This window comes from Pyxicephalus adspersus, chromosome 10 (genome assembly GCF_032062135.1).
Source record: "Pyxicephalus adspersus chromosome 10, UCB_Pads_2.0, whole genome shotgun sequence".
Lineage (NCBI taxonomy): Eukaryota > Metazoa > Chordata > Amphibia > Anura > Pyxicephalidae > Pyxicephalus > Pyxicephalus adspersus.
In genome coordinates this window covers 17066649-17138737 of record NC_092867.1, presented here as the reverse complement: position 1 = coordinate 17138737, position 72089 = coordinate 17066649, and the positions used below count along the sequence as shown (strand labels likewise).

Here is a 72089-nt window from a genome sequence, read left to right as displayed (position 1 = left end):
AGCAATGTGACGGTCAGTTGTTTTTGCAAATATTGAGAGTTTCCTAGGGGAGGGCTATTGGGGAAGATAAATAAATATAACTTTTACTTTGATACAAGTTTAGATTTTTTAATGTACTGACAGGTTAACGTTTTAGATATTGACATGAATATTTATAGAAACTATTGTGTGGTTATACAGGTTGACATTCAAAAATCCGTCAACCTCCAGACCTGAGGAGTTTTTTGAAAATTCATTTTTTTTATACTTACCTCCACACACAGGCCAGCCTTCCTCTCACAGCACCTGCCGACATTTGACATGGTTCCAGGGAGCAGGCAGCAGGGACGTCTCAACGTGTATTTAGTGTAGCAAGCAAGCTAACAGCTGTTTCTTCAGAACAGCGCCATTAAAACATAGGTGGCCAAACTGTGTACTACAGTCCCTGTATTGAAAATGTGATCCGAAATTCATGTCAGGAAACTAAAGGATCCGGATTATCGTTGGCCAGATTTCCGATAGTCAACCTGAATTTTAAGTGCATTATTTCTATGTCTAGTTTATGTTAATAAATGTACTTATTTAAAAATAAAAGGGGCAACAATAAAAAATGTTTTTCTAAAACATTAATCCTAATGGTTTGTGGCTTCTCCATCTGATCACAATAATACCCAAATGGCATTCATATTCAGCTGCAATGTAGTCTGCAGAGAAGTCCCAAGCAGTGCAAGAACTGGCACAAGTATAGTTTAGCACAATAACAAATCCTTTGACATTAACATAAATTTATTTTGAACTATGTTTTTAGGGCTAAGCTAAAGATAATTAGATATTTTTTTATTTTTGAAAAGACAATAAAATGTAACTTGGATAAAACTGCTGGCGATAAAGGCATGTGTGGTTTATTTTCAGGAGACCACAACTTTTTATAGATGTTCTTGTCCAAAATCCTTGCTATAAGTCACTTGTTTTTTTAACTGTACTCAAATACTAACATGTTTCAGTTCCCATATTTTTTATGTCATGGGTATATACTACCACTGTATACTGTATATAAAAAGGTGTGCTTATTCTCTTCATTTTTTTATTTAGATGACAAAGGGTTTGGTGAAGAGAACAGAAACAGAAGAAAACCATGTCAATATTTATTTTTCAGAGGTAAGAAAATGAGAATTTTGAGAGGCTAAACAAACCAGTCAGAAATGAGATTCAGATCAGAATGGGCAAATAAATTAAGATTGAATGCTGACACCACTGCTGCTGGATATTTAGTATTAAAGGTGAATAAAATCCAAAGTTAACCTTGCAATGTAGCTCCACTCACATTGCAAGGGTAAAAACTTTTGTGTATTATTACTCTAAAAAAAACAATTTTACCTATATATCCCTCACTTCCTTAGGCAGCCACCACACTCCTGTACCCTCCAATGATCAAGGTTGTGGGGGGACCCTCTGTGTCCCCATTTACAGTGTAAGGCTACTGGTCTTGCATTGTAGCTTTAATGTAATTGAGTGGATGCGATTGATAAATTGATTTACCTCTCCTATCTTTAGTTAGTTTGTGATGCATTGTTGTTATTTTAATTCACCTTTACTGTTTCCAATTGTTTTTTCACAGTTGACTAGAACATATGAGATCTTGACCTTTCTAGCCATAGAAGAATTTACAGTACAAAATCGCAAACCTAAAATGATCAAGGTTATCGACTACTATGAAACAGGTACACAAAGTTTATTAAAAACATTTACACTTTAAAAAATGGTGTTGTTTTACTGAATGTATACAGGCTGTTTACTTTGAAAAGTACATCATCTCTCTTGCAAGGGATAATTCAAAAGTTTAGTGAAGGAGGTGAATTTATGAGACTCGATCCTATCTGATGGTGAGCATTCCCTTGAAAGAGATTGAATATTCATTGCAAAGAGAATTTTCATAATATTTAGTAAGCTGGTAATAAAAGTTTTAAAAAAAGATTATGAGTTTGTTTGAAAGACTTTCCTGACTTTGTAGAGGGTTTTTTTTCTATCATTCCCTGCTATGTCAAAAGAACAAAACATATTAGTCATACTATACCCAACACAAAAAATGTATATACTTTAAGGTTTACTAAATCAAAAAGTAATCATTGGACTTTATTATCTGCAAATTTTTGAATGTGGAGGGGAACCAAATACATGTGTAATAAAAGTAAGGCAGGTATGGTGCCAGTTGCAACCAGCCCTTTTAATACTGAAGCAATGTTTTACATGTAAAACTTTTCATTTATTAAAAGGAACGTAATGTGGTACCTATAGCATGACAAAGGCTCCTAAACAGTCCTGCCATTACTTGACTTGTGTGCATGTATAAGGTGTTGCATGATCTGCCTTAGATATAACACTTCTAGGATCTGGACATGGCATTTCTGCCTCTATATGATAAGCTTGGCTATACATGGTCCTACATGTTTCTTTTAATTACAGTAAAAATATTTCATAAATGCCTAATCCTTTCTTGTTTCATTTACAGGGGAGGAAGCTCTTACAATGTATGATGTGCCCAGCTACTAAGTGAATTGAAATGAAATTTGGTAATTAATTGCTATTGCAGTCTTGGCCTTTCCTAAATTTGTTGAACTATGAATACATTTCATGAGGGTTTTGCTACCACCCTACTCTATACCTATAATCCATAAATAGGAGCCTCTACACGTTGTTTGCTGATTGTGAGGACTTTGCATAACTGTAAGCAGGATTTTTTATATGCCTTCCTGTGTTTGAGAATTTGTGTACTCCGTGTCATGGGTGCAGCATGACACTTTTTTTAAACTATGATGTACGACCTTTGGGACAACAACATTTATACTGCATCTCTGCAATCATGTACAATTATGATAATCATATAATAATAATTCAGGTATTTTACACATTTTTTTTGTCTCTCACATGATTTCCAGCAGCGTCTGTCTACAGCCCAGTGAAGCCAGGACAATATAAAAACACTGGGAAAACCAAACAAAGCAAATGTTCCACAGAAACCATGGGAGCAAAGATATGAGTGTTGTGTATATATACTTATCTCAGAGAGAATGCATTTAAATATAAAATATAAAACCACTACAAATAAAGCTCCATAGCATCTACATTGACTGTGGTCATTTTTGTCATTTTTATATAGGTATACACCACTTTATAAATTTCAGTGTTTACCAAATCTCACCCAGCCTGAGCCACATAAATGTATTTCCCTTTATTAGCAATAATGTCTAATTACATATAAAATGTTTTACATAATCCATCATGTTTTTGAAATAACTAAATAACTATAAATAATATTAACTTAAAAAAACATATTATGCAGCTATGTAAAATATTCAGCATTTTTAAATGACAAACCTGCATACTTACCTAGCACAAAATGTGTCACAGGAGTAGAAGTGGACCCTGATCATTAGAGTTTACAATCTAAATACTGTACAATATGAAAACTACTACACATAGAAAAAAACTTGGAATTTGTTGTGCTAAACATACTATGAAGCATTTTTGCCCTAGGTCCCTATGAATAAGGATACCATTTTGTAAACTTCCCCTATCCCTCTTGTGCCAGGTAATTATTTTAGCAAATACTGATTGCTGATAAGGGCAGCATTTGGTCTGCTTTAAAAGAAGAGACATTGTCAGCTGTATAGATTAAAAAAATGGTTTAATGTTTCAAACACGAGAAAAAATGGTTTAATGTTCCTAAACTATATTGAGTCTTTTGACTCGTCTTAACATCTTTCCATGCCTTTTTCCTATCGCTCTCTTGCTTAATTTAGACTTAATGTCCACATATATCCACAAAATAAACACAATTAAAAATTATTTGTATTTCCTCCCTAACTTTGCCACTTTAGGCACTGGCCCAAAAATTCTGTTGTGGTGAATACAGAGCTGGTTATAAATTAACAGTCAGAGCTGTGTTTTACATGTCCTTTTATCTCTCTATATTTACCATATAGGGGGCATTAAAACCTCCAAAAGTGCAGTTTGTCTTTATTTTTGTCTGGCTATCTCTGGACACTCATGTGTAAATCAAGAAGAAGAATCGAAGGAGGAAAGGGTCACAAGAAACTAGGTGCAGGTAACTACTATGTAAATAACATCTCTAATACTGAAGATTGTACTACAGGTTCCTGGTAATACAGCATTAAATACATGACATTTTTAGAAAATGAAGGAATGTCCTAAGGTAGCATCAACAAATGCTTACTGGTAATTTTTGTCTTAATAATAATATAATATAACTTAGAAGTAACATATTTTTGGTCACAATTTCTAGACCTGGGCTGTGTTAAAGAATTGTGGATGATGATAGCTGTACTACTTAATAACTAATATATAGACTCTTAGTTTCTATTTGTTAGCTGTAAATGATTTAAAGCTGGCCTTCATTCCAAACTTTTACTTCGGTTTGGTTTATATGGACAGTCAGGTGTGGAGTGGTTACTGCTTCCTAACTGCAGGTAACGCTGGTGGCCAGACAGGTGTTCAAGCACTATTTTGCCTGCATCTTCCCCAACAGAGAATGAATAGGGGTGTATGATAACCACATATCAGATCTACTCCACCACTCATTAAACTTGAACAAACATGGTGTTAGTGGCTGGCAATTTGTTAGCCACTCAGGAGACTGTCCATGTAAATATAGCCAATAGGAAAATAAGTGGAATTACACTTACGTGTAGGAATACTTCACCCCAACAATTTTCAGATATCTTGGGCTGTACTACAGCCTTCTATATTGGGAATTTTCTGAGCTGTTTTCACATCATAAAGGTGCGTACACACTTCCAATTTTTATCGTTCCAATCGAACGACGAACGATCGATTGGGCAAAAAATCGCTCGTAAAAAAGTAACCAACGATACATATATGTGTTGTGTGTGCACATGTGTCATGTCTGTATACATATATGTGTTGTGTGTGCACACGTGTCATGTCTGTGTACATATATGTGTTGCATGTATACATATATGTGTTGTGTGTGTGTGTACATGTGTCATGTCTGTATACATATGTGGTGTGTGTGTGTGTGTGTATGTATGTATGTGTCGTGTGTGTGTGTGTGTGTTGTGTGTCTATACATATATGTGACCTGTGTTTGTGTGTGTATGTGTATATATACATGTGTGTGTGTGTGTGTGTGTGTGTCTGTATACATATATGTGACCTGTGTGTGTGTAGTGTGTGTCTGTATACATATATGTGTCCTTTGTGTGTGTATGTATGTATATAAATAAATATATATGTGTGTGTGTGTGAATATATGTATGTGTCATGTGTGTGTCTGTATATATTTATGTATGTGTGTGTGTGCAGGTGTATGATGTGTGTACATATATCTGGTTGTCACTGTTTACTGATTCTGATTGTTTTGATGTTACTGATTTGTTGTGACATTGCCCTGATACTGACACTGATAGAGGCCACAAATAAAAAGTTTTTCTGTTACTGAAGTTCCCTGCACTAGTGAAATTCTCAGACCTGGCCCTTGATTTGTATCACACTCTATACACATTGTGTTACACACAAACATGTGTGATGGAGCCTTTATAGTGTCTGTATATAGCACCTGATATACATGCAAAGGCTGCAATGTATAGTGCATGTTCGGTCATCCTGATCTCTGTACCAAGCATGCAGCTAGTGATGTCTGCAATGTCTGACTTTCCATCCCGTACGCCTCCTATAAGTTTGGAGTAGAAGAGGATGCCAGGTTCACATGGACAACACTTGAGCCTTTCACTTAAAAGCAAATTTTTGCAGACTTTAGTATTTTCCTCCCCAGCAGGTGACAAGTCCACCCTTCACCCTCCTGAACATTAATGGCCTTCAGCAGTATTGTCACATGTGACACTTCCAGGGGTTTTTGATGCTGTTGTCCCCCTCTATCTGGGTAATAATACATAGACAGCCGGTGAGCAGGACAGATGGGTGAGGACACTCCCAGAGCCCAAACTGGACACAAGTACTAAGTTTTCCCTGCTGTGCAGAAAGTGGTGAATCTGATGGTTCCTGTGATATACACATGTTGATGCTTGTTCCTCCCATGCTTCCTTCTGTGTAAGTTGCTTGTTATACTTAAAGTGTATCTAAACTCAACTTTTTCACTTTATTTAAAGGGATAGACAACCCTTAAATGTAAAGGGAAAATGTTATTTATTTTTTGAAGTGCAACATCCTTTTTTTAAAAAAATAAAAAAAGGATGCATCACTTCCTCTTTCAGTCTTGAAATGGAAAAGACTGAATGGGAGCGCAGAGCCTCCCAGGCAACCTACATTACGTATCCCAGTAGGCTCGTTATGCTCCTTCTGCTCATGCCTGAGATCTCAGACATGCGCAGAAGGGGAAAGAGATGCCAGTCTCACACGTGTGCAGTGAGATTGGCTTTTTTCCGCTTTACAGCGGGCTACGTCACCCGATCCCGCACCTGCACAGTGCGAAATTGGGTGACGTGCCAAGAAGACTGAGAGAGAAGAGTGAAGATGGCGGTGCCCAGCTTCTAGAATAGGTTTGTGAGAAGACTTTACTTATTGTTATATGTTCAGACTGGTGGGGAAGTTTTGGTGCAGTTCATGTTCATGTCCTCATGTCATGTAGTTTCTGTCTGTGGCAGCCCCACAGAGAATGAATAAGGGTGGCGGTGAGCAGTACAATACCACTTGGTGCCACCCGCTCTCAAATCTCAATTTCATTTTATGCAAGTGAGCATAAAACTGTCACGGTGCCCACTGCTGGGCATCACACAGGAATAATTGATCCTGTGGTAGGTCTGCACCCATGCTTAGAGCATCATTATTACATTTATGACACCAGTTGGCAGATTATCTGCAAATAGAACTGCACTGGAACCACTAAAAGGAAAAGGTGAGGGACTTTAAAGGCAGTATATATAAAATATACTATATAAAACTATGTTGCCGAGTAACAGTTGTAAAAATTCAACAATATCAGTAACATTGAAAATTCTTCAATATAAAAATTAAAAACAAATGATAACACAACAAAACATGCAAACCACATATGCATGCATATATGCTTTTTTTCGGATCTGTGATGTAAGTCAGTAAGTCAGTTCCTCTTCTCTGCCAAGTGTCAGAGCTCTTCACTGCCTGGCTGTTTGCATTGTCACCATCATGCCACTTCATGGGTTCCAGCAATATCTTCTTTGCCTGTTTCCAATCCTGCTTGAATGCACTTGTACTGCTGACATTCTATCCCTCGTAAATAGTTATTTCAGGAAACTGAAATCCAGTGTTATACCCAGGATTTTTTTTTTAAGCTGGGTAGGAAGAAATTGTAGGGAATGGCAGCCCCTGTATTGTGACACAACTCATCAGTAACCACCCAAATACAGCCGGGGGGGTTACTGAAAAGTGCTGGGTTGTGCACCCAGCTAAAAGGGGCTGGGAGAACACTGCAGTGTGTACTGGCTGCCATGTTTTACTTGTGTAAACTAGTGTTTGTCGTGTGTATCTAAAGTTAGCATGTAATGCTAGTGGTAAACTGTAAAAATCTGAATAAACAATTAGACAGTGCGCCTATTTTGGTTCTCCAATCATAAGGAGGGAAATTTGAAAGGATGATCTCAAGAAATAGATAGTGCTTTCAGTTAACTAGTATTGTATTTCCACTTCAGCACACAGTAGTGAAATGCTGAGAGCTGAAATACATATGTCTACTGTTCTGCCTTCATCAATCCTTTGTCTCTGGACTCTTCATTGGATTCCATCATCTTTGTCTGGTTAGCAAAGCACTGACCTAGGAATCAGTATTGGTAATCGAAAAAGTAGTTAAGGGATATTATATGCAGAGTTGTAGGAGGGAAGTGGCTGGCCAAATTAACAAATCCTTTGGCAGGTAAAATAGTATTTCTGCCGTGTCTTTAGCTTGGATGGTGTGCAGTGTAGATGGAGAAGTAACACGTACAGCAGTTCTGTGGATAACATTCAGATCTCTGGGAACTGGTGACTTGAGCACAATATGACATTTTGTTTGTTGTCTTATTGTGATTTACCAGCTAAAATATAAACACGTGATCTATGAAGTTACATTATTCTTTATTGAAATAACATTCCGCTCTATGATAATTATGTTTTGTTTGTTTTTTTGTTACAGGATGCATGCACAACTGTGGTGTCCCTGCTTAGCGGTTGTATCCGTCGTTGCTGATGATGTTCTTGTAGATGATTGCATCCTGACAGGTGGAGACAAAAAGTCCCCAGCAGAGCAAGCTCTCCTCCGTAAACTGGCTCCGCTGGACAATAAAAGGTAATAATATAGAGATAATGGCTGTTAAAAAATGCCTCTGTAAAACATAGGGAATGTGTAAGGTCAGAGTCTGTGTTGCCCCCCCAAAAAAACGTTTACATATGGTTGGCATTTCTTCTCTACATAGTTAGAAATATATGGTAGAGAGTGCTCAGTATACTTGGCTGGTGGATATTGGCACTGAATGTTCCTGGCTGGAGAAAAGAACAAGTTTCCTTGGCTTCTTTCCTGCCCATCAAGTGCAAAGAGATGACAGAACAGCACAGAAGTCTATTGTTACCTCCTTCCCTGTTTTTCTTCCTAAACAGAGAATTTTGAGACAAATGTTACCTGTGTGTAGAAGCCCTATATCCACAATAGATACTCACAGCATTGCAGTATTAAACAAGAACAAGTGGATACATTCCTGATTCAGGGAGCAACAAAATAGTTACTTGATACAACCTCTTATCTCCAGGTACCATTAGACAAGGCCATTGGAATTTTAAGTATTTTGATGCTAGTGAACCAACAGAATAAGAGTTTAATTCACTGAAATCCCATAAATTTCCAAGTGAATGCATGCTCCTCTACTTCAGGCTTTTGGTCTGATTGAGTATGTAATTAGGGCAGTTTACATGTATATGTGCATTCATCTCCTTCCCACATTGTGCTGTCACAATTTTGTGTAGACCTTACTCATTTAGATATAAAACCCTTCAGAACCAGAGAAATGACTTTAGCCTGCACTTTTAGGGCTGGTGTGTTGAAAGTGTGGGTTGGGAGACTTAAATTGATGGCCAGTCTATCAAGCCTTAGGTGGTAGAAACCCAGGTGGGTAGCTGCTTCAAACACATATTAAACTGCTGCTATGTGCTCAGGAGCAAACCACACCACTGGTTAACATGTTTGCATGCATTGCTCTTGTGATTGAGGCTCAGTTCTTCCTCCAGAGGAAGAAAAGCAACCGCATGGCCTGAATTGACTTGTTGATTCCCGGAACCTAGCCACAACCACATGGAAACCCCATGGAAGAAATGGTTCACCAACTGCTCCCTTTCAGTTGAATGGAAGTGGCGGGAACTTGGTGGAGCCTGCAGTAGAACGCAGTGGTTTTCCATAAATCTGAAATGATCCTTATTGTGGTTTATTTGGTACTCTTTTATTGATAGTTCATAACAACTAAAGCAAGGGAAAAGCTTTTTATTTTCTTTCTCTGAATGAAAGCTTCTTCCAGACTGAATGCTGTGGACTGTTATTGACATTTATATGATAACTGACAATGTTTGTTAATATTTTGGGAAAGCAGCACCAGAACCTGACATTTTTTTCTGCATCCAGGTTTGAGAGGAGCGTTAAGGAAGGTGAACACTGTATATACGTTTGTAATGTGTGGCTGGGTCAATAGCAGCAAAAGCACAAACAAAGGACTGGTTCAATCCAAAGTGGGGTCATCGGAAACTTCTGTGATTAGTCGAATCAATGATATCCACATCCTCAGTGGAAGTAAGATTTGGATTCCTGTTTATTGTATCAGGCATGATTTATACCATTTGAAAATTATCAGCTTCATTACCATATAAACTGTTTTCTCTCATTCTTGGCTTTGGACTGGGCCTGGCAACATCCCCTGCCATAAACCTATCAATATTGGTGCGCTTTACCAATCCGTTGATAACAGTCAATTTATTACAATCAATGCTCAGAGAACAGCTCTGCAGCAGCAACAATTTCACAGTATTATTAACCTCTTTCTGACTAATCTGTAGAACTTTACGGCACAATAACACAATAAAGAAAGCCCCGGCTAACTATTCTTGTCTGCTCTGGTCACCGGTAGCAAGCAAGAACTAATCAGAAAAAAACAATTCTGCTAAATTCAGTTTGAGCATCTTAACATTTGGTAAGGAGGGGCTTAAAGCGTGCATGGTTTTCATTGCCCACATTTATTCTTTCACTTTAGAATTGCAGATTATATAGCAGATTTATCTTTAAAGGTTTTCTTTATGTCTCTGCTTCTTTCCATCATGTGCAGATAGAAGGGAATATTATTATTAATAACATACGCCAACATATTACGGAGCGCTGTTTAATTTTTATTTTCTAATTTAGTTTTTTGTCTATGGATTACAGTATCCAATAAAGGTAAAATGCCTTACTTTATCTTAAGTAATGAAAAAAGTTATCTCATTTTGTTCTTTACTCATAGGATGGCTTCATAACAATTAGTGAAGAGAGAAACAAGTCGAGGGATTCTTTGTACTTGTTTGAGATGGACAGTAGTCTTGTCTATCGGGCAGAAGAACCCCATCTCAGTGTGGGCTCTGTTCTACTCATTGTGTAAATTACAAGCTACAGAAAATGTTACGCCAATGTTTAATGATGACTAAAGTACCCCTGGTGCCCCCTATGAATCCCACTGAATACAGCCTTCCCCTGGACCGTGTAGAACTGTAATATCAGAATAGCACCTGGAGATTTATTTATGTATCCATCAGCTATGGTATTTAGCGTGTGATGGATAAGATGTAGCATTTCACATTTCACTCTTATTTTTCATAGAGTTGCAGTACTACTTGCTGTTTCAATCATTGGTGAAATGATTTATCAGTGCTTTGTCATTGGAGCTAAAAGGATAAAGCAGTTCCCTAACATCACCTTCAATACTAATGAATATATTTAGAATATTTTCACTGTTCAGCTCTTTGCTGAAATTTTCTCCCTCTCAATTGATTTACCCCACTTATATTTCCTCTTTGATTAGTTTTTGATGCATTGTTATTATTTTGATTTGCATCTACTGTTTGCATTTTGTTAAATAAACCAACAACATTTGTAATGTTTTTAATGTGGTTTCCTTTATGCCTTTCTATTTTTATTTTTCCTTTTGAATTAATCAGACCTTACAAGCCTTTCCTATTGGCATTAATGCTTTTGTATTCACAATTTTAACTAGTCTCTCTTCTCTATCACCATTTTTTTATCTTTTCTTATAATATCAGAGACTGCCTTTAGACTATTTTCATCATTCAGCTCTTTGCTCAGATTGGCTTTTTCCCTCCTAATTGATTTACCCCTCTTATCTTTCCTCTAAGGTTAGTTTTTGATGCATTTTTTGTTATTTTGATTCACATCTATTGTTTATCATTGTTTTTCCACAGTGGACTGGAAGAGACCTTGACCTTTTAAACCTCTACAAAAGAATTTACAGTACAAAATCGCAAACCTAAAATGATCAAGGTCATTGACTACTATGAAACAGGTACACAAAATTTAATAAAAGGGTTACACTTCAAAAAAAAATTAAATACAGGCTGTTCACTTTCCAAAGTACATCATCCCTCTGCAAAGGATAATTCACAAAATTTAGTGCAGTAAGTTCTGTGATCCGATCCTCTCTGCACACCCCTTGAAACAGATTTGAGTATTCATTGCAAGGATAATTTTCACCAAATCATAAGTAATCTAGGACTTTATTCTCTGCAAGTTTTTGACTATGTTTATGTTTTTGACTATGGAGGGTTCCCAAATAGAGATAATTGAGAATCAGATTCAGATTTTATTGACAAGCACATTTTGCCTTATGGTCTGCACTTTACCTGCTTTAAGCTGCTTGTGTAGTAAAAGTAAAGCAGGTAGGATGTCAGTTGTTCAGCCCATATGCCTAATCCTTTTTTATTTTGTTTACAGGGGAGGAAGCTGTTACAATGTATATGTCCAGCTACTGAGTTAAGTGCAGTGAAATATGGTAATTGCTGTTGCAGTCTTGGCCCTTTCTAAATTTGTTAAAATATGAATACATTTCTTGTGGGTTTTTGACAGGTAGGTGGTGCTACCACCCTACGCTACACCTAAATTCAGCAAATGGGAGCCTCTGCACATTGCTTGCTGCTTGTGAGCACTGCATACGTGTAAGCAGGATTCATTATATGCCTTCCTGTGTTCGAGAATTTGTGTAGTCCCTGTCATGGGTGCAGCATGGCACTTTTTTCTAAGCTAAGATGTACGGCCTTTGGGTCAACAACATTTTTTTGCATCTCTGCAATCATGTACAATAAAGATAATCATATAATATTAGTTCAGGTTATTTACACATTGTTTTTGTCTCTCACATGATTTCCAGCAGAGTCTGTCTACAGCCCAGTGAAGCCTGGACAAAATTAAAACACTTTTTGTGAGAAAACCTCCCAAAAAGACTAATAAAGAAAATTTCTATAGAAACCATGGGAGCAAAGATATGAGTGCTGTAAATGTGTGTGTGTGTGTATATATATATATATATATATATATATATATATATATACTTGTCTCAGAAAGAATGTATTTGAATATAAAATATAGGATCACTACAAATAAAGCAATATGGTCATGCAAGTTCATTTAGTCTGTTTTTTTTTAACTTTATACATGTAATTATATATATATATATATATATATATATATATATATATATATATATATATATATATATATATATAATGTATACACCACTTTATAAAATTCTGTGTTTACCGGATCTCACTCATCATGAGCCACATAAATGTATTTCCTTTTTGCTTGTGTACATTTATTAGCAATAATGTCTAATTGTATATAAAAACTTTTACGTAACTATAAATAAAATTCTTAACCTTTTTTTAATCCAACATATTGTACAGCATTGCAAAATAATTGGAAGTTTTAGATGACAAACCTGCATACTTGTCTAGCACAAATATTGGCACAGGAGTAAAAGAAGACCCTGATCAATACAAATTACAACATAAATACATTATGAAAACTACTGTACATAAGAAAAACTTTTGTTTGTTGTGCTAAATGTACTATGAAGCTTTATTTCCCACTAGGTCCTTCTGAATAAGATGCCATTTTGCAAACACCAAGAGATTCAAGTGATCATTTTAGCAAATACTGTTGCTAAAAAAATGCAGCATTTGGTCTGCTTTAAAAGAAAATCTTAAAAGAAAAACTGTCAGCTGTACATATTACCAAACACTAGAAAAAGAATAGTTTAATGTTTCCTAAACTATATTTAGTCTTGTGACTCCTTTTAACATCTTTGCATCCAATTTCCATACAGCTCTCTTGCCTAATTTAGCTTTAATGTCCACATCTATCCACAAAATAAACACAATTAAAAATTATTTGTACTTCCTCCCTAACCTTGCCACTTTAGGCACTGGTCCACAAATTATGCTGTGTTAAATACAGAGCTGGTTATAAATTGACAGCCAAAGCTGTGTTTTACATTTCCTTTAATCTCTCCATATTTACCATATAGAGGGCATCAAAACCTCCAAAAGTGCAATTTGTCTATTTATTGTTTAAATGTTTATTTTTGTCTGGCTATCTCTGGACACTCATGTGTAAATCAAGAAGAAGAATCGAAGGAGGAAAGGGTTAATCACAAGTCACAAGACTAGCTGCAGGTAAATACTATGCAAACAACATCTCTATTACTGCAGGTTGTAATACAGGTTCCTGGTAATACAGCATTATTCACATTTTTAGTAAATGAAGGAATGTCCTAAGGTAGGGTGAACAAATGCTTACTGGTAATTTTTGTCTTAAATGAAGCTCTATATTATTCCTTAACACATTTTGTGGTCTGTGAAGAGATGCCCACTTGCATACTTGGTCAGAAGAGAATTGCCTTCTCATATTGACGGTAAGTATATAAAAGTCTGCTCACAGAGGCGGTAAGTAGAGAAGTTGGTAAAGGGCCCACATACACTGAAATATTATACAGGCGTTCCCTTACATTGGTGGTCTGTGGAAATATCTTTCCTAAAAATAGTGCTCATTGGGAAGGATCCATTTAATTGTAGTCAATGTATAATCCCTGACAATGGCAATCAGTACTGCTATTAGTGCAGACGTCCCTTTACATTGGTGGTCAGTAAAAAGTGTTCTCTTAGTGGTTGTTTGTGGAAAAGGATCGCCTTAGAGTGGTAGTCAGTGTAATAATGCCATGTTACATTGGTAGTAAGTTATAAAGTGCCACATTCATTTAGTAGTAGGTTATAAAGTGCCACATTACATTGGTATTCAGTGTTGAAAAGTGCTTACAGACAGTCTGCTTACATCAGAGGTCAGTAGAAAAGTGGATAAATAACCTATTTTATGTGTGATATATAGGCAAACTATATTCATAGGTTAAAAAGGGCAACATTTCCATTTCATTTGATTATATATTTATGTGCATAGCATTATTCAACCTTTCTAAAATAAATATGGAGTTTGTCAACCCTGGACTAGATCCTAGTGGGCTAAAGTAGTGTAGTCGGATACATTTCTTTTTATCCTAGTTTCCTGAAATACCTAATGATTTCCAGGAGGAGTGTTTAGCTTGATCTTGCATGAAGAAGCTAAATAAAAAATATGCAATCTGGTCCCGAGATAGAAAAGGCTGTAAATTCTGGTTTATAATTACCCAAAGTTTATTCTTCTTTCCCTTTCTGACCTTAAGATGCAGGCGAGGATACAAGGAGTCATTGGCTGTATATTTACCTAACTGCAGGCCTGATTTGAATCAGCATTTCTGCTGCAATAACATTTACTGTGTCTACCCTGAAGTGATTTGCTTGTCCTTGCTCACAAACTGTTGTATACCTTTAGCGATCCTTCTATTTGCATTTTGCAAACTGGTGTGTATAGATATCTCCTTACGCCCAATTCAACACTTTCAGAGGTTCCATGTAGATTTACTTCTATACTTGTTGCTATTTCTACCATTGCAAATCACAGCTCACCTGTATATGCATGTGTGTTCACAAGGAATGAAGTGTGCAAGCTCCAACTGCTACTTGGACAAAGATGAACAATATACAATTCTGATCACACTGACATGCTGCACACACAGACATGGAAACAGAATTCAAATGTTCGACTAGAAAAAAATTGACTATTATCATTATTAGGTTGACAAGATTAATATGAGCAGCTATGACAGCAGGGTGCAGCATAAGGTTTCCAAATATACTGTCCCCATAGCTTCCATTATTACATACTACATAGCAGTGTGCAGTGGAACCCCCATGGTCCATATGATTGTATACGACTATACAGTCCTGTTATTCCAGAAGTGGAAATGTGCTGCTAGTGGGCATGAAGAGCTGAATAGTGATTGGTAAAATGCTGCTTTGGCCCTGCAATCCTTTCCAGTCTATATTAAACTTTCTTTAGAGCTCAGGGTTTAGAGTGTTCTTGTGTTGAATATGACTGTACAACCCCAGTCCTCCGTGGCCATGATCTGCACCAACTTGTAGATTTGTTATAACAGACAGCAGTGTATTTAGTAAGATATGTCTTACAAAAGGTCAGAAATAGACTGTTTATGTGACAATGTTGGCTTGTATGTGCCCCTCTGAGGAATGAAGTTTGCAAGCCTTGGAATAGATTCATTGGATACATTTCTCTGTATTCTATTCTATGTATTCTAGAACCTGATTTGTGGGTGAGGGTTCAGCTTGTTCTTCCATAAAAAGGCTAAGATCCTAGTGGGCTAAATGACCCAGTCTCTTCAGGGCACATGATTTATCATGTTTAGTTAAGTATAGTCTAGATCCTCATGGGCTAATATACAACGTTGTCAACTTTGTATTCCAGCATGGTATAGGGCCAAGTCTCTTCACAACTTAGAAGTTATCATGTTGTTGCATGAATGGTCCAGAGAAGAGATAGGCAAACTTTTGTGGCCACTAGGCCATTTCAGGGGTGGCCAGGAGCACACTAGACCCGACTCTCTCAAATCCCGCCCTAATGACGACCCCTCTCCCTCCCAGGCACGCACCCTGAAGGGAAATCCTTCTCCTACATATTCATTGTGGAGGAGGTGGATTTCCCTTCAGGGGGCGTTCCCTATTTACCCAAGCGGCAGAAGTGTTAACGCCAGCTGCGGTAAATAGTGGAGCCACAGCAAGAGGAGGCTCAAGAGCTGGATGCGGCTCAGGCTCCGGTAGTTTGTTTCAGCCCCCTGGCCGATCCCGCCTGCAACCTACGGCTCTGGAGCATGAGAGCTATGTCTTTGTCCATGCAGCTGTCAATAATATAACACTTCATATTTTCTTCACTGATTATCATAGTCAAACAGCTATGTCCAAATTTCAGCCTCCTAAACATAAGTTGCCAGATAGGAGGTCACAAGCATAAAACCTTAAAAACCACCAAGGGTTTTTTCACATTAAGTGGGGCTATTTCAAGACCAGGATCCCCAAATTGAGGTTTTTTTGTTAGGGACCCCCAGGGGCCACTTCCATGGCAACCAGGATTAGGGTACTGTCAATTTGCTCTGTTTTGTGGTGTTCCAAATATATACTTGCTCGTTCACAAAACAAGGCTGAAGTCAGACTGGTGGTGAGTTTACGGTGCAGTTACCCCTTCCTCAGGCCATAGAACCCTGCTTGGGGGAAGAAGCTCATTACTGCTCACTGCCACCTGGAGGCAAATCTCTGCAGAGATTTTGGGGTACAAAGAAGGTTAGCCGCCCCCTATAACTGACAGGATGCATTTTATGGTGTAGTTTCTGCTCTTTGGTACAGGAATGGTGAGTGTGGAGCAATATATGACCGGCAGCACTGAATGATAGCTTTAGTTTTGTATTTTTCATTAAAAAAAATAAGCAATAAATGGTGAGTGCAGAAATTCTCATTTGTCATTTCAGAAATTTGTCATTTCTTTTATTTGGTGCATGTACATTATGGTAACTAGAAACATTTCAATTTAATTTAATTTTCTATTCTAGATTTAAACATACATCTTTAATGTTTGTTCACATTGTGGCCTGCAAGTTTTATCTCAATGTCAACAGTGGACCTCAGATAAAAAAAGGTTGGGTACCACCGGTCTTAATTAAGGTTTCTCGACCTTTATAACAAACTTTTATGTCTTCAGGGGATCCCTTTTATGATAATTATATCCACAGGCCACAGTACAATATTTTGCAGGCCACTGAGAACAATGCCACCCTTACAGATAGCCAGAAAGATCTTTGGTTTCAGCAAAACTGACCTGGGAGCCACAAGTAGCTCTCTGCTCAAGCAACCTCTGGAGGAACATTGGCCTAGATCCTAGTGGGCTACCGGACCCAGGCTTCTGTATTGCAGTGCGGTAATGCGTACCTAAACTAAGAATTTTGGCCTTACATAAAAGGGTAGACAACCCTTTTATGTAAGGTAAAAATGCTGTTCGTTTGTTGTGTTGTGCAACACCCTTCTTGATTGCCTAGGCACACTGCATGCGCAGTGAGATCGGCAAGTTTTTGGCCTGGGTCGGGTATTACAGGAAGAAGAGGCGAAGATGGCGGCACCAGGAGGGCCAGCACGAAGATGGATGCCAGGACGACGCAACACCCAATGGAAGAAATCGCCAGACCAATCAACTGCACTGCGGGATTGAAGGTAGGTGGATTTTTTTTTATTTTAGTTCCTCTTTAAGGGGTCTTATCCCTTCAGAAGTATTTAGTATGTTCTTGCATGGAAAGTCTCCAGATTTCTACTTCTGAAGAACCCTCAAAACATTTATTTGGACTCCAACAGCCCCCACTACAACCATTTTTAAAGGTTAGTGGGAAAAAGACCTCTGAACCTAGTGCCCAGCCAGTGAAATGAATGCCCCCCTAAAACACTGTAACGCCCTTACACCTGGGCGGTGTGTAATAAAGCCATGCATGGTGCATTGCTGGGAGATTTGTAAGGGAAGTGGCTCAGTGGTCTGCACTCTGCAGCTCCCTGATATATAATCTCTGCCAGCACTGATAGGGTTAACCTGTGTCACATTACTGTAGGGGTTAATCCTCTGACGTCACATGTATGTTGCATGCACTGACATGGTTACACACACACACACACACACACACACACTGCAAAATAAGAAACAGATCTGTAGTGCAGACAATGCCTGGGGGTGTCTAACGCCATGGAGAATACTGTCACCTAGGAGACGATTCCAGTCACCTGACCAACAACCTGCTACACTATGACCTACACCTACTTTCCCCACTTCCGCCTTTCAGGGATCACATGGCTGGATGACATCACAGAGGTCCTTCAGCCCTCTTAGGCTTTTCCCTTCCGGCTTCCGGCCTTGTAGAGAGAAGTGTCTGCAGAGAAGTGAATGGGAAGTGGTGTGAGGGTGACAACAGGGAGTCAGTGACCCCAGGCAGAGGTCTGTGCTGGGGGTGGGAAGGGGCTCCTCTGTCTGTAGTCCTGACATGTTCATCTTCTGGGCTCTGTACATTACAGAGTGAGGTGTCAGCACACACAGTGCAGCTCCCAGCACACCCACTGATCTCTATTACTGTGTGAGGAGGAGAAGAGACATCAACAGCCTCATCCTACAGGGCTGCCAGCTCAAATCCTCAGGGACACAGCAAGGTAATGTGTGCACATGTGTCATGTCTGTATACATATATGTGTTGTGTGTGTGTGTACATGTGTCATGTCTGTATACATATATGTGTTGTGTGTGTACACGTGTCATGTCTGTATACATATATGTGTTGTGTGTGTACACGTGTCATGTCTGTATACATATATGTGTTGTGTGTGTGTGTGTACACGTGTCATGTCTGTATACATATATGTGTGTGTGTGTGTGTGTGTACACGTGTCATGTCTGTATACATATATGTGTGTGTGTGTACACGTGTCATGTCTGTATACATATGTGTTGTGTGTGTATATGTATATATATGTAAGTATGTTTGTGTTGTGTGTGTGTGTGTGTGTGTGTAAATGTATGTCATATGTGTCGTGTGTGTGCTTGTGTCAGAAGTTGTAGGTGGGTGGCAGCCTGTGTATCGTGACCCGCCCAAAAACAGCCGGATGGTCACCAAAAAGTGCCAGGTGGTGCTCCCAGCTAAGAGAGTCTGGGCAGAACACTGTATGTGCATATATATATTGTGTGTGTATGATGAGTATACATATATCTGGTTGTCACTGTTTATTGAGGTGGAATATAATCTTCCATACAATCTGCAAGCCTTGGGGCAGAATACAAATGCAGTAAATTGCACCACAATGCACAGAGATTTGCGCTGCTCATTGTTGTGACATTGGCCCAATATTCACATAGATAGAGGCCACAGATAGAAACGTTCTGTGTTACTGAACGGTCCTTGCTTAATGAACTCCTCGGACCCGGCACTTTATGTTTATCACACACTATACACACAAATTCCAATGGCACCTGATAGACATCCAAAGGCTGCAATGTATAGTGAAAGTTCGGTCATCCTTATCTCTGTACCAAGCATGCAGCTAGTGATGTCTGCAATGTCTGACTTTCCATCCCGTACGCCTCCTATAAGTTTGGAGTAGAAGAGGATGCCAGGTTCACTTGAGCCTTTCACTTAAAAGTAAATGTTTGCAGACTTTAGTATTTTCCTCCTCAGCAGGTGACAAGTCCACCCTTCACCCTCCTGAACATTAATGGCCTTCAGCAGTATTGTCACATCTACACCTCCAGGGGTTTTTGATGCCGGTGTCCCCCTTTGTGTGCAGGGTTCCTCCTGCTGGTCCATGTCACCATTGTGCCCGGCAGTGATGGGACCCCTGGAAGATACAGGATTAACATTCACAGGTTTTTGTTTATACGGCTTCTACAGCAAAGCATTTCTCCCTTATTGGTGGTGAGGGGTGACACATAAAGGTTTCATCTTCTTGGTCAGCAGAGACAGGAGTATAACTGTGACATCAGATGGAAGCGTGCAGAGGGGGGCACGGGTAACAAACACATCTACAAGTGTCATTGTTCATGAAGACCACAGAGTGAGGTCTCATGGCTGCCGGGCAGGTAAGTATTTGGAGTTCATACAGAGCCTCTATGCCTGTCCACATTAACATTACTCTGTATTGGACTCATAATAGCTCACATTCTGCTTCTGATATTTACCCCTCCACCTGAGTAATAATACATAGACAGCCGGTGAGCAGAACAGATGGGTGAGGACACTCCCAGAGCCCAAACTGGACACAAGTACTACGTTTTCCCTGCCATGCAGAAAGTGGTGAACCTGATGGTTCCTGTGATATACACATGTTAGTGATCATGCTTGTTCCTCCCTTGCTTCCTTTTCTGTGTAAGTTGCTTGTTATACTTAAGAACAAAACTTCTATCCTGGCGTTGCTACTTCCTTCTATATTGGCCTCCCATCTGCTGATCATCTTCATATTCTGCTCTGTTCTGTGTGGGAAGTTACTTCTGCATTTCAGTCACGTTGTAGCTGGTCATACATAAGAACATATTAACACGTCCTGTCTGTGATTGTGGTTTGCTGCAATATAGAACATTTCATTGGAAAGAAAATTGTGATTATTTTAGCTTTTAAATGTGCATGGATAATGGATGTAGCTGTTAATAATATCAAACTTATCTTCAAAGAAAGTGTTGCCAGGCTTCTGTCCTAATTCTAGGCTATGAGAGTGCAAAAGCAGCAGAAGAAGGTCAGCTGTGGCTACAATGAATTCTGAATGATCTCTGAAACAATTAGGTCTGTCACTGCCTGGGAGCATTTAGACCGGTCTTATCAATTGGGATGACTTTTTATTATCTTTGCAAAATGCAAAAATCATTAAAGCATTAATAACCTAGAAAGCTGACCACTGTCTTCTGCACCCAGCATCTGGGGAAGGGAAATCACGTGGCACGCTCATCGGTCATACATTTTATTTGGTGTAATCTGATGCCTAGTGTATTTTTATCTTGTTGTCAGATATCTTTTTATCTGTGTATAGTAAATAGGAGTGAGCCCTTAATGATGAGCCTTCTGGTATTAGAATTTCATAATACGTAATGACATTGTGTTTCATCAGAAGTGTTACTGAAAAACTTCAGTTGTGAAGCAGAAAGTCTCTTCGTTATGTCTGTTTGTTAATTTTGCAGACCGTTTATGTCAGTAAACCCCATATCTGTGATGTAAGTCAGTTCCTCTTCTCTGCCAAGTGTCAGAGCTCTTCGCTGCCTGGCTGTTTACACTGTCGGTCTGTTTGCATTGTCACCATCATGCCACTTCAGGGGTTTCAGCAATACCTGCTTTGCCTGTTTGCAATCCTGCTTGAAAGCACTCGCACTGCTGACGTCCTATGCCTTATAAATAGTTATTTCAGGAAATTGAAATCCTATGTATACCAGTGTGTGTTGCCTTCCATGACTTTCTTGTGTAAACTGCAATCATAGTGTTTGTCTTGCGTATCTAAAGTTTGCATGTAGTGCTATTGGTAAGCTGTAAAAGGATAGACAGACCTCTTATTTTGTTCTTTAGTCATGAAGGGGAATATAGGGGAGAAAGAGATACAATACTAGTTACCTAAAAGCAGTATTGCCACTTCTGCACACAGTAGTAAAATGCTGGGAGCTGAAATACATATGTGTACTGTTCTGCCTTCATCAATCCTTTGTTTCTGGACTCTTCATTCCACACCATCATGTCTGTCCCGTTGAGGGATATTACTGACTTGCAGAGTTGTAGGAGGGAAGTGGCTGGCAAAATTAACAAATCCTTTGGCAGGTAAAACAATATTTCTGCCCTGTCTTTAACTTGGATGGTGTCCAGTGTAGGAGAAGGAGAACTCACATGTACAGCAGTTTTGTGGATAACATTCAGATTTCTGGGAACTGGTGACTTGAATACAATGTGCCATTTTGTTTGTTGATTTATGTGTGACTTGCCAGCTAATATTTAAACACATGATCTAGAAATTTACATTATTCTTTGTTGAAATAACTTTTTTTTTTTTGTTGTTGTTACAGGATGCATGCACAACTGTGGTGTCTCTGCTTAGCGGTTGTATCCGTCATTGCTGATGATGTTCTTGTAGATGATTGCATCCTGACAGGTGGAGACAAGAAGTCCTCAGCAGAGCAAGCTCTCCTCCGTACATTGGCTCCGCTGCAGAACAGAAAGTAATAATTTAAAGATATTGGTTGTTTAAAATGCCTCTGTAGAACATAGGGAATGTGTAAGGTTGTTGTCTGTGTTTACCAAAAAACATTCACATATGGTTGGCATTTCTGTATATGGTTAAGAATATATGGGAGAGCGTGCTTAGTGTACTTGTCTGGTGGATATTGGTACTGAATGTTCCTGGCTTGAGAAAAGAACAAGTTTCCTCTGCTTCTCTTCAAAACAGTTACTTACCTCTTATCTTCAGGTACCATTAGACAAAGCCATTCAAAGTTTGATGCTAGTGAACCAACAGAATGAGATGTTAATCAACTTAATTCCCATAAATTCTGCTGTCACAACTTTGTGTAGACCCTAATAATTTCAATATAAAACCCTTCAGAACCAGAGAGATGACTGGAGCCTGCACTTTGAGGGTTGGTACATTGAAAGTGTGGGTTGGAAGACTTAAAATGATGGCCAGGCTGTCGAGCCTTAGGTAGTAGAAAATCGGGCGGTTGGCCCCTTCAAATATAGTAATCTGCTGCTATGTGTCCAGGAGCAGCAAACCACACCACTGGTTAACACATTTGCATGCATTGCTCTTGTGATTGAGGATCAGTTATTCTTCCAGAGGAAGAAAATGAACCACATGGCCAGAATTGACTTGTTGTTTCCCGAAACCTAGCCACAACCACATGCAAACCCCATGGAAGAAATGGTTCACCAACCGCTCACTTTCACTGGAATGGAAGTGGTGGGAACTTGGCGCAGCCTGCAGTAGAACGCAGTGGTTTTCCACAAATCTGAAATGACTCTTAGTGTGTTCTATTTGATACTCGTTTAATGATAGTTCATAACAACTAAAACCAGGGAAATACTTTTTTATTTTTACTTTGAATTAGTGTTTCTCCCAGACTGAATGCTATAGACTGTTTTGGCATTTATATATCTGATATTTGTTAATATTTTGTTAAAGCAGCACCAGAACCTGACATTTTATTTTCTGCGTCCAGGTTTGAGACGAGCTCTAAGGAAGGTGAAGATGCCTATGTATATACGTTTGTAATGTGTGGCCGGGTCAATAGCAGCAAAAGCACAAATGAAGGACTGGTTCAATCCAAAGTCGGGTCATCGGAAACTTCTGTTATTGGTCGAATCAATGACACCCACATCCTCAGTGGAAGTAAGATTTAGATTCCTGTTTAATGTAATGGGCATTCATTTATACCATCTGAAAAAAAGCAGCTTCATACCCATACAGACTGTTTTCTCTCATTGTTGGCTTCAGACTAGGCCTGGCAACCTCACCTCTCTGGCCCTTTATGATCATCTCATCTTTTCTGTAGTAATCTGCCATAAACCTATCAATTATTGATGCCTGTAACGATCCATTGATAAAACAGTCAATTTATTAAAAAGCATGTTCAGAGGACAGCTCTGCAGCAGCAACAATTTTACATTATTACTAACTTCTTCCTGACTAATCTGTAGAAATTTCCAGCACAATAACACACAATGAAAGAACAATACTTTGTGTTCACTGTAATGCAGGAAGCCCCTACTAACTATTCATGTCTGCTCTGGTCACTAGTAGCAATCAAGAACTAATCAGAAAAAAATGATTCTGCTAAATTTGGTTTGAGCATCTAGACTTTACAATTTGACCAGGAGGGGCCTAAAACAAGCATGGTCCTCATTGCCTGCATTTATTCTTTCACTTTAGAAATGCAGGTTTTATAGCAGATTTGTCTCTAACATTACCTTATTATGTCTGTGCTGCAGCGGATTGGATCATGCTATTCTACAAATCCGGAGACAAATATGACGGTCACTGTGATAAAGAACCAAGGAAGGCGATGGTCATGATCTCCTGCAACAAGAACACATTGGGGGTATGCTCTTCATTGAAGTTGAAAGGATGGGAATTCTTAATATGATTAATTAAATGGAATATTCCTAACAATGTGAACCTTGGGCAAGCAATGCTGCTGCTGCTGCTGCTGCTTTCAAGAAGAAGGTTAAATAGAACACTGCTTTACTATACTCTGCTTCTTTCCATCAATTGCAGTTGGAAGGGATGAGTTTTATCTGTGTATTATTGTCAGTTAAAGTTTTTTTATAGTTTTGTTTCTTGTCTATGGATTACAGTATCCAATAAAACAAAAACTGGTTTATGTCTTACTTTATCTTAAGTAATGACAAATTTATCAATCAATACCTGATTAACAGATATGGTAAATATGCTCTAATTACGGGGGTTGTACAGGAATGAGGTCTGGAGAGCTCGATTCAACAAGGAAATTATTTAGTGGAAGTGAGACGCCAATAATTACCAAAACTGGAATTGCTTGGTAGTTAGGTTTGTTGGATGGAACTGTCTTTTCCCCATAACTGTTTAGCTTAGGCCAAAGTGTGATTCGACACATTGCTGGATCACCCAGGTTGTCCCATAATAGTCCATTTTCTCCAGCTTTAATTAATCAGACTCCTTATCTGATGGCGTTTGTAGTCTGTAGCCATTCTGAAGGGGCATCCTGAAGCTTTTGTAGCTCTGCAAGTAATTAGGCAATCACAGGCGATTCAACCCCACATCAAAGTGTCCCTGAAATAAAAAGCAGAAAAAAAGTAGGGGACAAGCTCTTAAAATTGCAAAACTGCAGAAGCCTTACAAGTACTATAGATACAGCTGAAATCAAAAGACTTTGCTCTTCCAGGTAGAGTTGGCATAAAGTCCCACACCTGACATCTCTAATAGCTCAACGCTGCAATTAGACGCAGTTCAGGGAGGCAGAAAAGAAAATGCGAGGTTCAGCAGAGGAACTGTTTCAGTATTGCCTGCCACAACTGCCCTGTATTTGGTGTTATTTGTAGAATTTCTAAAGTTGCTACAGGTTTAGGTGCCTGCACTTTATACTTATTGCATTTTTATGTTTGATTTATTGGTTTTCGGATGTTCTTGGTTTCTTCAAGCCATTGGTTTGCCAAACCTTTCATTCTATTTGACCCATAATACAAGCAAATCACACAGTTGCCCAGGCTAATAGTATGATACATACGTAAGACAGTGCTGAGCTTGACAGGTTTACAGACCATTTTAGAGATTACCCGAATATTACATGGTAAAATCTATGTCCTTTTTTTTTTACTCATAGGATGGCTTTACGATAATTAGTGAAGAGAGAAACAAGTCGAGGGATTGTTTCTACTTGTTTGAGATGGACAGTAGTCTTGCCTGTCCACCAGAAGAATCCCATCTCAGTGTGGGCTCTATTCTACTCATTGTGTAAGTGGCAAACTACAGAAAATGTTACTCTAATGTTTATTGATGACTAAAGTACCCCTGGTGCCCCTTATGAATCCTCCAGAATACAGCCTTCTTCCGGTCCTTGTGGAACTGCAATATCACAATAGCACCTTAGGATTTGTTTATGTACCTATATTCTTTGCTATTTAGTGTGTGATGTAGCATTTCACGTTTTCACTCTTCTTTTTCCTAGGTTTGCAGTACTACTTGCTGTTTACATCATCGGTGGATTCATTTATCAGCGCTTTGTTGTTGGAGCTAAAGGGATAGAGCAGTTTCCTAACATTACTTTTTGGCAAGAGTTTGGCAACCTAGTAGCGGTGAGTATGGTATTGCATTGGCCTTGGCTGATTTCCTGAGCAGTGAATGTGAAATTATAGGCGGGTTTGTTTATGATGACAGAATTGGTATATTCTTGACACCTGTGGAATAGTTCTTGAGTAATATCTTTTGCCTGACTCTTATGATCTTCTAAAAATTGATTTCTGTCTTAATGTGAATTAGAAAAACTACACAACCCCAAAGTGCAGTCGCCCTGTCCAGTTTTCAGTGTTCTCCCCGGCTTCTTTTAGCTGGGCACACCACCTGGAACTTTTCGGTAACCACGGCTGTTTTTGGTGGTTACTGAAAAATTTGGTCACAATACACGAGCTGCCACCCAGCTTAAAAAGATTTCTGGGGAGAATACTGCAGGTGATATACAATTTGTTACTTCCAAACTGAGTGTCAATTTATAGTACACTTGTGGTCTACCTGCTTTATCACAGCTGCTGTAAACTGTCAGGTCCATGTCACACTAGGGATCTATCAGCAACTTGCCAGAGAAAAGAGAACAGTCATCTGCTCCTATGGCATAATTCCAGGGTGGTGAGTGTAGTGTTTCGGCCAGCAAGGGAATGACTCTGTATGATCAGGTGACTGTTTAGTGATTCTGTTGCTGACGGAATTACATGTCTGACCTGTAATTAAACCAGCTAACTTTTTTTTGTATTTTCTCAACATTCAAAGCTGATTGCATTACCCAGCCCAGTTTATACCATAGTCACAGTTTGGTACATTTGTCAGTGTCAGTGCAATAAAAATGATTTTAATTACCAGTGTGTTAAATTTACTTTAGGATGGCTGTGACTTTGTGTGCCGATCTCGACCTCGTTCTTCAGAAACTGCTTACCGTGGAGTGGGAGATGACCAGCTTGGGGAGGAACCAGAAGAAAGAGATGACCACCTTCTACCTATGTAAAATCAAATCCCCTAAGACATCCCCTGATGTGTTACAATTGGAAGAAACCACACACCTTCTACCACATTCTTCCCTGCTGCTTACAACTTTCTTTTTTTTTTTTTTTTATCAAAGCTTCTCCCCTGTCATGTGGGCGCAAGTTCCCGCAGCACTTATGTGCTGCCACAATTTGTCCTGGGAAGAGATCTTTAATCATTTGTATCTGAGATTATAGCCAGGGTTGTTATTAAAGAATCCTAGTTCTTTGCTTCTTGATTTAGAGTAAGGAGCAATGTCTCCTGGTACGGCAGAGGTATTGGCCTTAAAACCAAAAACAGTCATACTCAGGTCATATGATGGGAAACGTGAAGGTGTTGTAAAGATCCTAAATGGATCATACCTATGGGCCAACTCATCCACATACCAAGGAGATAAGTATAGGACTTGTCAGCAGAATCCATCTTCTGTTAGACAGGATAACAATAGATTTTGTGTTTGCCTGGTTATATGACCCACATCCTTTCTTGAATTATTGTATTACGTACTGGACTGCAAATAATACTGTAGGCCCAACTTTCCATTCTAAAAAAAAATAATTTACCTACCTGACATCAGTTTTTATAAAAATCTATTCTATCTTTCTGGCAGCATCTGAAATCACTATCCCATCATCCTGCTTTGCATTCTATTGCTTTTCCTAAAGCTATTTTTGGTTGTTTTCCTTTATATGGGTGTTTATATCTTGTGTGACTACTGGCAAATTTTTCTGGGATTTTTTTTTACAAAAAAAAAGTAAAATGAGAAAAAAAATCTAAATTGGGTTTGTGGTATTTTGTTTCTTTTTTTTTTTTCTTAATCTAACCAACCAAGGACATTTTTGATGCTGTATATGTACCCTGAAGGACAGTTAAGGAGAAGCGCACAAATAAAACATTTGCTTACCCCCTTCTCTTTTATACTGACCTAACATAACCCAGTGTTTCCTACATACTGAAATCTAAATGGCTATAGTCTAACTTTTAATCTTATGTATATCATCTCACCTGCCATCACCTGCACATTACAGCCCCAAAGGCTTCTATAGACGATATCCCAAGGAGCCAGAAAAGCTGTTTAGAACCTATGGATTTGTACTTTGCAGGCACTGGCAGAAGAAACAACCTATGAAATGTAAACAAATGAGAGACTGCAGCCCTTCAAATCTCAGTAAGCGGAGAGAGAGGTTTGGTTTGCTTTGCTCAGTGTAAAAGGGTACTAAGGAAATGTTTTCTTCAAGAGCAGTTATTCTTTTTAACCGTTTATAGATTTTTTATGCTCTGGATCAGGGTTCCTCCAGATATTGCTAGGGGTTCCTTGATCAATGAGCAGTTTGTGCTTCTCTCAGGTCAGGTTAAGTGACACCAATGGTATTGGCTGTCTGTAAGAGTGACATTCTTCCCACTGGACAGCAATGGTGTGTGTGTGCTTTTTCTGCAGGTTTGAAATCCTTTTGTGTGTTTTGGTTATCTGCTTCAGGCTTTTGGGGTGTTTAGAAGAATAGATTGTCATGTGGTGGTTCTTGAATGTGATCCATTCACAGTGTGCATTGTGTTATGTGTGTTAATGACACCACACCACATTTTGCATTTTTTGTGCATTGCAGTATTTGGAGGTAAAAGTGCACATTTTTATGGACACCACTGGTGTAACCATGAACAAGAGTTGGTATGATTTATGTGCTTAGTTGTGAACTGTTCATTCATGCTGGAGAGCTGTGGGTGAGATGCTGCGCCAGCCAGTGGGGGTGGTATGGCTGCGGTTAGGGCTAGTTGACCTGTACAGCTGCTAGAGTGCCACTGTTTTCTTTTTATTTGAGAATTGAAGAGTTTGTATTTCTATATTGTGTGCACTTCAGTCAGAGACCAATTTTATTTTGTCTCTCTGGATTGCAAACTAAAAGGAAACTTTGGCATTTGGCATCATAAGCCCCGGATTGATTGAAGCCGCTGTAATTACTGATTTGGATGTCAGCACAGGTGAGTATGAAATGATTCGTTCTAGGTCTTCCAGGAAATCTCATGTGGGTTGGTTTGACATTTAGATTTTCTGGCTTCTGCTCTGCAAATTATTTTTTTCACTCCTTTTAATCCAACAAGGTGCCACAGTATTCTTACTAAGTGATCTTGTCTGGATAGGATCAGCATCCTTTTGCTCCTGTTGTAGAGTGTCACAGGAAATCCAATATTTTACTATTTGTCACCACAAGAGGTGGGAATTATTCTTTTAACAGGAATAAAATAGTCATGTGACCACCATCTACTTCCTTTCAGTTTCAGTTGTGAGTTTGAATCCTTAAAGGAAATGTAACCATGCAGGCTTTCATTGCCAACAAATCCTAAATTCTGGAAATACAGGCTGTCATTGCTGATTTTTCTTTACTGCTGGAAATGCAACTAGTATACAGATTGGTTCCGATTTGGTAACTTGCATACCTATTCCAGATTGGGACTTAAGGTATTAAAGTTGAACTAAATATAAAAAAAACTGTGAGTGGGGAGGTTGTTTGTTGTACAAGGGACAGGTGATTTACCTTCTGCAATAAAATGAATTTACCTGCCTGTTCACAATTTTTTTAAGCACACTCTCCTCACTCTGTTACTGGTGCCACCATTCTGATCGACCAGGCTAGAATGATCTAAGGTTCATGGTAATTCATTCCCGCCAGTTTAGGGTATGCTGGGATATCCTGCGTCGTACATTGATCTGTGCATGAGCGGATCAGTGTACATTTCAGAAAGGATTGTGAACAGGCAAGTAATATTTTTAGAGGAAATCAGCAGTGGTAGCACTGACAAAGGACCCATTCACACCATTGTCCTGAGGTAACATGAGTTGGTGTGCTGCAGTGCCATCCAATTTTAGTGGCAGCCCAATGCACTGCCTACAAAGTGGCTATATTGCATTACTTTATAGTACAAAGCATGCAGGTATGGCTTGAATGCAATATACATTTAACACACCTGACCAGTGTGAGTGGGCCCTATATGAGCAGCTTCCCACAATGTTATTACTTTATTATTGTACACAAGTTTACCCGTGTACAGACTGAATCAGTGTGTGACACTAGGTCTTCTTTTTAGCATGGGGGAGCCCTGGAAATAACTTTCAGGCTTGGAGAACTCCTATAATTGCTTACACAGCATATCAGCATGAATGTCTCTTACATTGCTGGGAAGTGGGAAGAATGTCACCCTTACAGATAGCCAAAATGATCATTGGTGCCACTTAAACTGATCTGAGAGTCACAAATTGTTAATGATTCAAGGACCCCCCAGCAACCTCCGGAGGATCTCTGGTTGAGAAACACTGGTGAATACCATGGGACGGATTTATTAAAGATCTCCAAGGCTGGAGAGAATACACTTTCATCAGTGAAGCTGGGTGATCCAGCAAATGTGCAATGGATTTCTTCAAAGTCATTTGCTATTTGCTAGAAAATGTTTTAAATCTTGGACCGGATCTATTCCAGGTTTGCTGGATCACCCAGCTTCACTGATAAAAGCGTATCCTCTCCTGCCTTGAAGAGCTTTAATAAATCTTACCCCATGTACACACATAAAGTTCACCATGACAAAAATAAGGTGGAACAAGGACTGATGGATGGAGCCTGGCTACTTGTAGGGACTCAATACCATGATTTTTCATGAGGAATTCACCATTTTAAAAATGGCAAAATAAACCAGGACTGGTTTTCACGAGGACTCACTAATTATCACTATTTTTTCACAAGGAATTCACCATTTTAAAATGGCACAATAAACCAGGACTGGTTTTTCACAAGGACTTACTAATAATTATCACTGATTTTCACAAGAAATTCACCATTTTTTTTTAAATAGCAAAATAAACCAGGACTGGTTTTCACGAGGACTCACTATCACCATATTTTAAGAGGAATTCACCATTTTAAAAATGGCAAAATAATCCAGGACTGGTTTTCACAAGGACTCACTAATTATCACTATTTTTCACGAGGAATTCACCATTTGAAAAATGGGAAAATAAACCAGGACTGGTTTTCACGAGGACTCACTAATTATCACTGATTTTCACAAGGAATTCACCATTTTTAAAAATGGCAAAAAAACCAGGACTGGTTTTTCACAAAAAAACCAGGACTGGTTTTTCACAAAGACTCACTAATTATCACTGATTTTCACGAGGAATTCACCATTTTAAAAATGGCAAAATAATCCAGGACCGGTTTTCGCAAGGACTCACTAATTATCACTATTTTTCACGAGGAATTCACCATTTTAAAAGGAAAATAAACCAGGACTGGTTTTCACAAGGACGCACTAATTATCACTATTTTTCACAAGGAATTCACCATTTTTAAAAATGGCAAAAAAACCCAGGACTGGTTTTTCACGAGGACTCACTAGTTATCACTATTTTCACGAGGAATTCACCATTTTTAAAAATGGCAAAATAAACCAGGACTGGTTTTCACGAGGACTCACTAATTATCACTGATTTTTCACAAGGAATTCACCATTTTTAAAAATGGCAAAAAAACAGGACTGGTTGTTCACAAGGACTCACTAATTATCACTGATTTTCACCAGGAATTCACCATTTTTAAAAATGGCAAAATAAACCAGATCTGGTTTTCACGAGGACTCACTAGTTATCACTATTTTTCACGAGGAATTCATTTTAAAAATGGCAAAATAAACCAGGACTGGTTTTCACGAGGACTCACTAATTATCACTGATTTTCACAAGGAATTCACCATTTTTAAAAATGGCAAAAAAAACCAGGACTGGTTTTTCACAAAGACTCACTAATTATCACTGATTTTCACGAGGAATTCACCATTTTAAAAATGGCAAAATAATCCAGGAGTGTTGAGTTCCTACAAAATTACATGACATTCACCGTTGCAAAAAAAAAAAAAAAAGACTAATTTTCTTTATTATTTTTCTAAACACATCTGAGGCAGTTTATCATATGGCAGATGTATTATACGTTAGTGATTTATGTAACCTGTTATTGTAGGAGGGATACGATGACCATATTGGGGCAGGTAGTTTTGTGGATTGAACTGTAGACCCTATAAGCAATTTCCCTGTACGGAGGTGCAACTCTTCATCATTCCAAAGGTCCAGGAAGTAGCACGCACACATCGCCCTGTCACTCCAGAAGAGGTTTGTCCAGTTCCCTCCTGCAGGATAAGGATCTTGCACATAATGAGCTTTCTGATCCTGGTGAACCCCACTAGAACACAGACTATTATAGAACACACATTTTCTCACAGTGACAAATAAAGGCTGCATACATAATATTTTACAAATGTGGTGATGACTTTAATAAGCCCAAACAACCCTCCTCCTAATTGGTCACTTAAAGCCCCTTGGGATTCCAGACACCTCAATCTGACAGACTGGATGACACACCATCAACTTTTACAATCAAAGGCATGGCCTGGGAATCCCAAACACCAGAACCACTTCAGAATCTCAGCTGGTTCCCGTCAGATACTTGTCCCCTTCACCCTGAGATCATAGTCACAGACACCCCTTCCAAGTTACAAGGGGCCAAATAGGTGATGAGAGCAGGCCGGGATCCTGAAAGGGTTTGGTCTAATCCTAATGAAAACCTGCAATTACTCTGCACTTACAGTAATTCTTATACTTAACTAATCACAGTCCAGCATGGTCCAATGGTCTTCTGCTGATCTACTCTGGCTCATCTAGTACCAACACACACAAGATGAGGCATTACTGTGGCAGGCGCAGCACTACGAGGAGCCTTGTGCGCTGTGGCATTAGAAGAATTATTATCTCTGTCTCTCTTTAGTCTGATCAGACTGTCTTTACTCAATAATTCCTCTAATACCGTTCCATAAAAGTAGTAGGTTTAAAGAGCACAACAAATACTTCAAATAACTTCTTTAATAACTTCAAACTTTCTTCATATAACACTGCTGCTTCTGCAGCAGAAAGTCTATGAACAAACATGTGTTGAATGAGGTATCACAAAATGATGGTTGAAGTTGGTTGGTTAGTTTGTTGGTTTGTTTGTTTGTTGGTGGAACTGTTAGCAAACACATGAGAGGTTCAGCATACAGTCCCAATCACTATTAAACTACAGGAATCTATATAACTGCATTAAATACCTTTTTTGGCCTTTTGTCTACTTCTATGGAACTCTGGCTGTTCTCTTCTCTTCTCTTCTCTCTCTCTTTCTGTTAGCACGCTGAATACAGCCTGGTTTGCTAGGGAATTTCCCCATAGGCACAGTGTAAGGCTGGTTGTGATTGGTTGAGGCCTCTGCATAGTGTAAGACTGTGATTGGCTTACCTCTTCTAGCTAGATAATGACTCTTAATAGTATATTTTCCTTTTCTGCCTATGTTAACAAAATGCATATATAACTGTTATAGACATTCACAACCATAAAATACAGTGATAACTCTGCGTCTAGCTTAAACATATGAATATGAGCCGTATAGTGGGGTTATTGGCAGGTTTAGGTGTATACAGAATATGCTGCACTAATAACCTAGGACAGGTTTTAGCTGGCCAGCTACAATTACAGCCACACGTGGAACAGCATGGCTGGAAACCGATAAGAGCAAAAAGTTAGACTTCCTTCCTTGGATAACTTGATCTAGATCATTTAATAGATCACTGCCCTATTCTGCCAAAAGACTGCACAAAACAAAAGAGAAACCAACAGAACGAACCACCAGCTGCTGCAAGGCGGTTATTGCATCCTGGCCAGCAGAAAACACTGCCCTACCCACATTGTAGCTTTGCAGACTTAAGGATTCCATACTAACCATACAACTTACTATCTGACTGTAGTGTTGTGCAATATTTAGATTTACCAAAACTATGGGATACCACATTGTAGATCTACAATGTGGTTTTACAGCCAAATTGTAAAGTGTGTAACATGCTTTCCCTGATCACCAACACTTTTTGGGTGTGACTATTGCCACCAAAATGTAGACACAAGCATTATTATATTGTACGAAGGACAGGCAATATCCATTCTACAATAAAAATAAATAAACTAACATGCCTGATCTTGCACTCACCTGTTCTCGCTCAGTCTTTATTCGATCTTCCAGTGGGTGTCGTCTCCTTGGTTGGCTGGGGTGATGTAACGGCTCTGCATGCATGCGGGAGTTCATTCAGTAGTACCCAGAGCTGTTGTGATACCTGGCATATCCAACATCCTACATTGAGCTGCAAATGCAGCCATCCTTCCTGCAATAAAAATCCTGCCTGCAATTTGTTAATGCAGAACTAAAGTTTCACTTTACATTACAGCAAAAACCTCTCCAAAGCTATTGTCTGCTTAATGCACCCTGAACAGACCTCTGTCCCAGATTTCTGTCACTGGAAACAATATTTAGTGATTGCTGGTGACAGGAGAGCGAACAAGTGCTATACACACTTCTGTTCTATGGGCAAAGGCTCTCCTCCACAGGTGCTTGGTTGTTCATCAATATGCCATAAATGAATGATGTCAGGGGACTGCTGTACATATGCTAGGTTTTCTACAGTTTCCTCAGACAGGACACAATGGAAAAAATCTGCAATAGAAAACCTTTAGAAATATAACAACTCTTTCATTTGGGGAAGGTTAAAACTCCTGTAAACATGCAATTGTATCCCTATTGCAGATTTTGCTTCACTTCCTGTCTGATTAAACCATCATCAATATGATAGCAAGTGGAGGAGCTCCTGAGAGCAGTAAAAGCCTGAGAGCGAATTCAACAATTCACCAATTATAGGGTTGGACATGCACAAACGTTTTTCAGTCAAGGTTACTTTTTGTGTCAGATTATAGAGGACAATTATCTAAGAACAACATTCAGCAAGATCCATAGCAACCACTCTTCAGCAATGTTCATTTTTTTAACTAATCATTAAATATCCTGACAAATCATCCACTACTATAAACAAATAAAAAAATGTAGCCCTAAACACACTCAATCTGCCTCAGACATGAATGCTTTAGCGGGGACCACAATGCAGAAAAAACTAGTGGAGGGGACCCCAAAACCACATTCCTAATTCATACTGCAAGTCACCCTTTAAAGAGCAGCCAATCACACACTGCAACACAAGACTATATCAGGGAGGAAGAAATCCTAATCTAATCCAATGCTGTGTTTTGAAAGTAATTAAATGAAAGGCCATCAAGATATGGATCAGGCCATGGCACTGCCAACCAGAGAATTACTTTCAGGTAAAGGTTAGAAGTCATCATAAGGTAAGCTAACCAAAATACAGGAAATAGCATTCTGTCTTAATCCTATTCTGTACATCGGTTAGAGAATTCAGTCCTAAACTCTGTGCAGAAGTCAAGAATGCGGTCAATGCAAACAATCTTTTGTGACTGACTCCAATCACAGATGAGCACGCACTGTACACACAGATTTTTAAAACTAAAAAAAATTGTAACAAAAAACAAGTCCCGCATACAGCAACTAATTACAAAGCATCAAAGTAGTGTTGCTGCACATTTAGGCCACTATGAGCAAAAAAAAAAAAATCTGATGCCGCATTAATATATTGCTGTATATTTGGGACATACCAGCTACTTTTTCGATTGGTATCTAGACTAGTATATAAGTTTCTGTGCAGGTATGACTCCTATGCCATGTTTGTTTTAAAATGTATGTCTGGGCAAATACTGTACTGGATATATTTTTTTCATTTTGTCCAGACATATATTTTAAAACTGCAATTTTTTTAATTCACTACAAGCTGACAGCATGTCATTTCTTCAGTGCTGTATGTTGACAACACTCACATGACAAATACCATGGCATAGATTATATGAACAGAGTTAAAGCAGAATATTCATTTCAGACAACTCAGTGTCAAATGGCTACATTAGCAAATACTAAACTGGTGTTTCAATGAAATAAAAAGAAAGTGTGTGGTGGTGGACATATAGAACACACAGGACAATTATCCACAGCTATTCCAAGATCCCTATTACAATAACAATCACCAAGATCCAAAGCAATGATTCTTTTATTCCATTGTCTTCAAGTGCTGACAAAATGTAACAAAACAAAAAGGGACACATTCACTTCCCTCCCACCACTGCAATATTCGCTGGCCAACAGTTTCAGCATCCTAAGATCAGTGATAGGCTGCAGGCTGAGCTTTACATAAAAACCTACAGGGAAAAATATATATATTTATATGTGTTAAAAACCAAGAGGAAGAAGAAAATACAAAAATGGAAAAAGGAAGCCAGTTCTGCAAGAATGGTCACAAAACAATAGGGCAATAAAAGAAGAATTAAAGAAGCTGTAAGATCAGAACATACAGAACATACAGACCGAGCTGTGAAATTTTACTGGGCTGACAACCAGCAACACACTGTTCTGTGCTTATTAATGTGCTGGAGTATACAGAGGACTCATGGCTGGCTTGTGATAAAAACAAACACTCAGGACACCTAAAATCAGCCATTTTGTGAGCTGAACCAGTTTTTTTTATTTATTTAGAAGTCCTTGGTAGGCTGGCAGTATGTGTTCTCGTAATTACTGGATCAGTTCTCAAAAAGGCTAGGGACATCTAGACCCCTTTATATGATAAAATCAAATGTGTCAATGTGTCATATTTGAAAATAGGTCACTGCTTTAAAAACACCACTGTATGGTTGTAATGTGAATGAACAACATTTCGATCACTCCTGGGCCACAAACACAATACTGGGGCCCTACAAGGTGCCCTGACCAACACTCTGTGCTAATCTGGTGTTGGCTTTGTAATGTATATAAAGCTGTCCACCAAAATACTGACATTTCAATCATGGATGGTTATCAGTAAGCACAATCACCCATTAGTTTTTTTCCAGGGCAATTCCTGGATCAGAACACTTCAAATCTCACTCTTGTAAAAAAAAAAATAAAAATAAATAAATTTAGAGAAAAAATGCAAGACTGAGAATTCCACTTACTGCTGGAGTCTCTGTGATTCAGCCTGCTGGAATCTACCCAAAAGAGAAATGGATGGACCTACCTAATAAATGCTGCTAGCAAGGAAAATAATTGCCTCCACTCTGCAGGCACATTTACATTTTATACAACACAAGAGGAGGGTGCTGTGTTAGCTAGTCCATCTGCAGCACAGCACGAGCAGGGATGTTTTCATAATGAGATGAGAATTATTAAGGCTCAGATCCCAAAGCTGGGGATGCTGGTGCACACAGGGGCTCAAACACTGTAACTAAAAAGGGTGTAGAAATGGCCCTGCCACTAGACGGATCAAAAGGCAGTATTGCATGCCGCAGTGATGTACATGTAAGACGAGCATGTCCAACATACCGAACCATTGCATATCTGTGCAACAGACCAGCGTACACTAGGCACAAGGAAAATACAGTGTGGACATGTCTGAATGACCAGTCTCTACAGCAAGCGTCAACGGGGGATCTCACTATATACATTCAGTCGTATGTAGAAATGTGTGCATATGATACGTCAGTAAAAGAGGCCCCTGTACCTGCACAGACCAGTATATTTACAAGTACGCTTTCATCTGTATACTGGCTACAGATTTGCTACATGTACACAGATTGCTCTCTGCTGCTGCTTGCATCTACTTGTAATACTCACTTAGGCAAGTATTGTCTAAAATGTACAGAACATTAAACTTCACAAGGCTTAGCCTGTAGTTATTGTCTGCACATGCCTGTAGGCAGGCATGGTACCTGAATGACCAGATACAAACGTACAGAAGATATAGATATATATTTTGAGTAATAATGAATAAATGGTAAAAGAACTTGGAGCGTAGGGGAGTGTATTAGATGGTGTCCGGTAGTGGAGAAGAATGCTGTTCCTCTCTCTTGTCAGTTTTGCTCTACTGCTTCCCTACACAAATTTTTGAAGGAATATCAGGGGGGTAACTGTCCAGTGAGTCATCCATTATCTCCTTCAAACCCCTTGTGCTTTGTAGGGAAAAAGCGGTCAGTTAAGTCTCCTTTAACAGGTTAATTTTGGCGCAGATTTTCAAAGCAGGTCCCAGTTTAATATTCAGGGCACTCATAAGGTGTTCCTCTTTCAGAAGTAACAAAGCTTGCCCGTCAATTTCTTGAGACCGAAAGTCTTCAGCTAGGTCCTGGCATCCTACAGAAAAAAAGGGACAAAATAGAGAGCTTTTTTTTTTTTTTTTTTTCAGATTTCAATTTACAACAAAGCACAGACTGCACATACAGTTCATTGCAAGATGCTAAGATTGATACACACACACACACATATATATTATATATATACACACAAACACACACACACATACATAGCTAGCATACATAGGTAGCATACATACATAGCTTTAACCCCACTTGTTCAACATACCATTCAGGTTCCCCATTTCTTCAATATTTCTGGTGCCTATACCTATAATCTCAGAATACAGCTATTGAAATTAAGTCACACCTTGTAATGAGGATATGAACTCGTACACCTCCTCTACACTCCAGCGACTGGGATTGCTAGACAGAAACACTGGATTGATCCCCAAAAGTTCTGAGCTGGAGGGTCCACTGGTTGGGGTACTTCCATCCCTCTCTGCGTGGGGTGTCCTACAGGAGGGAGGGGCTGGAGAGGTGGGGGAGAACGCCTCATCATAGCTGGAATTATCAGAACCACGGCTGGAATCCTCCTGCAACAAACAACACAGTATATATGGGCTAATCTTGTCTAACCAAACAATTCTACAAATAGTAACTAATTGCAAATGGGATCCCTGAATGTAGTACCAGTTTACTAACTCTTGGTTATGGACTACATGGCAAGCTCAGCCATAAAACGCTTAAAACGTTGTAGTTTGTCCCTCAAAAATCAGTGACTGTTCTACAGCACCCCTTGCTTTTTTTGTTTTTTTAATTTAAAAGAAAAAGCCCTATTTCTTCAGCTATGGCATTGGTAATAACACAATAAAATCAAAAGCTTGCAAAAAAAGATAATACACCGCTCCAAAGTTCTGCTCTGTGATAAATCAGAGTCTAATTGTGCAGAAAATGAAGTTTACTAATTTTTAAGATGGCTCCTATGAATATACCTAATACTTGTTTTATTATAGATTCACTGTCAAAAGTTTTCATACCTCTGTTACCCGCATTCGCTTCCCCTGAATCTTGGCCCGTGCAATCTCAGAACTGTTTCTTCGTGGGCCACGTCTGCGAACCCTCACACCTCCTACCTCCTGAAGATCCTTTAATTTCTTCCTTTTGAGACGGAACTGGTGACTACAACTTACATTGTATCTGGGGGAAAAAAAAAGATTTGAAGTCTCCATAAGCCAAGTTAAATACATATATACGTTAAAGTGGGAAGTTTTAGTTACCTCTTGGCACAAGTCATTGAACAAAACCTCTTTGAACCTCGAAACTGATCTGCTGGAGCAAACTTTCCACAGTATTCACACTTTAACAGTTTGGAGCTACAAGAATCTGAAGCACAGAGAATTATTACAATACATGTAAGGTTACAGTGGAGTTGTATAACCAGATAGAGATGCAAGCTTCATTAATTTGAGTATTTTTTTAAATGAACTTTTAATAATATGGAATTTAAAAGGTGAAAGATATTTTGAATAAATGTTTTCCATGGTGCAAATGAAAATGATCCCCTTACATACATACCAGAAATCTTATTACCCCCCATGTGTGGAGTCATGCAAGATTGAATCCAGTGTAGTCTAAAAACATTATCAGTGTTCTTGGCAGTAACTTTTGGGCCTGACATTTTTTTTTACTAGATGTTTGTATGTACTCTTTGTGAACTATAGCTCTGTTATGGAGATTATGGGAGGTAAAGGTGTTTATAGTAAATATTTCTGAATAGGACACACAAACTATAATAACAATGGGGTACAACACAACCAAATAAGTAAGTGCAACATGACATAACAAAGCCAGGAGAAAAACAGACATACCGCTGATATTCTGGTCTGGTGTAGACTGAGGGGGAGGACTCTCTACTGGAGGCAAAACTGTAACAGTCGCAGGCACCTTCTCAGGGTCCTTAGGTATTTGAGGACTGCCAACCTGGAAAACAACAGACATGAACAAAAACTGTCCTCCACCCATGAAGCATCTATTTCCATGAGAGCTAATGTAAATCACCCTGAGGATGAGGAAGGGCTGGACTTGATAGAACCATGTGGGAGTGCCCAGCTTGTTTTCCTTAGTGACAATATGTAAAGAGGCTGCATCAATAAAAGCTTAAAATCCAATGGCAGCAGAACAAAATTGGGTGGCAATCTTTTAAAAAAAAAAAAACAACACACACACAGAACTGTCACCCTGAAACAAAAATCAATGGCTTTAAAGAAAAAGTGGAAAGATAACAAACACTTACATAAATACATATTTAGACATAACTCCGTACCTAAATAATACAATTTTTCTCAAGCAACAACAGTACATAACAGGGATAAAGATTAATAGCTTACAGGAAAGGGTTCTGCTCCCTCCTGGATGACAAAGCCCTCTATAATATGAGTCAGGATCTGTGGCTTCACAATGGCTTGTGGGGGCTTGGAGTCACTGTGCTGACGAGATGTGACGGAGAGGGTAGGCGCACAAGGGGGTGCAGACACAGACAAAGCAGGGGGAACTTGAGAGGCAGCTTCAGACTTATCTGTAGAGAACAGTGTGCAAAAAAATTAAATCAAGCAGTGAATACAAACAACAGCTTTTCACATTCTCCCTGCGAATGCAATATGTGAAAACAAAGAGAGGCTGAAAGAGATGACAAGACATAAGCAAGTAGAATGTCATAAACCTAAAGTGGGAAAAGTACATAAAATAGCAAATAGGCAGCTCTTCATTGCAGAAAAAACATGCTATGCATCTTTAAAAGTAAAACAAACTTACCTTGCCTGTTCACAATCCTCAGTAGGATGTACACCAAGCTCTGCATGCTGAACTTAGTGCACATTCCTGAAACACCTGGATGCTGAAATGAATGAACTCCTGCGCACATGTGGGGAAGCTACATTATTTTGGTCATGTCAATTGAGCACAGCAAGATTATCACATTCACATACCTGCTGGGGTGCTGCTCTCTTCAACCGTTGGTTGAGTATCTGCTGGGGGCGATGCTTTCACTGGTAGTGTTGGAGATTCTTCCCTGTCTTCCTCAGACTCTGCCTTCCGCTTTCCAGCTGCAGACATCTTATTCTAGGAAATAAAATACCTATCAATCAGTCCAACCAAATCACATTGAAAGGATTGACATTAGATCTTTAAAAGGGAGCCCTTGTAAAAATAATAAAAAAAATACACACACAGGTACAGAAACTTAAAGAAACTTCCAACCTATATGGGGGCAGCAATGTTGATCATTTGTAAAGAAACATATATTCTACCCAAAATACAAGGTGTAGTAGTTTTTTTTAATCTAATCTGTGCATAGGATTGCTAATTTATCAGTCAATGATTGTAAAGGCTGCTATGTCAATGATGTAAATACAGATACAATAGTCAAGCACTGATATGTGTTGCTAAATGGTTCAATCAGTCATGAGTGGACTTTACTTTTAAAATCAGACAAAAAGGAAAAGAAGAGGTTCCTACAGAGCACTCACTTGCAGAACTCCATAAAAGGCAGCTTGAGCTTCTTGCACGGAACCAGACACAGCAGTTGGAACAGGCGCAGGAGAAGGAGGCAGTGTCATCTGAGTTAAGGAGGATCCCTGTGAAGGAACTTGAGGGGCTCCTAAAGCTAGTGCTTGAGCAGGACCTTGTTGTCTGGCACCAACCAGCTGTACTGGAATGTGAGGCTGATTAGGAGGGGGTGTGGGGAGTGGTCTGGCACCTTGAGTTGGTTTGGCTGCTAGGTGTCCTTGGAGGTTGAGAGGGGGAACCCCTTTGCCAGGTTGCTTGGGCTGAATGGGCACAGGAGCTTTGGTCTGCAGACTTGTATCAGGTGTCTGCAACATTGGCTGTACTACGAGGGTCTGTTGTGCTGGAGGTGCCTGTAGACCTTGCTGTGAGGCAGCCTGGGGCTGTTGCTGTGCCAGCTGTAGGTGAGCTGAGGCATGGACAAGCTGGGACTGGCGGTGCTGGTGGATGGCAATTTGTTGCTGGAATACCACCTGCTTCTGCTGTAGGACTGAGTGAGGCTGAATGTGAGTGTATGTGGCTATAGAGTGAAAATTGTAAAAACAATGGATAAAGAATGGTGTGTATAAGAAGATAATGGTGAAGAAACAAAGAGAAAAAAGAATAAAAAGTGAGTTGTGGGTCTATTTTTAACAATACAACACAAAGCAAATATTACTTGTTTTTGAAATTCTGAGATTTTCTCTCTAGTCTACCCACTTCCGGAAAGTCCATACCACTCCACCCACTATAGTAGAACTTCATCAATTAGTACAAACGGCACACCACATACTCTGAACGCATAGCAATATACTAAAAACCATGGGTTCTATATGGAAAGTTTTGTCACTGCTCCCTCCCCCCCAGCAATCAACCATGACAAAAATAATTTCGAATTGATTTGACCATAAATTTCACAGAATGTAATCCATCTACAATGTAAGCAGAATTAAATATACTAAATGCAAAATACAGAGCAAGCAAAATCTTAAGTGAGGCTCCTGTAAAGGCCTGGAGTGTCTATTTTGGGGTTTTGCCTGCTCTGATTCACCAGGAATTTTCCTGGAAAGATGGTGACGATACCCATAATGCAGAAAATGGGGGTTGGTGACCTAAAACTCTTACAGTTATATTTTTAGATTTTTGTATTTTACACCTACTAATATGGGGGTCTACATTAGTTTAGGGAAGTTTACTTAAAGAAAGCCTGTTAGGTTGCCTTTATGATCCACAATTCAATACTACTCTAACCCCCCTAGCGGTATTCCCAAGTCTGACTCGGAGTCAGAATTATATATATATATATATATATATATATATATATATATATATATTCGGTGCTATACGATCATTCGTATATATCGTGCAGGATCGTTCGTCGTTCGTTTTCCAACGATAATAATTGGAAGTGTGTACGTAGCTTTATAGAGCTAGTAGGTCATCTCTTGGAGCATAGTACAAATACTGTGTATATGGTTCAGGTTATGCGCCAACAGTTTCACAACATATTTATATTTAGCTCTATTTTGGACAAGACTTGTGGATTAAGAGCAGCTACACCTACAAGGGTTTCGGTTTCCTAAGGGGAGATAATATTTTTGCACAAGACTACAGAAGACACCATACTTTAGCAGACCAAATAATAAAAGCTACTCAAATGTTTAGATGCTTACTGTATCCATACAGCTGAGCACATCGTAACCTTAGTATGTTATAGTAAAATATTATCCTTGGAGGACATGAACCCTCCCGACACACTGCAGATGAACTTATATATGCCCATTAAATAAATTTCAAAATACGGACAGTTAGTTCTTTTTCAAAACTAGATTTTCAGGTTGCTAGCTGTGGAAATATAGATTATGGCCTTGTTTACAAGGATTTTTTACTAGCTTTTAAATACAACATTAAAATACCCCAAAAATATTTGTTAGATCTCTACTGATTTTATGATAATTGGCTAGTACACAAAAGGCATCTTTTGGAAGCCAGAGAAAGTGCTGTCTGCAGCGTTTTGCACTGTAAAATGCGTACAAACACCTCTATTGAAAATAATTCAGTGCATAGGGGTTGTCTAAAGCAGTGGTCCCAAAACTTTTTTGCACAATGGACCGGTTTTATGCAAGAAAAGTTTTCCGCGAATTGGTGTGGCTTGCGTGATTGTCTGAACAAATGGAATGCAGAGAGGACACAGATCTTTCCTGTCACAGTGAACACTGCTGAAGTTTGGTTCAGATAAGCCCATGGCCCCAGATCTAAAGAGTTTTCATGCTTCTAACAGCCTCTTTTAAAGCACTTGGAAAAAAAAAAAAACAATAAACACATGCAAATATTTGTATACAAATGTTGTATAGACTTTTTAAGAAGTCCGTGTAAAGAATATCACCATTTTATTGAGCTGTGGGTTAGCACAGATATACTAATAAACCTTATATATTGATGCACAGGTGGGCATATAATGCCAGTATGCAGAAAACACCCAACCGTAAACCAATACTGACAGCCTCTGGTGGTGAGGCCTCTGTTCTAGAGTTCCCAGGTTTGCAGGCCAGTTGTGGTCATTACAAGAAGAGTGATGCCACATAAATTAATTTCCTGTCTTTTAAAATATCTTATTTGAATGCAGGAAATGGGAATGCAAAACCCCAAAGTAAGGAACTATTGTAAGATAATATCACCACCAGAGTCATTTGGCAAATGACTACGTTTTATAGAAGCCATCTGTGAAAAAAAAATACTATTTTTCCTTGCAAATCACATGCAAGGAAATCTGAAAAAACATTTTTTCCTTGCATATGCCTGGATAGCTGAAGTCCGCAGAGTGTGGCCCCATTCACGGGGCTAAATGAAGCATCCTTTGCAACGGGATAGTTCATTTTGCTACATGAACAGCCTAAATTCTTTTAATAAACCAGTTCCAATGTATCCAAAGTGTGCTTTCATTTCTCTATTATCCGTAGCTTTCGAGAGAATGTTTACCTGAAAAAACAAGGTTATACTTCATACAAACGTTTCCAAGTGTTTATACTTGCCCATATGTAATAGATGAAATTGTCTGTTTCCAATTTACTATATTTTAAAATAGAAAACAAACAAAAAAATGACTTACCTGGTCTGAGTCTTGATGCATGCCTTGGTTCTGAGGTGATGTTACTTCTTGCTGAACAGTAGCCACTGAACCATTAGGCATTAGTATAAGCTGAGAATTCAGAGGGACTCCGCGGCCAAGGGAACGGTTAACTTGTAAAAGATTTCCCAGCTGAGGCTGCTGCTTTAAGAAGATGACAATTAGAATAGTACAGAAATCTACTACAGTTATTTCAATCAGCTTATAATGAACAAGACAGTATTTATGCAGAAATTTACACCGCACAAAACAGACAGGCCATGGAATTACAACTAGTGTGAAGTTTTGTTGCCTCAGGATGGGTGAATAGCGGTCACAAAGGGACCAATACCTTCTATATTGCATAGGGAAATGCAACAGAACAATGTCATCCCAGTTTAATGTACAGCGCTGTGTAATATGTTGGCACTATAAAAACACTGTTTATTAATAATAATATTACCTTTTAGCTACACTACTGTAACCTCCTCCTCTCTGGTATTCCACAAACCCGACTCTTTCCTCTACAATCTATTATGAATGCTGCAGCCAGACTCATCCATCCTTCCCACCGCTCCTGTTCCGCTGCATCTCTTTGTAGGGCCCTACACTTTGCTTCCATTTCACCTTAGAATCAAATTCAAGCTCCTGTGCTTTGCCTTCAAATCCCTACACAGTTCTTGTCCAACTTACATTTCTGACCTGGTAAAAAAAAAATACTCCCCCAGCGGCTCTCTCCACTCCTCCAATGACCTACTAATGACTTCCTCACTCATAACCTCATCTCACCCACAGATACAAGACTTCTCTAGAGCTGCCCCAACTCTCTGGAATGGTCTCCCCCATCCTATTCAGGTTGCTCCTACTTTCTGCTCATTTAAAAGAGCTTTCCCCCACCTACTACAGTGTAAGCTCTTCGGGGCAGGGTCCTCTCCACCTGTATCACTGTCTGTATTCGTCTGTCATTTGCAACCCCTGTTTAATGTACAGCGCTGGGCAATATGCGCTATATAAATCCTGTTTACTAATAATAGTGTGATCTAGGTAACAGCACCTCCATTTACAGTTTTCTTCACTCCACACTGGCTGGCATTATACTTGAAAAATTAAGAGTCTGATTCTACTGTTGAAGTAGCCAAAGCAATAATAAAAAGCATGCAAACCTGGACCTTTTTTAAATGTTACAGTTTTCATGTAAATTGTTAAGTTGTATTTATTCTCATTGGTTCTTTTGTGTTTTCAGTGAACTAGTAAATTCTGGAAGCAAATTACATGTGAAGCAGAAGCTAATACCTTGTACATATTTGCTACAGTTGTATTGGTACAGTAAACACAACAAAGCTTCTAGGAAACTTAGAGCAGCCTTCCTAAAATCTTTAAAGAAATGTTTAACTGTAATATTAAAATTCTGAAAACAGATCCCAATGGAGTGCTGTATTCCAAACAAGCTACCAGCAAGCTTTCTACAAGTAGCAATGACTACAGATTACTGAAAAGCTAATGATGCCACTGGTGGTCACTGGGGGTCTGGTCGGTGCACCCCCGAGCGAGGTCAGGAGAAAGATCCCACTGGGGGGACGCACAGGCTCAGGGAGGTGGGCGGGTTGTGTCCCTGGGCAGAAGCCACCCACTCTCCCATTGCAGGCTCAGACCTATGATGGGGGAGCGGGCAGGGTTATGTCATAATGTCGTCACTCTGGGGGAGGTTTCTACCCCTTTGAGTGACACCCGGCTCTCCGCGCATGCGTAGTCGGGAGCCGGTGATTTTAGTGGTCCACGGACATGAAAAGGTTGGTGACCGCTGCTTTAAAAGGTCTAAAAAAAAAAAAAGGCTGCTCTAAGCAGGTTTAACGCTGCAAGTTGCTTTGTAAAACTGTACATTATGCTTATATGAAAGCTAAATCCTGGTTTTTCAGGTTACAAGGCAAATGGAAAGTCTTTCTGCATTGCAACAAGGTGATACAGACAACAGTCTAGTTTCCCGCTAGAGAAATCTGGAACAGAGAGCATTTACATGCACTAGATATATTTATACCTCCAGTTTTCTCCTTATGACAGTTAAAAGAGGAAGGAATCAGCATGAGAGTCTACTGCTATGTACATACAATAGATCATTTTGACCTGATACAAATGATCGTGATTGTCTTATGTGTGTACAGCTTTCGCACCAACGGGGACAGCCTCTTTTATACTCAATTGCCTCCCCCTCATCCTTTTCCTCTTCTCTACATAGAACTGAACATCGTTGTATGTACAGTGTTGGTCCGCTTTAATATCATGCAAGATCACTGTCAAGATTGTTTCCAGGAACAGAATACAAATCTAATCAGTAATCTCAATTTGTATACAACTTCAATGAAAACAACTTATGTAATCTGATAACTATCTGTGCTTCTTTTCTTACAGAAAAACACATTTATTTATAGCCTAAACCTTCTTTTCAAGTGTTAAATACAAAAATAAAAGGTTCAAAATTTTTTCCATCTGTATTCCCAACTGGGAACATTCACCCTGTTTGATATGATGCATATTGAGTGTGCTGTAGGAAAAAAAATTGTTATTGTTATTGCCAAGACAGAAGGTGATGGGAATTCTTCCATTTCTGACAACTGTTCAAGTAACAAGATTGGATTTTCCCTTACAGTAGAAAGATTCCCTTTACATTTTTTGTTATGATAAGGAAGAGGAATCTCTCCAAACAGAAAAGGACAGCAAGGAAAAAAAAAAAAAAAAAACTTCAGAACACTCTCATGTGTTCTAAATCCCCCATCCCACTCACCCGTAGGTACATTTGTGTTTGGGACTGGCTGAGGGGTGGTGAGCTGGCATTGCTGAGCAGAACTGACTGGGTAAGTGTTGTTGCACTTGGTGCAGTGACATTCTGAGTGCGACTCAGGAGCTGGGCTGAAGAGCTGGTTGATAAACTTGCCTGCTGAAAAGACAAATACAAAAAAATATTATTATTAAAAAAAAAAAAAAAAAACTTAGGTTGTTATTAATGTATTAATGATAAACTACAGAAAATGATGCCTGTATTTAATGTACTTACTGATCCTTGGGTGGTGCTGGTCTGCTGATTGGATCCGGTGTTTGGAGAAGCAGCCTGGCGGGTGGCTGCAATGGTGGCCTGCAATTTTAAAACACATAACGTTTAGTATAAGCATAGTATAAATTATGTACAGCACTTTATAGCAGAATTGGCAGGCTACTAAGTTTCCCTAACATCTCCCTATACACAACCCCCAGCCTGAGGAGCTATCTTATGATAGCCGGGTAGCTACTGAAAAGTTTTAGTTGGTGCTGGCTGGCTAAAAGGGGCTGGGGAGAACACTGCATACTCTTAGGGGTATTTCAGATAACTTTAGATGCATTCTAAGGACACACAAAACAATACAAATTTTGGAAATAAACATTTATTACAGAACTCATTTAGGGGTCTGAGAGCTCTGAAAAGATTTTCCCTTTCCAGATTACTTTCTCTAGGCAAGCAATAATTAGTATAGTCATCTTATTTATCAGTGTTTTTAATTTTAAGTTAGGCAACTCCACCTAGCATTGATCAGATGTGAACAGAGTGAATTTAAAATCAACATTGAAGAACTAACATTTGTAAGATGACCCAAACTAACAGTTCAACTAAAAAAAAACAAAAATAACTTCAAGCGCAAATTATATTTGTGTCCAACTTAGACTTAGTCTATATGGACTGTTTCACAGGCATTTAAATGCCCATGTTTGAAACTACCATGCATTCCAATGGGCTACATCAGGACGTTTGTAGGAGGCACATTTTTGAGCGTTTAGCAGTAGGAGAATGCTACTAGCTGCATTTTACACTGATTTTTAAACTGCTTGCAAACACTTTTAGACTCCCATACTGCTTTTAAATGCATTTATGGAGGTTTTTAAGTGTTAAAAAAACAGTCCATGTAGACTAAGTCTAAGTAATGTAACTAAGGCTACATACACACATTCAATAATTGCTGTTGGAAAGGATTTTTTCCAACAACAGAAGACTGGATGAGCGCTATATATACAGCGCAGTTCTGCTCTATGGTTGGGGGAGGGAAGAGAACGACGCTGCGCTCTCTCCCCTTCACTAGTATTACGATCGTTCGTTGACCCGCCAGGACAGATCCATGAACAACTTAAGACAAGCAATGTGCACACGGTGGAGTCTCGTCCGATACTAGCCCTGAGGTGATTATCGGACGAGAATCATCTGACATGTGTACGTAGCCTAAGCCGTATGCCATCGCCTCTAAACACCGGGAGGTACATTATTAACAAGAAGATATGTAAATAAATAAGCTTAATCCATTTTACCTGCTGAACAGCTGCAAGGCTATGAAGCTGTGCATTGCTTAGCTGTTGTTGCAACATCAACTGGTGAAAATACTGGGCTGCATTTGGTTGTCTGTGTAAAGCCTGGAGAGCCTGCAGAGAAAATTAAACATCAAAGATTACATGACACACAGGCCTTGAACTTAACAGATTATCTGCACCTACATTATGGCTCAGGAAAGGATGCTGCAATGTGACCTGGTTAATTTGTAACAAGGATGCTGGACTAGAAATTGCTACACAAACAAAACCAGAAAATTAACACAAAATTTCCTTGCATTATGTTTTACAAATCAAACAATGAGAAATCACTTATGTTGTGTGAGTGTGGTGGCTTTGACTTGACAAGATTAGTTTCAAAAAATTCTGTCACTTATGAGTCTCCACTGAAACCAATGGCCTGCAGCAAATGTTGGTATGAGTTTTAGAGCAATGTTTTTTAAAGTAGTCACATGTGTGCAAGTTCTACTTTCTATATAAGTAAGGGGAAAAGAACTGTTCAGCACAAGATACCAGCTCAAAAATGAGTATTCATAATAAAATAGATTGCCATGGTGGACGTATTAGAGACCTGTTTTAACAAAGCTGCAAAGTAAGAGATATTCAATTGAAAAAAAATATTAAATTAAATGTATGTGTAACTTATTACTGCAGTTCAATCAGTCTGTAGTCAGTAATAAATCTGTTAACAGTTGTGCAGTAATAAGCAGTTAAAGGTAAAATAGGAGCAAATAGAAGAGTTGGACCTCTTTCCTGATTATAGGTCTAACGTCTGATCATGGAGTAAAAGAGACGTTGGTTATAGCAGCATTGGGACAGCATCTTGTATAAACTGGTGAGATCTTTAGTTTATACATAACAGTATCTGCCTTGTTCCAAAGGATTAATTCTGAACCTTAAAATTTTAAGAACTATTCTGTGATCTGACATCGTGTTGCACAATCAATTGTTTGAAACCCTTAGCTCACATTCTAGGACAAATACTAAAAGGATAATCAGTTCATCATAACAAACATATTATTGCTGTAGGAAAAGCTTTTCAGTAGTTCACTCCTATGCACAGATTCAATGTACCAAGAAACACTGAATAATTTCCAGAAGAGTGTACATCTTTTAAGATAAATGACATACCTGAACAGCCTGGCGCTCATACAGAGACATCTGTGAAATCTGTGGACGGGAGCTGGCGCTGGAAGCAGTGCTCCCATTGGTGGAGGTTGAATTCTGTTCACTCTCTGTCTCCATGTTGGTGCCAAGAACTGAAATTTAGAAAACATTTTTTAAATTCACTTGATTTTATGACATTCCTTAAAACCATAAATTATGCTATATACCGGTAATTAGCCTACATTTTATGGCCTGTAAATACCATATGATTTCTAAGCGTTTAGTCTTTTAGTACTAGCTACAACCCCATTAGTTAATAAGGAAAACCTAGAGCCTGGAAGCCATTATAACATGACAAGGTGCAAGGCAGCTATAAAGAAGGATAAAGCCAAGCAGCTTTTAACATTGATATATTTCCTAGGAATCCTTTAAAGGCTTTGTTGGTACCAGGAGACCACCATAAAAAGGGAATTTATGGTATTAGACCTGAAGAGAAATCAGAATACACAGACTGCTGACGTCCAGCTACATCTAACCTAGAATAAGGGAAACAATGCAAAAGCTTAATGTGCCTTCAGAGGTGGCATAAAAACCATGCCCTTCTATTACTGGGTATTGATGCAGAAATGTGGACCTCTCACTTCTGGAAGAACCAGAGCCAGTACGTCACACAAACTGAGGACTACAAATGTTAATAAAGTAAGGTACATTTCAATATAGTACAATACATAAAAGGTTTAGGTTTTTTTCCAGACCGCTGCTGTTTCCTTGTAAATTTATAGATTATAGTCCCCACAGAACAGCAATTTTAGAGCTGCGGCTCAAAGTAAAAAAAAAAAAGACGTCTTTTGAAGGCCCGCTTTCGTTTTCTTGGCCAATCACAGAATATCTCCTATAAGGAGAATACAATACAAAATGTATTGTTCTGTGATTGGCCAAGTAGAGAGCAGAGGGGAACAATAATGTCAGTGCTCATCAAGAACCAAAAAAATAGCAGCTGGACTAAGTAAATTGTAATTTATGAATTTACAGGGAAATGCCAGTGACCTAAAGATAACCTTCATCTGGAAAGGTGGAGAGCAAAGCTTTTTTGTGCAGGTGAATTATTGAAGAGTAAAAAAAAAATATCCTTTAAGCCAGGTTTCCTGCCAAAGCATCAGCTGTACTGGGTAACAAGATACTTCGGTGAGGTTTCTGTACAGATGAACAGCAATCTGCAGCTTCAACATGAAAATGACTACACTGAGCAGATAAATAAGCTTTGCTGCATGAATGACAAGCTCCAATCATTTCTATGGATAAATGCAACTGCCATTTTAACAAAGGAGAGGCAACTTCAGGCTGGAAATCGGCAGCTACATGGATATACTGTATTTTATTGACCAATGTACATGTCTACACTGACAATGTACCTAAAACATAACTCCATCCATAATGATTAATGGAGCCTGCCATTCATGCAGTGAAGGCTATTCATTGCTAAAACCAAGAGCTGCCAATCTACCAAGCTGATTACTGATCACCAGAATAATTCATACAAGATGCAGACGGACAGAACAAATGACTACCCCCCCCTCATAAGTTGAACTACAGGACATTACTTAGTCTGTGTGCTGCAGTCTACAATAGTATTTTCAATTTAAAGTAAAATGATGTACTCCGAATAACAACAAATATGTTGAATCTGCACTTACAGTTATTACCTAGTCCCTAAAAACCTACAAATACCTGTTGATCCTGACAGAAGTCCACCCTATGAAACTTCCTGTAAATGACAACACTTCGGCACAGCTTTTCAACTCAAAGCTCACTCCCATATAGGCTGTTTCTGCTTTCATTACCTTTCATTACGGTAGGATGAAAAGACATTGCTTATGGTGTAGATAGCAGAATTAGCAATACTGATCCACAGTTTGCTGCATCAATTGAAAGATTACCAAAAATAGGCCTCACTCGCCTAAAATGTCTTTGCAAATTTGTCTGTACAGAACCACAATTAATTAAAGCGGACCTAAACCATGAAAACAAAAAAATACAGGTAATACTAGTCAACAAAAAAAGACAAGCAATTGTCAAATAACCAACTTCCTGGCTTCTGGTGGCTTTTTATTTCTGCTCTAAACTACACTAGCTTTACCACACACAGAGCCAGCCATCAGGGATATTGTCATGGAAGATGATTTTGATTACATATATTTTTTTGGTAATTAACTAGCAATAAGACTTGAGACGTGCAAGAAAGTTACTTTAGGAAGTGTTGATTCCCTGGCACTGACATGTTCTCTTCTGGGACCATCTAATTACTGTATGTGCTGGCCCTGACACTATGGCCTCTATTTATAAATTATTCCCCTGACAATTCATCTGAAATTCGCTGACAAGTGCATTTCATTCCATATTAAAAACAATGACTCGTTTTGCCACCTAGTGGCCAATTGTTATAGTGTGTAGATGTCACAATAGGAAATACTATTATTATTAAACAGGATATGTATAAACGTAAGTTATGGGCAAATTTGTAGCAATTGACAGGAGAATAATATGTAAATACACCCATATATGACTCTCCTTTCCCCTCCGGACAGCTCAGAGTCCGCTGGGGTTGCTAACACCACATTCGAGATGGAGACATCCAGCAATATTTTTAGAATTTGGATGTCTACACAAGGAAAGATAAAAAGTAAATATTATAAATAACATATCATAAATACACATATACTCCTATGGGAAGAATTTAGTTGAAATAAATGGTCCATTGGGGTCTTTTTAAAACATGTTTGTGCACTCAGATTCATTACACAAGCAAGAAGACTTCAGAAGCAATTATGGGATTATGAACATTCAGCAATGACTAACCATAAATATAGCATTAGAGACAGGATTATGGAAAAAGAAAACAAGAAACACATTCAGTTGTTACTTTTTGGGCCATATATGTAACTGCTGCTGGGGCAAAACTATCGAATTATTTCCTTTGATTATTTTGTCAATAATACCAGCTGCATGCATGAATGAACATTATTAAGATTTCCAGTGATTTGTACATTTATTGTGACATGCAATAAACATAGCTGATATATCCCTCATGTGTTATTTCTGTGTTTTGTGATCCTCTAAATATAAATATAAAAAAAAGAAAAGAAAAAACACATGGCTAACAAACTGCCCAGTGCTGCATGTCACCAACAGCCGCTGTAGATCTGTTGTTCCAGATATCTCATCCAGAGATGCCCTCTATCACTTTCACACACCCCTTGGTCACTCAAACGACTCAAACGACAAACTGACTTCAATGGATACAATAAAGCATTAAAGGCATTCTGTGGTTGGCTGAGAAGGGAGGGGGGTTTGGGTCAGTGCTCAAAATGCCAGTGTGCATTGCTAAATGTACAAGTTAAAAAAATTACAAAATTACAATTACAAGTAATATTGCAAATGAAGAGGGATATTATATGCACCCTCCAAAAGGTAACAAACACAATAATAATGTGTTTCTGGACCTTTCTAATATGGGGAATCCTTGAAATAACTTCCAGGTCTTCAGGGAACACCTTTCTATAATTACTATATCCACAGTTCACAGTACAGGTAGTCCCAGAGTTAAGGAGAACCCACATACGGAAGACTCCTAGATATGAACGGGGCTTCCCTGCTCGCTCTGTGCAGGACCTGGGGCTTGAGGGGGGGAGGGAGCGGTTTACATGACTTACAGAAGAAATCTTTTACTAAACACAGCTGAGGTTGTGGGTGATCTCAATAGCTGATCTGTAACATCTTGTAATTCTTTAATGACCAAATCAAACTCTGCAGTTGTGTCTTTTTGCATATCAAAGCACAGCTTGTTCCAGAAGTTAATGAATGTCTATTGTGCATAGACACATTATAATGTACAGTATACAGACACAACGTAGTGTGCTGGTAATTTAATATATTCGATCTGTATATTTGATACAGATAATAGGGCAGGCCCCATAGATGTATTAGAATGTACAGTGTGGAGACACAATGCAATGTACATAATAGGATCTGCATATTGCAGATACAGAAGGGAATAATGCTAAATGTAGTGTGCAGATACAATGTATGTATATTACCACAGGTCTGTATAAAATAAAAATATATAAGGACACTGGCTCCTTGGATATGTATGAATGTACAGTGTGCAGCAACAATGCAGTATATAAATATTGACACATGAGGCCTGTGTATTGTATATAGACTGGCTCTATAGATATGAATGCACCATGCAGGGTATAATGATATATGAGGTCTGTATATTATATATATAGATTAAAGGACTGGGTCTATAGATAGATATGAATGCACCATGCAGGGTATTGGTATTATGATATATGAGGTCTGTATATTCCATATAGATTAAAGGACTGGGTCTATAGCTAGATATGATTGCACCATGCAGGGTATTGGCATTATGATTTATGAGGTCTGTATATTATATATAGATTATTGTTCTGGCTCCATAGATAGATATGAATGCACCATGCAGGGTATAATGATATATGAGGTCTGTATATTATATATATAGATTAAAGGACTGGGTCTATAGATAGATATGAATGCACCATGCAGGGTATTTGCATTATGATTTATGAGGTCTGTATATTATATATAGATTATTGTTCTGGCTCCATAGATAGATATGAATGCACCATGCAGGGTATAATGATATATGGGTTCTGTATACTGTGTACCTATTCACATAGCAATGCACAGTATGAATGTATAACAACACATGGGGCCTTCTGTATATTATTACACACAGGCTCACACATATAACATTGATATGTTACTATACACAGAGGGGGAGGAGCTCCCTGTCCCCACAGCATAATACACACAGACCGGACAAGGACGGCTTCCCCCAGCCTTTCCCTCTCCCGTTCTGACCTAGGAAGTCGCTCGGTCTAGCGCTGACCTCCTGACCTTTCCCCTCGTCGGTCCCGCGCTGACCTCTGACCTCTCCCCGCCGCTCACTCCGAGCTCAGCTTCTCCCTCTCTGTCTGGTTCTTTCTCTCAGCCTCTGACGTCATTTCCCCTTAGACAGGCCGACTTCCTGAGCACGTGATCTCGCCTCTCCGCCTTTACCTTTCAGTGCGTTGTTATGGGAACGGAGGGGAGGCCTGTTGGTGATGCCTGGGATGTGCCCTCCTGGGTACCCTGTACACCAGGGATGGGCATGTGGCGAGCAGCACCTCACAGTGTGACTGCCGTGCTGTATAGTGAAATCACAGCTGACAGGTGTCCTGTGTAAAGAAAGACCTCATTGACACCTAAATCACTTTAAAACAAAGTAAAAATAAAAAATTGCCATGAGTCAGGTTCTTTATTGCAGAATGGACAGGACATAAATAGGATAAAACACCCAGAATAATACCTTCTACAGGCCAAAAAATAACTTATCTTCCTGATCACAATGTTTAAATACATTTCACTGTCCCTGTTCCATCACAAGCATCTTTTTTCTTCTCTGCTTCCTGGTTATTATTATTATTATTATTATTATTAATAAACAGTATTTATATAGTGCCAACATATTGTGCAGCGCTGTACATTAAATAGGGGTTGCAAATGAAAGAAGGATACAGACAGTGACACAGGAGAAGAGGATCCTGGCCCGAAGAGCTTATCCTGGTTCCGACCTGTCATCTTGTCTTGGAAAATATCCGATATTAGGATATATCAGAGCTGATACACACTGGCAGATCTTCTGACAATTTTACACTCACTCAATCAGTAATAAATCAGTCCTATGTCTGCACAGTGCACATGCCTGACCTTTCGATTGATTTCTAATTATATTAATAGTGATTTGTACACATGACATAACATATACTTTTTATCAATATTTACCTACGTGTTTGAGTCACCCACAGGTGATCGAGAATGGGAAAACCAGATAGATATACTTCTGCTTCACTTCTAAACTAATCATTTGTACTTGTGCCCTATAATTTTCCCCACTTTAAAATAAAAATTATTAGGCGTGTCAGACTGTTCCATTCTGTGATTTATTGTAGATAGTTGCAATCTAGTGTAAAGCAGAAAAAATAAAACTACCTTTTTGCTGATAAATGGTGATAAATGGTAGAATATGGTGAAGTGCAGTGGTTTACGGTGATGATTGGTGGTGTATGGTGGGGTTAAATGCTATGGTATAGTAAGGTGGAGTGCAGTGGTGTATGGTATACAATGGTGGAATGCAGTATGGTGGTGTATGGTACAGTATGGTGGAGTGCAATGGTCTATGGCGAAGTATAGTGTATGGTGGGGTTGGGTAAAGTTTGGTGGTGTATGGTATAGTATGGTACAGTATGGTGGCATGCAGTGGTATATGAAATGGTACAGTGGAGTGAAGTATGGCGGTGGTGTGTGGTATATTATGGTACAGTATGGGGGAGTGATGTTTGGTGGGCTATGGTACAGTATGGTGGAGTGAAGTAGTGTATGGTACAGTATGGTGGGGTTGGGTAAAGTATGGTGGTGTATGGCATAGTATGGTACAATATGGTGGAATGCAGTGGTGTATGGAATAGTATAGTGGAGTGAAGTATGGTGGTGTGTGGTATAGTATGAAACAGTATGGTGGAGTGCAGTGGTGTATGGTACAGTATGGTGGAGTGACGTTTGGTGGGGTATGGTACAGTATGGTGTACTGCAGTGGTGTATGGTGGGATTGGGTAAAGTATGGTGGTGTATGGCATAGTATGTTACAGTATGGTGGAATGCAGTGGTGTATGGAATAGTATGATGGAGTGAAGTATGGTGGTGTGTGTTATAGTATGGTACAGTATGGTGGAGTGACATTTGGTGGGGTATGGTACAGTATGGTGGAGGGCAGTGGTGTATGGTACAGTAAAGTGGGGTTGGGTAAGGTATGGTGGTGTATGGCATGGTGTATGGTACAGTATGGTGGATATGGTACAGTATGGTGGAATGCAGTGGTTTATGGTATAGGACGGTGGAGTGAAGTATGGTAGTGTTGAGTACAGTATGGTGGAGTGAAGTGGTTTATGGTACAGTATGATGGGGTTGGGTAAAGTATAGTGGTGTATGGTATAGTATGGTACAGTATATTGGAATGCAGTGGTGTATGGTTCAGTATGGTGGGGTTGGGTAAAGTATGGTGGTGTATGGTATAGAATTATTATTATTATTATTTTTATTAAACAGGATTTATATAGCAAATGGTACAGTATGGTGGAATGCAGTGGTGTATGGTATAGTACGGTGGAGTGAAGTATGGTGGTTTATTGTACAGTATGGTGGAGTTAAGTGGTGTATGGTGGTGTATAATAAAGTATGGTGGAGTGAAGTGGTCTATGGTGAAGTATGGTGGGGTTGGATAATGTTGGTGTATGGTAAAGTATGGTACAGTTTGGTGGAGTTCAGTGGTGTATGAAATAGTATAGTGGAGTGCAGTGTTTTATGTTATATTATGGTGGTGTATGGTGTAGTATGGCTGTGTGCAGTGATGTCCTATCTGAAAATAAATAGGAATTGAGAATGTAGTAGACTCCATGGTTAAAAAATATTTATTTATTTTCATATACATCAGTCTGTAGATATATGGAGATTGATATTTACAATACACTGTTTGTTTTATTTATATATCTTTATTTTATGTGTATGTATTTTGAAAAATATATAAACTATATATGTTTATATATAAAAAAGCAAAAAAGAATAGAAATGGCACAAAAAAAGCTGTATTTTTCCCATCACATCAATGGATAAATGATCAGAGATGTACAGTACACAGAGGGGCCTTTAACCGATCACTACTGCTTTGTTTGCATTTTTTGCTGCTTCATTTAAATTTATTAAAAGATGATGGGAAAGAGAGGGGTGATGAAGATGAACAGGTTGTTTACAAGAAAAATCGTGTTATTTGTATCTAATGCAATTTATAAATAGGCCACATAGTCTTATATGTATTTTTTTTGTTGGTCATTTAAATCAAGGGGACCAGTAACAGGACACAGTTTTGTTGGGGATAGCTGAAGAAAAAGTGAATATTAAAGTTAAAATCACAATATTCCAATTGTCGGACAACTTATTTTTAATAATTGGGGTTAGTTTTACAATTGGGGTTGGGCTTTATACCTTCCTTTCTTTACTATGTCACTACTATGTGATATGGAAGCTGCAGGTGACCCAGGAGAGATTTTTTCAGGTTTGGAGCAGCTTTGAGCTGACAAGAAGAGTGAAATCTGATATTTATAAAGTAAAATCCTTGGGCTACACAGGCAGTTTGTAGTAGCTCAATCGTGCTTTAAACATTTGATAAGGTCAATCTCTTTTTTTGTAATGTTACATTTAATGTATGCTGCTACATTTTGAATTCCACATTTGTGATATGGACTTCCAATGATTAGGCAATACTACTGTCACATTGCAGAGTCTATTAGTCATTAATCTCTTTTCTTCTCTATAGATTTGGATGAAAGAAGGAGATTAATCCCTCAACAAAAGCTCATTTGGTAGATTGTTGGTAAATTTTCTCATTTAAGTACACCCCATGAGGTTAATCCCATAAGAGTAATCTTTCATAACACAAAACAGTTTCCCCACAATAACACAAAGAATGTTTTTTTTTGCAACCTTTCAGATTAAAAATGAGATGTAGCCCTAGCCTAAAATTTCCTCTGGTCTATTTTTTTAATACCATACATGTGGTTTCTACAAAATTGTCATTGTGAACCAAAATAAGGAAAAAGTGTGCTGTAATAACATGCAATATTGAGCCTAAACACTTACTATACAGAAAAACATTAATGGGCCTAATTTATGAAAGCTCCCCTAGTCTGGAGAGGATAGACTTTCATCAGTGAAGCTGGGTGATGAAGCAAACCTGGAATAGATCTGGCCCAGGATTCAAAACATTTGCATGTGACCTGTTGCAGACAAAACTGAACCTTTTCTGCGACACCCTTTTCCAGAAAACACAACAATGACACCGTGTCCCTCTGACATGCCTCCTGAGAGGGGCTACTGTACATAACAATAAAGTGGAACCATGCTGCAGCTGCCAGTTGGCAAGGACCTGCTGGAGAGCAATTGAGAAATCTTCGGGTAAGTTAACAAAACCCTGGGGCAAGTGGCACCAGGTATATTGGTGTCCCTTGAAAAAAAAACCATAAGGGGCTGAGTCTCAGGCGATAATGGTATTGAGAAAAATGCATTGGCCAAATCAATACCACTGTAAAATTGGGTCTCGGGCAGTACTGCTGTAAGGATGGTACTAAGATCTGACATGACTGGTGTTAGGGGTGTGATCAGCTCATGATGGCTCTGAGATCCTGTGTAAAGCAGTATGAGCCATCTGGCGTTTTGACTAGATTTTCTGTTGTGTTATAAGGAGAGCAGGTTCTCTTAAGTATGCCTTGCTGGCAGAAAGATTGAATCATGGGTGCTAAGGAATCCTCCTTGTCTTTAGTTAGAGGGTACTGCTTTTGGTATATTGGTGTATGTGCTTTTGAAAGTGCTGTATGGGGGGTGCAGTCCAGGAATCCCATGTCATATGGTCCGGTGGACCATGTGCTGTCAGGAACTGGAAAATCCAATAAGGACAGTTGCAAGGTTGTTTTCACATTAATCCCTCTCTTTGGGTCAACAACCAGAGACATTCCCAGAAATCCCATCAGGTCTCTTTCTAACAAGTTAACTGGACAACTAGGTAATACCTTGAATGAGTGATGTGTAATGTATTCTCCATGTACTGTACATATGGAAATATGAGGTGTGCGTCTTGTAGGAGTGATGACTCAGTTTATTCACACAGAAGGCCCACCAGGTTTAGATGGACCTGACCAGGATCAGAGGACAGAACAAGTCACTCCTGTGTCTACTAAGAAGTCTTTCAGGAATTGTTCTACTTCTAATGTGATTATTGGGTTTTCATCAGCCTGGTCAGAAATCTCTAAAGTGGTGGTGGAGTCCCTGTACATGGGGTTTGGATGACTTAGGCAGCACAAAACATCCTGCAGCATCCTTTGTTAATAACTGGGCAAAAACGTTTGGGCCATCTAAAGTGCTCCAGTTGGCAATAATCATTTTGGCAGTGCGCCCATGTTCAGGAATCATTCCATTATTCAGTGACTGAATAGATACTATACTCAGATCTCCTCCTAATCCTAAACCTGCTAAACCTAGCATAATCACTTATAGTTTCTCCTGGCTTTTGCTTGCATGCTAATGCAGTGGCCATGGATTTCCTATCTCTGTGTAATCTTACAAACTCAATGTGTAACTCTTCCCATAATGTTTTATAGTGTGCTTCAGATATAAGGGGATAATTATTTACAATTGTTTGTGCAGGAGTTGGGATGGCCAGGGTTGGAATGTTGCTCGATTGGAAAGGCACATCCCCAATATACAACTGATATGAAATTTAGAGAAAGATCCCTCAAGTGGGAATGGATCGGGACATTTTAAGTTCTTCGTTCCATTTTTCAGGTGTAATGTAAAGGGGTCAGTATAATATTCGCCTGCTCTACAGTTAACATTATAGGGGGCATCCCTGTTGTCAGGTTTCTAGCACACTTTTATATGTTTTTTGCATGTTTCTTATAGGGATATTTAGGTTCCTCTAGGCTATTCCCCTTACCTTGGGAATTTCCAATAATTACAGTATAAATATCAGACGGTTATACACAGTAATTGTTAGTTCACTTAGTTCAGTTGGTAGCTGCAGTGCTCGCTGACGTCCTGTTTCCAAGACCGCTTACCAAAACGCAGCTTAGGTCACATTACTGCTTGCCCGAGGCAACCACAGCAGTGAGGATTAACCAACCTCACCTTGGCAACCAGATTAGTACACAAACTTATCTTATATACAATATTTCTTACACTTCTATATCATGCAACAAAATTCCTATACTCTATACATTAAAACAGAGGCCACAAGTGTGCACAAATTCAGTAAAAGATTTCCCTAATCTTCCTAAGGACCCAGTCCTTCTATGAGGAAGTCTACACTGCCACAGTGCTTAGGTTCGTAAGATATCTACAGGGACACAGGGGAGGGCAGAGGTAGAAAAGAAAATTTCTACTTACCGGATCCTGGTCTTTTTAAGGTAGGTAGATATCCCACTTCTGACACCAAACTGTTAAGGCGATTTCTTGCTGATTCCAGATCAGTTTATCCCTCTCTATCATGACCTCTGTTTTCAACGCGTTGGGAGCAGTGAATAACACACAAGCAGCTCAAGCATGTAGTTTTATCACTTCTTCTCAAATCTTTATCACATCGCAGTTTATATAGTCAGACAACAATGTGGAAGACACTTAGTAGTAGTAGTAGTAGTAGTAGTAGTAGTAGTAGTAGTAGTCAATAACAAGAAACCTAATTAACAACTTCGCTGAGCAAGATGTTTCAAGGTAAGAAGCTTCAAGGTAAGGATGGAGCAAATATTGACCTACTGATAAGGAGGATAAAACTAGTTTCAACACAACTCAATTATCTGCAAAATATAGCAAAAAACACAAAAACAACTTAAATTCAAAACTCAAATGAAACACTTTACCTTAGCCCTCCAGTGCAATGCACTTTTAAACATTTATGATACATTATTTTCATGTGCAATGTGGTTTCATATTTAAATGAATAGACAACCAAACACAGTGCACAAAAACACAAATGCACAAAAATAACAAAAAAAAAAAAAAAAAAACAACACAGTTGTGGTGGGGACATGCTCTATATCTATTTTCTAAAGGAACACCTAGTACCACAAACTAGTGCATAGGAAACAATACATTTAAGATTTGTTACACATTAGACGTAGAGATACAAAGTTTGAATGTTCCTGGCATGTATAGCAAGCTGTAATTGTGAAACATTATTTGCTCTCCCAGTCACCTTTGATTTACAAACTGCAAAGTTCTGCAGGTCATTACCAGCCCCCGTCCTAACTTGTTTGTTCCTTCCTTCCTGCACTTATTATCCACAACTCCATAACTCTTCAGCAAAAAACTAAAAACCCAAAATACACTCAATTCCTCAACATCTGCACTCCTGGACTTGTTTGCAAATCCTACGTCCATCTTAGGTAAAGGATAATAATTTTTTGCTTATATCAAGTGTTCCGTTTCACAGGAACCTAATCCAAAATTAGTGGTCTCCATAATAAATAAACATTAAGAACACATTTGGGCAAAAAACACTTGCCAGAGGCACTATATCAAATGCAGGGGTTCCTTGTTTTAATCCAAGAATCTAAATAAGAAAATTGTCACTGTACTAGGACCAAAGAAGACAAATATTTCCAAAATATCAGGTAAACCAAAGAAAAGATAAACAATTGTCATTTATCGTATTTAGGATAATCTTCACTATTTCTCCAAAAATAATTTCTCTCCACTGCTGACCATGTATGTATGTGCTTTAGTTTCCTATACACCTTTGTGTTGTCAGTTATATTAGTTTCAGGTTAGTGTCCTGAGCAAAAATATTTATAATGTTTTCATCCCACAGAAGCAAACATTTTTAGCAATAGATTCTGCATTGTTTTTATGCTATGTATCATATTGAAGTAGTATATGATTTTAAACAAAGGTAAAGTGTGCTATATCACTCATCCTGACTGCTTATAGGCAGAACCTAGGTGTTGCACCTTCATTTTTTTCCCCATACCAAAAAAGTCGTATTGTCTCCTATAGACTGGAGCTGGTATTGATCATTCATCCAGGGTATCAAAGTCAACTTCCAACCTTGGATGGATTCACAGAAGAATGCTGTTCCAAGCTTGAAGTTGACCTTTAACTGTACTCTTCATTATCCAGACCAGCTAACAGAATTTTGCCAGAGACAATCTGTTTGGTGTGTCTGGTTTCAAGTTCAAACAAGCATTTGTCAACCACAAAGATAACTTTGATCAGGCAACAATTTGCAAGGCACCATTAGGCAACCGCGAGCCTTCAACAGCCAAGCATTTGCTAAAAAGTTTGGAAGTCTACAGATGTGATTCAAATGGCATACCATTCTGGGACACTACATGATAGGTTCCAAAAACTGCACCACAACCAAATTCCTGCAAAAATAAGGATTCAACTGTTCATATTCATTTTAATAATGACAAGGGATTTGGGGTTATTGAGGACTGGTTGATAGTGGTGAACCACATCAGACATGCCTGTCCAAACTTAGTCTAACTGTCTCCATTCTATGTGCTCAAGTAGTAAGGACCTGGTTTATTAAAGCTCTCCAAGGCTGGAAAGGATACACTTTTATCAGTGAACCTGGGTGATCCAGCAAACCTTGAAAATCAGGCCTATTGCCCCAATGTATATCTCCACTCCACCAGCCCAACATATTTAACTAGAGTTGACCCTTGCTCCCTTTTTTGTAAATGCAGGGTGGTGTCTGATAGGTAATGGGTGGGCTTGCTTCCCTTTGGGGTTGAACCCCCGTCAGCCATGGTCCAACGTTATGTCCAGAACTCCAGCTCACGTACTTGTACTACTGTAGGGAGAGATGCTGATGAGTTGTTTCAACATCCTGCATCATAGAGGAAAGTAAGGTTGATACAGCTTTGGTAACCGTTGTGGTATTAGTTATTCATACAAGAATGCATAATGTATTTCAGCATTTTACAACAGTAAACCTGGTGAAGTGAACCTTGGTTCTGTCAGCTTAAACTTTTCTAGATCTTGTGAAAATACTGTGCTGCATACAGCTGGTTAATTGCATTCTGCCCATTGACCAAAAAAAATTGCAAGGTCCCAAAACATAAAAAGTATTGTAGGCAAAAAGAATAAGATTATACCCACACTGATGGAGCATGCAAAATGTTGTTTTTAAGTATGTGTGCAAACAATTGTTTATCTCCTTATAAATGTCAATCTATGATCAGCACTCAGGTTTACCAGCTCCCAGGTTTTACTATGGTAATTGAAGACTAAAGATGCTAGAATTTCTTCACTTGAGACAAACATGTCTATACAGCTGTCCACCAACATTGTTTAGCAATCCTTGCTGCCAGATCACTAAAATTACATAAATAATAATTACCACTGTTTCTAAATGTGGAGTGAGCACCTTCAGCTTGTCTTACACCTTCTCTACAGAACAAAGCACATTGTAAACCACTTGTTCATCCCTATTATTATTAAAACAGATCACTGATGATTTTTTTTCTTTACACAGTTTTACGTTTTAACACAGTAATGGCTTCAAATGTATACTTACAGCTGGAAATTGTATATAACTTTAATGTTTTGAATATGGGTAAGTATGGCCATATGAGTCTGCCTGAAAGGTAAGACTTGACCAAATATCATCACAGTGGTATTTTTAAACTAGACAGCACATGATACTTATTTACAAGGCAACATTTCTAAAGCCCCTCTCTGTAAGAAAAAAGTTTAAACTAGATCTCCAATCTTCAGGAAGAATATGCTTTGCAGATTGCAGGACTTTAGACTTCTGCAGAGTGACCATTGCTTCCAATCAGAGAACAAAGGTCCCTTTGTACAGCATGTTGCCAGGGTACAGACGTTTTCTTTGGCTGCTACTAAGGACAATGCATTGTAAGGCTGCGTACACACTCCAGATGATTCTCGTCCGATATGAACCTCAGGGCTTGTCTTGGACGAGAATCTGACATATGTACGGTGGCCCTCCAACGTTGGTCATGGATCCGCCCTGGTGGATCCACAAACGACGGACGAGAGACCACTACAATCGAAGTCAAAGGAGGAGAGTGCCTCTCGCTTGTTCCCATCCCCATAGAGCAGAACAGAGCTGTATGTACAGCGTTCATTCATCTTTTGTTCTTTCATCTTTTTTTCGTGAAAGATCGTTTTCAACAACAAAAATCTAACGTGTACACACAGCCTTAGACTTTACATAAATTTTGTTTTAATGCTTCTGAAATGTATTTAGCTGATATAAACTGAAAGCTTAATGTTAAAAAAGCTTAATGTAAAAAAGCATATCAAGGTTTCTAATAACCTTAGATATTTTACTTTAATAACTCTAATCCTTTTTTTATGATTTTTGTGATATTGACATTAAACATAAAAGTAAAAAGCACAATTTAAGTCGGTTCTGATCATTTTTCATCTATGCTGGTCAGTCATAACTACAATAAATATCGCTGAGGTGATAATTCAACATTATTTTACATTTTCCTTGGTTGTAATAACATACCTTTACAAGAAAAAAAGAACTGACTCTTTATCCTGGTGATCCTGCCATGGAAGTCTATGTGCAAGTCTAACCTGTTTTATGGCGCTCAGGATATTTGGATCCAAGCGGAGAGTCTGTAGAGAAAGATTTTAAATTTACAAAGGCCCTTTGTGAGTAATTATACTACTTGTGTATTATTCAACCAAATGGCATGGATGTTGTGTTCCTTTTGGAGTTCTACAGTAAATTCCTGTAAATAATACTAAAAGCCATGTTTGTATGTGCCTTTTTGCCTCAGGTCTTTATTTGAACCAGGTACATGCAATATTTGGCACATGCAATATTACATTTCCACAGGATTGCTAAGTTTCTTAAGCAGGTGGGAGAAAGACATTTCATTTCACAATGATCAAATGACAACACAGGCTGATCCAGTCCTCATCCAGCAAAATGTTCTATTACAACATAGAAAAATCAAAGCAGAAAACAAAATAAGGAGATGTGTGGGTTGGAGTGTTCAACATTTCAATGTGTGTTCATATTTATTGACCTGTGAGTTGGGATATCTGCCTATCTGGTTGCTATGGGGTTAGATAATGGTATGTGCATAGCAATACCAGCATAGACCAGCTTTGTCACAGCTGATTACTTCCATCCCCTCTAAGAACAATTGACCAACCAATAAACTGATGAGATCTAAAGGACACTTAAAACACAGAGTAATAATATAATATATAAGCCATTGAACTGTATGGGAAAAGCTGGAGGATGGCACACTGCAGTGTTTATAGGGGTGACTGGAATGAATGTCTATTTTAATCAACCAGACAGACTGCAGAACAAAGCAATAGCCATGGCGCCCTGCAGTGCAGATTAGACATGAGTGCAATAAACTGCTAAATTTATTTTGTTCTCAGCCAAATTTCATTATAACAGAAACTCCCAATTTTGTTCACTAACCTGCTCCATTAAAAAAAGAACATTGTTGTTGCCTTTTCATTTAAATCCAATGCATTTAGGCAAAATTTAAAAATTTACTGAAGTCTTTGATTTTCACAAAAATGGAAACTCTAGATTTAATTTATCCCTTATGCTGATGGGAGTTACACCTATTTGCCACCCATTGCCGAGGAGACCAAAAGATTGACCTCTAAATTGATGATGTCCTGGGTCAAGGAATTTCCAAAAAATGAGAATGTCATCTTTAGAAGAGTGAAGATTGAATGACCCTTAATGAGGTGCGATGACACCAAGGTTAAATATGTAGGTATGGCCATTATGAAGTGGTCATTTGTATTAAAATAGCCTGAGGTCACAAACAATCTCTTTCTTTGTCTATTTGTGATCTTCCATGTAGCATATCGTCTTTGTAATGATATCATAATTATTTATTAAAACATTTTAGATCTAGGATTTTTTTCAATTAATAAATTAGAATTTTATTTGCAATTAGCTTGATCAGGTAAAAAACAGATATCTACAGTCCATTTTTTTTTTTTACACGTTAATTTGTAAAAATTAGGTAAGTATCTGTCTTGACATCTCGTCAACCAGTATATGAACAATTTATTCAGGTACTTTACATTCCTTACCAAGTTAGCAACTAAGCTGTATATATCATTTTTTTGTGTATAGATTCAAGAGAATGGTTAAATCCTGTCAGTTAATATATCTGATTTATGTCCTATTCAGGAGATTTTCTTTACTTTCAGCCTTAAATAAGAAAACTGAAGGTATGTTATTGTCCTTAAAGTAAGGCTAGGTACACACGTGCAATAATTATCACAAGAAAACAAACGATCCATGATTATTCCTGATTATTTTGAACACTCATATTCTTCCACCAATAATGTACACACTAGGAACCTTTGTTTGAACGGTCGTTTGAATGATCGTTCAAATGATGCAGGAAGTGACATGTACAGGAGAAAGTGTATCACAGAACGATCACTAAACGACCGTACACACAATAGATTACAAATGATGGTCGCCCAAAGAGATCCACCGGAATGGTTGCTCGTTTCCAGGAAAATTCCTCATTCGTGTGCGTCGTTGACCAGTCGTTGTGCACTTTTTTGTTAACTTTTGTGGATCGTTTCCAACAAAAAATTATTGCACATGTGTAATCAGCCTATGAAAGAATGTTTGTCACTTGAACAGGTATCTCAGTTGTAACATTTACCATCCGATTGGTCTAGCGATAACTGTATAGTTGAGGATTTCACATGACTTTATGTCTTAGGCTGCATACACATGTGCAATAATTGTCGTTGGAAACGAACCATCCACAACAGATTGTTCGATAATTGTTAACAAAAACAGTGCACAATGACGCAGATGATCAAGGAATCTCGCTGGAAACGAACGACCACTCCGGCAGATCTGATTGGGCAACGATCGTTTGTAATCTATTGTGTGTACCGTCGATCAGTGAATGTGGATTGTTCTGTGATACACTTTCTCCTGTACATGTCACTTCTTGCATCATTTGAACATTATTGGTGGATTATATTTGAACAATCGTATCGCTACAGCATGTACAGAATACTATCATTCAAAATATTCAGGAATATTCGTGGATCGTTCATTTTCAAATGATAATTATTACACGTGTGTACCTAACCTATTTAGGGAATAAAATCCACCTAGCAGGAAAACAGGAAAGAAACACTTCACAAGGGTTTTAAATCTTTCACACCTACAAAGAAAAGGGTAAACAACTTTTCCTGTCTTCACAAGTTATGCTGGCTATAACATTTTCAATGTCCAGTCATATGCCTAGTGCCCTTCTGGTAGCAGATTTTCAACAAGCTGAAAATGTGGTGGACGCCTAATATTCTTTTTCAGCCAAGGTTACAAAAATAGTGTTGATCAGCAATACAATTGGCCAAATATGTATTAGCTCTTCTTTTTGCAAGCTGTATTTTGATTTCATAATAGAGTTTTTGACTGGATTTTTTCACTTGATTTTTAAATTTACATAAGGAAGTTTTTTATATACATAAAAAAAAAGGAATCCTTAAAAAAAAAAAAAATAAAAAAAAAAAAGCATGAAAACCGGTAACTTCAGTAATCCCACACATGTGAGAAGTAAACCAAGCGACCAAAGGATTAAGCCAAGGCCTTAGTAACTGATCAGTAAATAAAGAGATTGCACAGCATGTATTGTTGCACTGCACAGAAAGGAAAGGTATCTATCTCTCTGTGATTTTCTATTACTTAGCTCGGAAAGAGAGGGGTGGGGGGTGGCGGCTGTAAAACACACTGGAGACCTTTGTGTCCCCTGTTTCTGTGCCAGGTAAATAATACAATCCTAGGATCTCTATGCCAGATTGTAACCTAAAACTGTTTCTCATGGGTTTTCTTTATAAAATGTCACATCAGCTTTAGATCCCACTGTGACAGCAGTAGGCATTCACTATTCATTGTAATTCCCAACACAATCCAGATTTCGTTTTGTGTAGCTGCACAGGAGGTTACACAAATTTAGCAAAATGACCTGATTCCAAAAAACAGTTCTGTAAACAGAAAGCAAGGCAAACACACTGCATCATTTACAGAGCAGCCTTGTGCAAGGGTCACTGTTTTTGGAGTGTGTAACTCCTGTGTCATTGCCAAAGGGGTTGTACACAGATGGACCTTTATAAAGCCTTGTCTCTGCAGTGCTTTTCCTCCTGACCAAGATATCTGGACTGCAGGATGTGGAGCTCCATGCTGGGACTGTGCCTGCTTCTTGCTGTCTTCCATGGGGGAGAACCAAGCAACTCTGAACCGTAAGAAACATGTTTTTTACATTGTTCTATGATATAGAATAATAAAATACACAAAAAACAATTGTATTTTTAAATTATAGTTAATACTATTGTTGCTGTTGATTGGTATTATTCATAGTGGTTGGTGAATAATAATAAATGGCAGAGTTATATTACAATTTGTTTTATTACAAAAAGGTCATTTTTATTAATACCTCTGCAATTATTATTGGTACTTTTGTCTTTACATCAATAGTAACTTTCTACTCTATTTTTAAATGCTAGATTAATGAATAATTACATTATTTATAATACCAGAATCTTCTTTTTGTAATAAAAAAACAAATATGGTATTGGTATTATTATCATTAATAGTAGTATATATTTCTTTACAATTTGTATTGAAAAATAATTATAATAATTATTTTTACTTATAAAGATGAGATGCTCTTACATGTCAGTCAGTCCGTAATCTTTGCCTGGTCTAACTAGTTTGTTGTTTTATTACATTGTATGTTAGGCTTTGGACTGCGATTTATGGAAAAAATGTCACTGTTCTAAAAGCATGTAATATTTTTATAAAAAAAATGCATTTATACATTTACTAACTACTATGCTTTAGCCTTTTACATCAATGCAGGCAGCGCAAAAAATAATAGATCAGTACCCCAGTGAATTTGAGAAACAGGATACAAGTGTATGTTGATCAGTGAGTGTTTCTACAGAATAAAATGAGTTACAGGCATGGTTAGATATTTCATTCAACCTACTTCCCCTGAGGCATACAGACGACTTCCACTGCTGCTTAAGAAACTATTCAAACTAAATTCAGATGGTTGGGATGCAAAACTGGGTGTCACCAGCAGATGTGGCATAACATAATTTAATGGTAATATTTTAAGTTTGGAAACAAATAATTTTCCAAGTATAATGACCTTGTCTAATGGCAACAGTGTATCTAATTCCCCCTGCTGTTTAAGAAATCACATCCTGTTTAAAAAGTGATGTACCACATGCTGTGAAGGTTGCACTCTTTTTTTAATATATTAAATAGCAGCAACTTACCTTTGTCCCAAGATAAAGATCATCACTTTGGCAGATAAATCCTTTGTGGGACTTTAGTCACTTTGTCTCTTTTCTTTTGATAGTTCTCGTGACATATATACTGTTCAAGCTACAAAATCTGGCACCTAAAATGCCTTAGCATTGTCTCTGTTAACAACCCAGCCATCAGGGATGGATTCCCTGGAGTCCAACCTTCTTCTTCAGAGGAGAACTGTAAAAAAAGATTTCCCCAAAGGAAAATGTTTTTCATAAAGCCCTGTAATTAGAAAGTACAATACTTTAAACCTTCACATACATGCTTTACCAAGTTCTTATTATCAATAAATGCAATATGGATATTAGAGAAATGTTAATGAGTGAAGATTTTACAACCTGTGTCAGAAAACAAAGACAAGGGGGAGATATGAACCTTTCATTTTTATTGTTTTATTTAAGTAACAATTTGATAACAAAAAAGACTTTCAGCTTTAATTCAGTGGGTTGGACAAAAAGATTGCATAAAAATGTGGGGAACGAAAGCCTTTTTTTAACACAATCACTTCATTTCAGGGTCTCAAAAGTAATTGGACAAATTAAAAAGCTGAAAAAAATGTTCATTTCTATCCAATACTTGGTTGAAAACCCTTTGCTGACAATGACAGCCTGTGTTCCTGAACTCATGGATATCACCAGATGCTGGGTTTCCTCTTAAGAGGAAGTTACTGTTTGTTTGTAGGCCTCTCTGTCCAAAGTTTAGTCTTCAACAAGTGAAATGCATGCTCAGTTGAGCTCAGATCAGGTGACTGACTTGGTCATTCAAGAATATTCCACTTCTTTGCTTTGATAAAATCCTGGGTTGCTTTGGCTGTGTTTTAGGTCATTGTCCATCTGTATTATGAAACGCCTCCCAATCAATGTGACGCCATTTACCTGGATTTGAGCAGACAGTATGTCTCTGAACACCTCAGAATTTAATCGGCTGCTTCTGTCCTGTGTCACATCATGGATAAACACTAGGGTCCCAGTGCCATGGCAGCCATGCATCCCAAGCCATCACACTGCCTCCACCATGTTTTACAGATGATGTGGTATACTTTGGATCATGAGCTGTTCCACGCCTTTTTCAAACTTTTTTCTTGCCATCATTCTGGTTAAGGTTGATCTTGGTTTCATCTGTCCAAATAATGTTTTTCCAGAACTGTGCTGGCTTTTTTAGATGTTTTTGAGCAAAGTCCAATCTGGCCTTTCTATTCTTGAGGTTTATGAGTGGCTTGCACCTTGCAGTGCACCCTCTGTATTTACTTTCATGCAGTCTTCTCTTTATGGTAGACTTGGATATCGATACGCCTACTTCCTGGAGAGTGTTGTTCACTTGGTTGGCTGTTGTGAAGGGGTTTCTCCTCACCATGGAAATGATTCTGCCATCATCCACCACTGTTGTCTTCTATGGACGCCCAAGTCTTATGGCGTTGCTGAGTTCACCAGTGCTTTGTTTCTTTCTCATGATGGACCAAACTGTAGATTTTGCCACTCCTAGTATTAAAGCAATTTCTTGGATGTTTTTTTTCTGTTTTTGCAGCTTAAGGATAGCTTGTTTCACCTGCATGGTGAGCACCTTTAACCCCATGTTGTCTGTTCACAGCAAAATCTTCCACATACAAGCACCCCCCCCCCCTCCTCAAATATACTCCAGGCCTTTTATCTGCCTAATTGATAATGACATAACAAAGGAACTGCCCACACCAGCCCATGAAATAGCCTTTGAGTCAATTGTCCAATTACTTTTGCCCCTGAAATAAAGTGATTGTGTAAAAAAAGGCTTTAGTTCCTCACATTTTTAGGCAATCGTTTTGTTCAACCCACTGAATTAAAGCTGAAAGTCTGCAGCTCAACTGCATCTGAGTTGTTTCATTTAAAATTAATCGTGGTAATGTACAGAACCAAAATTAGAAAAAAATTGTCTCTGTTCAAATATTTATGGACCTAACTGTATGATGGTTTTATTCAATGTAACACAATATGTAAATAAAGATTTGATGCTTTTAGCTGACTACATACAGTAAGTGGTATTGATATAATTTTAGTTATTATTAATAATTCTACACCAATCTAAAGTCATGTTTGGACATGTGTCTCTTTTTTACTTTGTTAACAACTACTTATCACAGATTGTAAATCAGGCTTTCACAGCTGTTTTTGGCTGCTAAAACCAGCCATATAAGACTACTGTAAAATTATCCTCTTTACAGATGTCCAGACGTATAACTATGAATCTTTCTGTCTTTTCTTAAT

The 72089-nt window shown here is 38.6% G+C and overlaps 4 protein-coding genes and 1 long non-coding RNA gene across 6 annotated transcripts in view; 4 read left to right on the top strand and 1 right to left on the bottom strand.

Annotated features, from left to right (window-relative positions):
- The window catches only part of LOC140339242 (alpha-2-macroglobulin-like protein 1), a 42046-nt gene extending 38951 nt beyond the window's left edge, over positions 1–3095 (top strand). Inside the window, exons 33-36 of the mRNA XM_072423833.1 lie at positions 1072–1137; positions 1598–1700; positions 2489–2549; positions 2916–3095. Of these exons, the coding sequence (XP_072279934.1) occupies positions 1072–1137; positions 1598–1700; positions 2489–2529 (210 nt within the window). The 3' untranslated portion in view covers positions 2530–2549; positions 2916–3095. The remainder of the gene's footprint in view (positions 1–1071; positions 1138–1597; positions 1701–2488; positions 2550–2915) is intronic.
- Positions 3096–5161: 2066 nt separating this feature from the next.
- Positions 5162–12628, top strand: LOC140339245 (uncharacterized). 2 transcript variants are annotated; one of them, XR_011922412.1, is made up of 4 exons: positions 5162–8275; positions 9596–10399; positions 11416–11516; positions 11945–12628. It is a non-coding gene; the product is annotated as an uncharacterized lncRNA (long non-coding RNA). The 2 variants fall into 2 exon arrangements; XR_011922411.1 differs by having other exon boundaries at positions 7904–8275; positions 9596–9760.
- A 5686-nt stretch (positions 12629–18314) lies between these two features.
- M6PR (mannose-6-phosphate receptor, cation dependent) lies at positions 18315–27258 on the top strand. Its single transcript, XM_072423837.1, has 7 exons — positions 18315–18627; positions 22004–22156; positions 23153–23322; positions 23922–24031; positions 25292–25422; positions 25637–25763; positions 26561–27258. The coding sequence occupies exons 2-7, from the start codon at positions 22005–22007 to the stop codon at positions 26681–26683; spliced, it is 813 nt and encodes a 270-aa protein (XP_072279938.1). The 5' UTR covers positions 18315–18627; position 22004; the 3' UTR covers positions 26684–27258.
- An 8427-nt stretch (positions 27259–35685) lies between these two features.
- PHC1 (polyhomeotic homolog 1) lies at positions 35686–54899 on the bottom strand. The gene is made up of 14 exons (XM_072424854.1): positions 54759–54899; positions 49875–50002; positions 48726–48836; positions 47449–47526; positions 47179–47331; positions 44376–44564; positions 41278–41937; positions 40738–40870; positions 40141–40328; positions 39622–39733; positions 39031–39136; positions 38791–38950; positions 38121–38346; positions 35686–37811 (listed from the first exon to the last, which is right to left on the bottom strand). The coding sequence occupies exons 2-14, from the start codon at positions 49986–49988 to the stop codon at positions 37657–37659; spliced, it is 2385 nt and encodes a 794-aa protein (XP_072280955.1). The 5' UTR covers positions 49989–50002; positions 54759–54899; the 3' UTR covers positions 35686–37656.
- A 13747-nt stretch (positions 54900–68646) lies between these two features.
- LOC140339240 (alpha-2-macroglobulin-like) overlaps positions 68647–72089 on the top strand; it is a 45534-nt gene continuing 42091 nt past the window's right edge. Inside the window, exon 1 of the mRNA XM_072423832.1 lies at positions 68647–68774. Within this exon, the coding sequence (XP_072279933.1) occupies positions 68701–68774 (74 nt within the window). The 5' untranslated portion in view covers positions 68647–68700. The remainder of the gene's footprint in view (positions 68775–72089) is intronic.

Bases quoted from the DNA above. Each gene is read 5' to 3' on its own strand.
- M6PR (XM_072423837.1), top strand. From the start codon at position 22,005: ATGCATGCACAACTGTGGTGTCTCTGCTTAGCGGTTGTATCCGTCATT. The intron at 22,157-23,152 runs GTAATAATTTAA...TTCTGCGTCCAG, and splicing joins GCTCCGCTGCAGAACAGAAA to GTTTGAGACGAGCTCTAAGG. The intron at 25,764-26,560 runs GTGAGTATGGTA...AATTTACTTTAG, and splicing joins AGTTTGGCAACCTAGTAGCG to GATGGCTGTGACTTTGTGTG.
- PHC1 (XM_072424854.1), bottom strand. From the start codon at position 49,988: ATGGAGACAGAGAGTGAACAGAATTCAACCTCCACCAATGGGAGCACT. The intron at 40,871-41,277 runs GTGAGTGCTCTG...TTTATTTCCTAG, and splicing joins CCTTTTATGGAGTTCTGCAA to AATAAGATGTCTGCAGCTGG. The intron at 40,329-40,737 runs GTATGTGAATGT...TGTTCTCTACAG, and splicing joins AGAGAGCAGCACCCCAGCAG to ATAAGTCTGAAGCTGCCTCT.